The 63,193-nt window shown below is 40.5% G+C and overlaps 3 protein-coding genes and 1 long non-coding RNA gene across 7 annotated transcripts in view; 1 reads left to right on the forward strand and 3 right to left on the reverse strand.

Annotated features, from left to right (window-relative positions):
* LOC117552059 overlaps window positions 1-431 on the forward strand; it is a 32,430-nt gene extending 31,999 nt beyond the window's left edge. Inside the window, exon 6 of the long non-coding RNA XR_004569893.1 lies at window positions 324-431. This is a non-coding gene — a long non-coding RNA (uncharacterized LOC117552059). The remainder of the gene's footprint in view (window positions 1-323) is intronic.
* The window catches only part of LOC117552054 (protein shortage in chiasmata 1 ortholog), an 18,635-nt gene extending 7,378 nt beyond the window's left edge, over window positions 1-11,257 (reverse strand). The window contains exons 1-21 of one of the 3 annotated variants that reach the window (XM_034225259.1): window positions 11,133-11,257; window positions 10,717-10,792; window positions 10,499-10,628; window positions 9,992-10,082; window positions 9,719-9,909; window positions 9,471-9,633; window positions 9,183-9,288; window positions 8,964-9,105; window positions 8,767-8,859; window positions 7,922-8,051; window positions 6,037-6,131; window positions 4,146-4,364; window positions 3,289-3,732; window positions 2,375-2,590; window positions 2,070-2,264; window positions 1,845-1,937; window positions 1,191-1,372; window positions 1,038-1,110; window positions 758-827; window positions 268-443; window positions 14-122 (exon numbers count right to left, since the gene is read on the reverse strand). In XM_034225259.1, coding sequence (XP_034081150.1) covers window positions 14-122; window positions 268-443; window positions 758-827; window positions 1,038-1,110; window positions 1,191-1,372; window positions 1,845-1,937; window positions 2,070-2,264; window positions 2,375-2,590; window positions 3,289-3,732; window positions 4,146-4,364; window positions 6,037-6,131; window positions 7,922-8,051; window positions 8,767-8,859; window positions 8,964-9,105; window positions 9,183-9,288; window positions 9,471-9,633; window positions 9,719-9,909; window positions 9,992-10,082; window positions 10,499-10,628; window positions 10,717-10,792; window positions 11,133-11,134 — 2,996 coding nt within the window. In that variant the 5' untranslated portion in view covers window positions 11,135-11,257. Of the gene's footprint in view, window positions 1-13; window positions 123-267; window positions 444-757; window positions 828-1,037; window positions 1,111-1,190; window positions 1,373-1,844; window positions 1,938-2,069; window positions 2,265-2,374; window positions 2,591-3,288; window positions 3,733-4,145; window positions 4,365-6,036; window positions 6,132-7,921; window positions 8,052-8,766; window positions 8,872-8,963; window positions 9,106-9,182; window positions 9,289-9,470; window positions 9,634-9,718; window positions 9,910-9,991; window positions 10,083-10,498; window positions 10,629-10,716; window positions 10,793-11,132 lie in introns of all 3 variants that reach the window. The other 2 variants (XM_034225258.1, XM_034225260.1) reach the window with 2 other exon arrangements.
* Window positions 11,258-24,957: 13,700 nt separating this feature from the next.
* krt1-c5 (keratin, type 1, gene c5) lies at window positions 24,958-33,434 on the reverse strand. Of its 2 annotated transcripts, none has more exons than XM_034225303.1 (9): window positions 33,338-33,434; window positions 31,230-31,624; window positions 30,584-30,666; window positions 29,368-29,524; window positions 28,498-28,662; window positions 28,258-28,383; window positions 27,035-27,252; window positions 26,528-26,556; window positions 24,958-25,824 (listed from the first exon to the last, which is right to left on the reverse strand). In XM_034225303.1, exons 2-9 carry the CDS (start codon window positions 31,614-31,616, stop codon window positions 25,709-25,711), a joined length of 1,281 nt encoding a protein of 426 aa, XP_034081194.1. In that variant the 5' UTR covers window positions 31,617-31,624; window positions 33,338-33,434; the 3' UTR covers window positions 24,958-25,708. The 2 variants fall into 2 exon arrangements, with proteins under 2 accessions (XP_034081194.1, XP_034081195.1); XM_034225304.1 differs by having other exon boundaries at window positions 31,230-31,590; window positions 33,338-33,383.
* A 6,500-nt stretch (window positions 33,435-39,934) lies between these two features.
* On the reverse strand, window positions 39,935-47,703 carry si:ch211-236k19.2 (LIM/homeobox protein Lhx6). Its single transcript, XM_034225326.1, has 9 exons — window positions 47,591-47,703; window positions 46,827-46,957; window positions 46,070-46,201; window positions 45,617-45,738; window positions 43,955-44,175; window positions 43,067-43,167; window positions 42,893-42,988; window positions 41,902-42,073; window positions 39,935-40,616 (listed from the first exon to the last, which is right to left on the reverse strand). The coding sequence occupies exons 2-9, from the start codon at window positions 46,827-46,829 to the stop codon at window positions 40,534-40,536; spliced, it is 930 nt and encodes a 309-aa protein (XP_034081217.1). The 5' UTR covers window positions 46,830-46,957; window positions 47,591-47,703; the 3' UTR covers window positions 39,935-40,533.
* Window positions 47,704-63,193: the final 15,490 nt, after the last annotated feature.

Genomic DNA, 63,193 nt, shown 5'->3' on the forward strand with positions numbered 1-63,193 from the left:
TTTAGATATTTACCCTGACTCTAGGGTCTGCAGCAGCAGTGGACAGTTGAGAAGCCCCTCTGTGACAAACAGCACATTGGGCACATTTTCCTCCAGGCACCACCAGCCTTTACTGTTCTCTTCTGGGGAAGAAAACAACATATAACACATCCCTTTACCACAGTGTGAAGTGTGTGTGTGTGTGTGTGTGTGTGTGTGTGTGTGTGTGTGTGTGTGTGTGTGTGTGTGTGTGTGTGTGTGTGTGTGTGTGTGTGTGTGGCAGCTGACCAGTGTCTGACATGATGGTGTTGAAGCTGAGGTGACTGATGCCCCTCTCTCTGCAGACTGTTGCCCACGGCGACTGTCCCGGATGGTCGTACTCCACAACCAGAGAGAAGCAGCTCCAGGGGAAGTCCGCCCCGACGTGCTGCTCATGCACCACCACACACACACTGTGATGCATTCTGGTACCACAGGGTGACAGTGGGAACACAACAGTGTGTTAATCACCACACGGCAGCATGGAATGATGTCTTTAACATTTACCACTAACTCCATTACACCAAAACTCTCTAGCTGCCCGTACAGTATGCAGCGATGCAAGGGATGACTTGGTTGTTATAATATAATGTAAATAAAACTCGGAATGAAAAATATATTAAAACAAGCTTTTCTTTTAGATAACACACATTCCGGATGTGGTTGATAAGGAATGTTGAAATATATTTGTATAAATAATGATATTTATACAAAATGATGAACAACTTTCCATTTGTACCTGCTGACCACACTGGCTCCATTCAGTTTCTTCTTGTCCCCCTCAGGACAAACTGCAGTTACAGCAGCACCTGGGACGACAAAAACAAACATGATTACATGTAAAACACATACATGATTACCATATGTTTGTTTACTAAAACTGCAGCAAACTCCTGAGTATTACTTTTGGCTTTTGATTTGCGAGTTTGTTTGTGTTTAACCACAACACTTATTACCACAGTGCTATTTATTTTATTAGTGTTGTAGCCGATATGTGAAAGAGATCAAGGGTCGCTCACCAGCCACGTGGCTCAAACTGCTGATGATTAGAGATCTGATGTCGTCAGAGTGGACTGATAGTAAGATGAGAATCTAAAGGTGGACAAACAGGAGCATAAGTGTTTCACAACTAAACATTAAGACGCGATGGCTGCTGGTTAAACGGTTAATACTTTCTCCACGGTGTTCTGTCCTTGTCTGCCCTGCAGCTGAGCGGCCAGCAGCTGCTGCAGCTTCAGCAGTTTGAGGTCGGACTCCTGGTTCTTGAGACTGAGGAAGAGGATGATCTGCAGCCTCTTCACCAGCTGCTGCAGACTCTGATCCGCACACGCTTCCGCTGCCTTCGTCAGGTAATCTTTAGTGGATTAAGAGAAGGCCGTCAAACGTCACAACGTCATAAATACCATGTTACAATCAGGGAATTGTTTGAACACACACTAATGGATCACAAACATGAACAAACATTTTGAAGTTACAGAAGTGAAAACAGTTTGGGGTTATTTACGTGACAGTGCGGTTTTTAACCCATGATTTTCCTATTTCTTTGTGTTGGAAGAGTCTCAGTTGGAAAAAGTATTTTTGTGCCCCAATCTTCAGCAACATTTAAACCAAAAATACGTTTAGCTGTTTGCTTTTGATATCAGCACTGTCAAACAAATCGAATAAAACCTCATCCACCGTCATGTGGATACACATTTCGCCAAGTTTAAAAATGAAATAAACAATACAAAAGAATGTGTGTTCAGTATGTAGTATAGTATATATTTAAATCTTAACTATAAAATATAACTCCCCTAGGACCAAGTTTTGAAGTGAGTTAAACTGACCCGATGCAGTCTTAAGGTCACACTTCAGCAGCAGCTCCTTGAATGTCACCAGCACGTGAATCACAGCCGCCTGGTTGAACAGTACTTCCTGATCTGTGTGCAACACAAGGCCAGCAGAGGGATTTTACACCTTTTCTTACACTGAATGAATCTATCAGTACTAGAAAACACACACAAATAGCTTTGTACAATCGTGTTTCTGGATAATGAAATGACATGTTGTACCTCTGACCGTCTCTGTGCTCTGTGCATGTTTCCTGCAGAGCGCCTTCTCCTGCTGTTTGAGGATGAAGTGTGTTTGGTCCGGGGCCAGGCAGCTGAAGTCCCCCGGCCCCGGGAAGTTAAGCCCCAGCTGCCTGGCAGAGATCAAACACGGCTCAGCGAAGGCCAGCAGCTCACAGTGGGCGTGCCGCTGACTGGCTGTGTGGGAGGATAAGGGGTTAAAAAAAACGAACTTCAAACACCTTCTGAAACGTCTTTTCCATGCTGTTCTTAAGAGACATGTTTTGGTGTATATTTTGGTGTCATACCGTTGGCTTGGACCAGTATGACTCTGTGTTCCTGTCTGCCTTCAGGGCTGGACTGAGGGATGTTTTGACCCGTCGCCTGAACCGCTGCTCTCTGCTCTCTGGTAGCGTTTCCTGACACCGCTCCACTCAAATACCTCTGATCTGGTGTTTGCCTCGGAGGATGTGGAGGAGGCTGATGATGCTCAGATGGTGCTTTTTGTTGGTCCACCATTAGTGCTGATAGAAAGAGGATGAGATGTCAGTGTGAGTCATTAGACCATGAGTACATAAGGTTAGTATATATATAAACGTACCAATTTTGTTCCTGATTAATCTATCGTTTTATAAAATGTCAGGAGATGGAGAGAACCAAATCATTCCCATAACCAACAGTGAAGGGTACAAATAAATCACTGATTCATTAACTATCAAAACGGTACATTATTTAAACTCTATGGATCAATTACTTGATTTATTATTTAATGGTTCAAGCTCTGTATGCTGTTCATAATAGTGTTCAGAAATAACCATAGAAACATGTACACAAAGTTACTACATGGAGAGTTTTATAAACCAGGTGAACACTAGATGGAGACAGTTTTTGAACTGAAATAGATCCTACATAAAGTAATTTAATAATAATAATAATAATGATGTATCTACAAATAGCAAATATTGATGTCATGTGCTACTCCAAAGTCAATATGTCCAAGTAATGTTTTATTTTATATTAAACTAAGACTACCTTCAACTTGCACAAAATGCACACGTTTTTGAGGCATGTATGCAAAATTATGAAGCAAGAAAATATATGAATAATTACAGCTGCAAAAACAAAAAGGAGGTAAATGAAAATGATCTTGAAGCTTTTTGAGAGGAGACGCTAATAAAAACATTATCTTTCGTCATTTCAACCAAACGATACCACGGTGTACCTGGAGATGAGCTCTGACGCGTTGCAGTCACCGAAGCTCTCTGCTGAGACCTCAGGATCATGAAGGTGGACAGACAGTCCATCTCCTTCTCCCCTGGATGTCCAAGGGTCAAAGCGCTCTGCTCCGCCTTACTGTATCCTCTACTGGTGTTGATGTCCGTCTCACGAGGGGAAAACATGGCTGCAACTTCTAAAAACCTCTTTTCTGAAACGTCATCTTTAGTGTTGGTGTTGGCAGCAGGTTCTGAAAATATTACCGCTGCAGGTTTGACTTCCTTATTGTTTGTGTTGTGCATCAGGAAGGCGTTCTGAGACGTGTCGGCAACAGTTTCTCTATGGAGATGAGAGTCCTCCGCAGGAGCTTCAGCAAGAAAAGCAGCAGGTTCGCATTTCTTCCGCTGAGGGAACTGAGGTTTGTCCGTTGGATTCATCGTTACGGATCCAACTGTGAATGAGACCAGAGCAGGTGAGGTGATGTCAGAAATCTGCTGCAACTGTGTTAAACTCTCATCCTCTAAATAAAACTGTTGATTCAGTTTACAAAACAGGAAGGAAATAGTGAAACATGTTCATGATATTTTGTATCCATCACCAAAGAAAAGCAAATAAATCCATTTGACTTTCCTAGAAAAGGTCAAACATCCCCATGTATTAAACTGTAATCTGCATGGGTCAGCAAGTTTACGTAAACTAATAAAATAATTAATCAACAAATCAATAATCAAAAAGATCAATTCATGTTATATCCAAAGACTTAATATTGAATCCACTGTTTTAACTCAGAAAAGTTATCATACATACAATTCCCCCTCTAATACACTAAAACAGAAGATTTAATAAAAGGTACAGACTACTCACTCTCCATATGTTCAGGTGACAGTTTTTTGAATTCCTCCATCTTCTCCTCTGTGGTGGGGGGTACCTCGGAGGTCATGCTCTCTGTGAACTGGCTGCTGTTGCACAGATCCACCTGCGGGGGTCCCGTCTCCCTGTGGGACTGCAGATCCTCTGACTTTATGACTCTCCGGGCTTCAGACAGCGGCTGAAACTCCACGACTGGTTCATTTATCTGAGGCTCTGTAAGAAAATACAGCAGATTCGATGTTGAAAAACCTACTTTGTGGATTTAAGTGTAGTGCGTGTCTCTATAAACGGCCCAGGAGACAGATTTAGATCAAACTTGGGATACCAAAGTGCATTTTTTACATGTCTACAATTCGTGATTGAACCACAGCGAAATGCTTTAAAAAGTTGATACTGTGGTTAATGAGTTCTTTAAAAGGCCTGCCATAACTTTGGAGGACTCATGAAAGTAAACCAGTCAAAATCAGGGTAGCAGTAGTGACATCCTGAATATAATCCAGTTGGAATAAAAAAGATATATTCTCTGATTCCCAGATAATTTATACTAGCATCATTTGACCGCTCTGTCTTCAAAACTCCTGCCACTAGTTTGTCTCCAATTTGAGACAGAGACACACACACTCACAGAGGACATTATAAAACCTTTTTCAATGGCAAGTTGTGATGAGAGGATTAAGCCTTATGAAGCTTTGGGGCTTTCTTTTTGTGAATACAAATAAAAATGTTAAGCTTCAGGGTTTTTTTTAAAGTGAGGAAACTCAAAGACATTTTGTTGTTTTGATAAACGTAAAGCAGCCGATCAACACAAAGGCCAAAGCACCACGAAATGTTGCTGATTCAGAGTTTCATTCTTATCCGGATGCCTGGGTGTTTTTGTTAAGTCTTCTATATTCTTCTTTAGAAGTGCTGCAGTATCAAACACGTTACTGTGCAATGATGAAGTACAAAATGAATAACTGCATCGACTAAAAAAAACATACAATATTTTTCTATACCTAAAACTATTATTTTAACGTTATCTCATTCAACTGCAGTATGTACTATAATATATTTAGATTCTATATATTTATGCAGGCATATTCAGAGGGTATATGCAGGAATCCTGAAGTCAACTGTAAGACCTTTTGAGACCTTTTTTAAGACCCTTCCATACATTTTAAGACCTCATCGCCACTTTGAGTTCTAACGGGTTACCTTGGCGACACACTTTACCTCACATTGACTATAATACAGTATTGATTGTCCTTCCTTCTTATCTTCCAACCATTTGGACGCAAACTTGCATTGCCCCATAACGACGTTGTTTAACAACCGGCGTAAGCGGACCTTCGCGCGCTATCAAGCCGTGAGCGTGCGATGTCCTGTTCAGATGACGTCAGATCCAACGGGATGCCATAAATAAACTACACAGAATCACACTACACACCTACGCAATGATTACATTCAGGCAGACTGTAGAATACAACCTCTTTGGACCATTTATACACTTATTGAAAACAAGCTACAAAATGTAATACCTTGGAAAATGCCGTTTAATACTTTTGAATAGCCTTAATTTTCGCTAAATTGATTTATGAACTTTTGATACTTTTGAAGACCCCGCAGACATATATTATTTTTTCTTTATTTTATATATTTCTGTATTTGTTTTGTACTTTGTCTGTATGTTTTTCCATCCTGGTGCTGCTGCACAAACACATGAAATGTTTGATATTTATGTCATTTAATATTCGTTCAATGTAGTGTTTTCAAACTAATGTTCAGACTAATATTACTTTTATCACCTTATTTCTTGTCTACGTCGCCATATTTCTTATTTATTTTCAGTATTTAACAACTCATGTATACAAAATGCTGAGCACCTCTTTAGCTATCAAACCTTCACCTGCCAACAGAAAGCCCATCACCCAGGACGGATGCTTCTCCGCCGTCCAAAGAGCCGCCTCCATCTCTGTCTGAGCCCTCGCTGACACCAAAGACCTACAGGACAATCATAGATGTTACAAGAGCTTTTGCACATGATGAGTGATTATATCCGCTATAATCTCTCCAAATGATTTAAAAGATAATGTTTGAACCCCTGTATGTGTTGAAAGAGAATTTGATATTTAAACTAAGGCTGTGAATATCCTTCGTATGTATGTTCACTGAAATTTCAATAAAACCTCATCAGGTTGTATAAGCAGTTGGACAGTGGCGAGCCGTCAGGGCCCTCCTAAGATATTCTAACAAATTATATTTAAAAACATAAACAATTTAATATTTTTTTTTAGTTATATTTTTCATTAGTTTTACCAAAATAACTTGATTTAATTGTATTTAAAATAACATTTCCAAAGAAATAAATCCTTCCTATCTGCCTATTCAGTTTCTGTTGGAATGTGAAGGGTTAAATGAAAGAAGCTCCTTTAGGCCTCTCTGCGAGTTACTGAGAAGACAGGAGCTGATTGGATGTCCAGCTATGAATTCACAGAGGACCCAGCTATAGTAACTCAACGAGAGAGTAATGTCAAATGACAGTACAATTGACCAATCATATCTTCCCTCTAAATGGTTGGGCTTTATTATCGCCGACTTTATGACCGTTCCGCCCCTCTGTGAAGTTTATGCATGTGTTATAATAACAACGGGTCAAGCTAGGCGGAAGTAGCTAATTAGCATGCATCATCCACGCATTTGTCACTTCAAGACTGGACTACTGCAACAGCATCCTGTATGGTTCATCATCCAAAATCCTAAATAAACTACAATACATCCAGAACTGCGCTGCCCGCCTCCTCACCCACACCCGCTCCAGAGACCACATCACCCCCGTCCTTCAAAACCTGCACTGGCTCCCTGTTCGTTAACGAATACACTTCAAAATCCTTCTGCTAACACACAAAGCTCTCAATAACCAGGCTCCCCCCTACCTCTCCGACCTGATCCACCACTACACCCCTTCCCGCAGCCTTCGCTCATCAGAAGCAAACCTCCTCTCTATCCCCAAGAAAACCAAGCTCCGAACCTGGGGGGATAGAGCCTTCTCCATCGCTGCCCCCACCCTCTGGAACTCCCTCCCACAACACATCAGAGACTGCACTGACCCCCCCACTTTCAAAACACTGACCAAAACACACCTCTTCAGACTGGCTTTTAATCTGTGAATTATGCTGTATTGCTGTTTTAATAACTTTTAAGTGTTATTTTATCTTGTTTTAATAACTTTTAAATTCTATTTTATCATGTTTTATCACCACTGTAAAGCGTCTTTGAGCACCTGGAAAAGCGCTTTGAAATGCAATGTATTATTATTATTATTATTATGATGGCTCACGTCAGTAATAGTGATGACATCGTTGTGAAATTATTAACCGAGTCATTTTCAAGATTGAGTTACAAAAAAGCAAAGGATCAGCTGCATGACCCGCCATCAAGTGCTTCATCCAAAAGGACAGGAGGATGGACTTTGTGTTTAAGTGATTTGATCATCAAAGGTAGGCCTAAGTCATTTTCCGTGCCGACTTAATTCATTTGTAATTGTTACTTGGCTGTGGGTGCCCTGTCATGATAGGTGTTTATATAAATGGTGTTGTTCTGTGTGGTAGAGGGTCGCTGTCATTGATGCGTTTTGCACCCCGGGCCGTTGTTTTGATATTCCGCTGAAGTCTACGCTGTGACGTAATAACTCTTCTTTTTTTTCGAGGGAAGGGGCAGGGGGGGGTCAGAGGGCCTAGGTGCAAAAGTCACGGCTCGCCACTGCAGTTGGACCACATGGTACGGTCACTCACAGTCTGCCGAGCGCTGACAGCTCTTCCTGCTGCAGGTCACATGTAGACGGACAGATTTTGATTTGACTCGTCTCGGGGGTCAGCGTCAAAGTCACATCCAGCTCCATTTCAGTCGGAAGCAACGCTCGTCCTTAGAGGAATATGAAGTTTAATCACAGGTGTAGGGAAGCTATAAATATACATAAAAAGTGAGTTGTTGCTGTGTCCAAAAAACAATGTATCATTACAGAAGACAGTCATTTTGGTGGGGGCAGTAGTAATAATTTACTCAAGTAGAATTTGAAATACCCCTTTTCTTTTTTAGGCTACTTTACACTTTTCTCCATTGCATTTCAGGGGCAAATACTGTACTTGTTATTCTAAACTACATTCATTTAACAGCCAACGTGGTTTTTCAGATTTAAATTTAACCTACAGAACAAATTGGATGTTTGTACCAGTTTATAAAATAATGCATTATTATAAGCAGATAAAAGTAGCTCCAACCTTAACGACTACCTGCTTGAAGTACTGTTTAAATATGTATTCATTATCGATATTGATCCAAAAATATATAATTGACCGGGCTTTCTGTATAAAGAGTACTTTTGCCTTCAATACTTAAAAGTACTTTTTGTTGCTAAAACTTGTAAGTTGGTAAAATGTTGAATGCAAATCTTTTACTTGTTATGTATTTTTTAATAGTGTGGTATTTCACTTTCACGTAAGTAAATGATTTGACTCAAATCACTGGTGGAGGGTATGTAAGGTGTTAGATTTGAGTAAACCAGCAACTGTAGTAAAGATTTCTGTGCATAACGATCAACAACAAGTTTCCCTTTGTGTTTTCTCTCTGTAACTTTTACCTGCCAACTCCATCAGGCCTCCATCAATGCAGCACTTGTTGCCGGACTCCTCTGGTACTTCATACTTGGAAATGTCCACCGATACTGATGCATCTGAAGGGATAGCTGGGAGAAATGTGACTCCGGTATGTCAGTTTACTTTTCTCTGCTAATGTGCATTTGCATTGATCTTTTTGGACTTGTAAAATGTTAGTTACCGTTATGAAGCATATCCAGAACAGGAGGTTGCTCATGTAGCTGTTCAGGAGCAACGTCCATCTGACCACAAATGCTTAAAAAGGCGGTGCACTTCTCCCAACTCAGATTCAGTGTGTCCAGAACAACCGGCAGCAGTAGAGACTACACAGAAATACATCGAAATGTTGTCATTTCACACTTAATAAGAAAATCATTTGGCTATTTTTTATTTTAGTTACCTCTTCTTCCATTAGCGACTCTTTACCAAACTCCTCTTGAATGTTTGCACATATCGGAACGTCACTGGTGTTTGCACCGGGAGGTTTTTCATAAGACGCACAGTGCCTGAAAAGCAGTGGTGGAAAGTAACTAAGCATATTACTTAAGTACAATTTGAGGTGACAGTATTTTAGTTGAGAATATCAATGTTCTGTTACTTTAAGCTTCTACTCCACTACATTTCAGAAGGAAAATAATATTGCTTTTACTCCACTACATCTATTAATAAATCTTTACAGCTCACACACCGGAATACGGCGTCCTCTGAGAGTTTTTTTCCTGTCGAACAGAGCAGAGGGTCGGCCACAGGGAGCGTCCGCAGCCTGGACATCTTGGCTTTCAGCGTGGGTAAATGTCTCTTAAAGTGCAGCAGGTGATCAACAACCATGAGCTCTTCTGGCAGGAGGAGATCTTTGACAGATAAACATTTTTCTTGCTGAGAAAGAAGATCAAAGTCACAGATATTATTTAACAGCTGATAGGAACCTTGAGTTACCTCTGTTCTCCTTTTCAGGTTTCATCTGGTCGGTTGTCAACTTGTAAAATGATTCCTGAAGTGGATTTTCAATCTGTGACTCTTTTAAAAGGCTTACAATCTCATCCTGGTTTAGATCGTTAATTGAGTCAGGATTAGAGCTTGGTATCATCTCCAAATCCCCTTTCAGTTCACTCAGAGTCACATTAAATCTGGAATATAAATATCAAAATGATGACTCTAACAATAAAACATGATGAGGGTGAAACAATGCACCATGAGACAGTTATGAACCTTTCAGGTGAATTGACTGGATGCTTTTTTCCTCCCAGGTCATCAAGCACAGAACCACTGACAAACAGTTTGCATGTGGAGATCACCTTTCCTGTGAGAGGGGAGAAATGTGTTTATTTTTGATCTCATTTAGGGCAGTTTGAGTTTTTTTTTATCACCTTTTACACATTTTTCATTTCCTTTCATTAATGGTTTGTTCAGCTGGGCCAGAATATATTAAGTTAATAGAGTTCTAAAAGTTCTACAGTAGGTATTTTTGTATTAAATGTATTATTCATATTTTTGTTTCAGCCATTTATGTAATGGGAGTTTATTTAGCTATTTTTTTTTAATGATTATTCATTTTTTATTTTTTTTTCAATAATGTGTATAATCCTATATATTTTTACTGGATATTTTCCTTAGAATTTGAAATCTCTAGGAACATATTTATTACATTGTTTGAAAGAAAAGTAATAATACACCATTGAACGCAGTGCTTATATGACTTTAGTTGGCCATGTATACCTCTGATCCACGGGGTCCGGTAGGAGGCCTCGGGCAGCTCTCCTCTGTCCGGGTACAGATCACCGCTGCCGGGGAGGTAGGGCGGCGGCAGGGCCAGCAGGTTCATCATTACCTTCAGACTGGTGGTGCTCTGAGAGGACATAGCTTTAACGTTTAATGATAATATTCTGAGGTAATAAACAAATAAGTCTATTTCTAGTCAATGACAAAAAACTAACCTCAAATACATAGTCGAGAGCTTTAAATCTGTTAGCAGAGAAGGTTTGCGTCGGAAAAACACTGTCCTTCTCAGACCTGTACAAATCCAAAAACCATGTTGAGGAAAACAATACTTTAATAATCATCTATGTTTTAACAAAACCTAAATGAGATAACTCTAAAATGGTCATTTTAACCAAATTCCTAAATTAGTTGTCATTCACAAAAGCTAACAATCTATTTACTTTAGCTTTGGTTAGCTAAAGTTAGCTTAGCGATCTCTTCTTGATGAGCTAGCAGAGTTTCACGTTATTTAGATAACTTATTATTGTCTATGTCCTTTAACTAATAAAGCAGTATGGTGATCCTAAAACGTAATCATCCCAAATAAAATTAAAATAACCAGTTAATCAGTTTCTGTTATTATAGAACTTACATAATGACTTAGCTTATGTTGGTGTTTGTTGACAGGCGAGTGTTGATCAGTCAAAGATCGTTTATTGAAGATGATCCCATCTCGTCTTCACGGGTGGTGTGTAAATGCCACGCATGCGCTTAGGAGATTTTTGGTTTTTAGGGGAAAGTATTTCAGCTTTTTGGACTTCAATAAATGTAGGCTGGGAGGGGTCAGAGTCCAGGGCCGTTTTTCATTTCTAGTCCATCCCTTCTAGCAGAGATAATGTTTCTGCTAAGCTGCTGTTGAATTATATTTGAAAGTATTTTGTAACGTTGTCTGCACAGCTTACTTCTGAGGTGGAGGCAGACATCTCACAGACGCATGAGCAAATGTAACCAAATCGACAGTAATATCTTCAGTATGATGATTATAGCACTTCACATGTTTTCATAACTTGTGGTCACTTTTATGTTTTATAACTTATGCCCCTTGTAAAATAAAATATGATGACTTTTGTATTGTGCCAAAAACGAGAGAGAGAGAGAGAGAGAGAGAGAGAGAGAGAGAGAGAGAGAGAAGAGAGAGAGAGAGAGAGAGAGAGAGAGAGAGAGAGAGAGAGAGAGAGAGAGAGAGAGAGAGAGAGAGAGAGAGAGAGAGAGAGAGAGGAGAGAGAGAGGAGAGAGAGAGAGAAGTGTCTGCTTTATGCCGATGACCTTGTTCTGCTGTCTCCTACTGAACAAGGACTACAACAACAGCTGGACATAGTAGACCAGTACTGTAAGAACTGGGCCCTGGCAGTCAATATGAAAAAAACTAATGTCATGGTTTTCCAAAAACGCCTCAGATGTCAGGAGAACAAATACCATTTTACCATAAATAATCATATAATCGAACATAGTATGAGTTATCACCTCGGTTTAACCATAACAGCATCAGGAAGTTTCAACATGGCAGTGAATGCACTCAAAGAAAAAGCAAGAAGAGCTCTAAATGCAATTAAGAGAACATTTTATAATGTCCAAATTCCAATTAAAATCTGGCTTAAAATATTTGATAGTGCGATCCAGCCCATTGCGCTGTACGGTAGTGAAGTATGGGGTCTACTCAGTCACCAGAGCTATACCCGCTGGGACAAACATCCAACAGAGTCTTTACATGCAGAATTCTGCAGATACATTTTACGTGTTCAGAGAAAAACACCAACAAATGCATGTAGAGCAGAATTACGCAGATACCCACTGATCATTAACACTCAAAAGAGAGCACTAACATTCTTTAACCACCTTAGATCCAGCCCCCGAGACACCCTCCACTCCAAAGCCCTCCAAAGCCAAGAGCTAAACCCAGGAAAGAGTCCCCTATGTCAGGCTAACTGCCCCCTCTCAGAGCCACTCTGACCAGTCTCTCAACAACACTGCTCTCCAAACACCAATCACAGTCAAACGCATTATATAACACAATGTAAACACAACTATTTACAACATTGGGAAGAAGAAACTAAAAGCCAAAGTAGATTAGAATGTTACCTGGCTCTAAACAGAGATTATGAGCTGGCAGAATATCTCTCTACTGTCAGAGATAGAAAGCAGAGACAGATCCTAACCAAGTACAGGCTCAGTAACCACAAACTGGCAATCGAAACAGGAAGACTCAAAAGATCCTGGCAACCAAAAGAGAACAGAATATGTGGTCACTGTACGACAGGTGAGACTGAGACAGAGATGCACTTCCTCCTGAAGTGTGAAACATTCAACGAAGTAAGGAGCATTTACTGTAACAAGTTGAACTCTGTAATCCCAGGTTTCAAGGAGGTTGATGACCTCTCACAGGGTTCGAGTTATAAACTGAGCTCTATGGGGGTCTTTAAAACTAACGCATGCACCTTATGCGCGGGTGCACGCACGCGCAGGCGCGCACACAGTCACAGATTGCGCAATAATGTATTGCACACCTTGGAGGTGCAGACTCCAAGTCTCATTAAACATGCTGGAGCTCAGTTCTGCAACTTTCTTCGGAAGCACTTCTTTTAGTTTGAGCTCCGCTTTTTCAACAGCTCGTTTATGAGCAATATGTAAAAAATCGCGGTGTATGTAAAAAGATGTCCGCAAATGCTTCTGCACAGGGCTACTCACACAGTACCATTGGTCCAGGCATCAGTGGCGGTTCTAGACCAATTTGACTGGGGGGGCCACTGGGGGGCCAGTTATTTTCTGAGGGGGGCACAATAAATGCAGGACGAAAAAGAGAACTAGACAGTATGAAGTAATTGCGCATAAGAAAACAATGCAATAGTTATTGGTATTTGTTTCAGTACACTTATTTATTTCAGATAGATCTTATAGTTATTACTGTTAGCTTCAGCTTAGGTTATAGTGCAATGTTTGCACTAACACCATATTTATATAAAAATAAAGGCAATGAACAGTTACATCTCTACTTTACATAAGGGTGTCTGCACAATTTCACATTACAGCAACAAAATCCTGTGGTTTTTGGCAAACCGAGTACCAGAAAATATACATTTAAAAAAAAAAAAAAAAAAACGTTTCATTGTTAGGGGTGCCACAGGGGGGTCAGAGGTCAGTGTTAGTGGGGCACTGCCCCCCCCCCCCCCCCCTAGAACCGCCCCTGCCAGGCATCCACCAAATGCGTTCCATATTTTTTCTCCGAAAGTAAGAGAGTCTTGGCTTCCTTACAGACGAGGCATCCAAGACCACCCTCCTTTGAAAACAGCCAGGGGTTTCTTTCTTTCCAGGATCTCCACTGATTGTGTCCCCAGTTAAGTGGTGGTCCTTCTGTAACAGTACCTCCTGCCTCCTCATGCCGCTCCGCTTCGGAACTTTCTACGTGTGTGCAGGTGGTCCCACATTCAACAGCATCAGGTCCGCTAGCAAAGACAGAATCCTCCGTAGCAGCAAGGTTAGTGCTAGCTGCCACGCTAGCAGGTGCATTTTGGTTGTCAAAAGCTGTTTCTTTGTGAGAAAACCAAACTAGCCAGGCTTGTAGACCCCGTCGGCGGCAGTGGCCTTTTTTTGGGCGGCATGGTAATCGTCTGCTAGCCTACGGTACTCGTAGTATGTGTGTATCTTGTCAATATATTTGAATGTGTGTTGATATAACGGTTCATTCTTCGGGCGCGCGTCCCACAGCCTCACAGGCATAGATTGCGCAATATTTTATTGCGCACCTTAGAGGTGAAGTGCAGGCATATTGTCATTCAAGAGAGAAGAATACGATGCGTAGTTCTTTTGGAAAACATTGTTTTGTTTGCCTATTTACCTCGTTAACGTACATAATACTCATTACATTGAAAAATGCATTATTTGTGATGAAAATAATGGTTGTTGGTAATGTATATTAGCGACCCCCACAGATGTTTGATTTCACTGGGTCCGTGGGAGCTCAGGCCCCTCCTTATGGGAGCTCAGCTCCCATTGGCTCCCACGTAACTCGAACCCTGACCTCTCAAGACTGAGAATACTCCTAGGAGAAGGAGACAAGGCACATCTTGCTGCCCAATATGTGCGAGAGATCACTCTGCAATGGAGCTTTGACTCTGAGACTATTAATAATAACTTTTATGACACACTTTTTTATGGCTTTTTAATTACATACTGTGTTGAATTTTTTTAAGGAATAGTAGACCATTGCTTTTTTATGACATACTATGTTATCGTGTTGTGCACTCCTGACCTCTAGTGGCGGAAGTTGTGTATAATTGTATAATGCTCGTTTTAACTTAGGTTAATATTCTGATATTGTACTATTATACTAAGTTTGTCGCTCCTAACACCCTTTACCTTGTCAGGAAGACATTATATGTTGACCTCACTAGATTTTTAAAATACCTAAATATAATTCCAGATGCATGTGCGTGCGTGTGTGGTACTGTCTCAGCAGTGCAGCTCTCCTGCAGGACGCTCACATCTCCCTGCTGTAGGGAGTGTGAGACATCCAGGCCATGATCATCTCCGACACTTCATCAAAAGCAGCGGGGGAGAGACCAGGGGGCTCGGGCAGGAGGGGCAAGGCCGTGGCACTGTCAGGCTGGGGGCCCTCCACAGGCTCCTGGAGGGGTCCTGGATGAACCTTTAGGACACACAGAGAGAGGCTTAGGGTCCGACAGCTGCACCGACACAAAAACATGAAGCATGTTTTAAACTAAACATCAGGAGGACTCACATCCAGCCGGACCTCCTCCAGCATGGCCTGTGGGGGGGTGGAGGTGGGGGGCTATGGGCTGGGGCTACCCTGACGGTCGTCTCTGTGGGGGCTCCTCAGGGCCTCTGCTCTGCCTCCCCTTCCTCTTCCTCCCCCTGGCAGCCTGTTAGAGAGGAACAGAGGGAGAAGTGAAGGAGAAGGTCAGACAAGGTCACTCATCGTCCTCTCAGACTAAATATCACTGCCCTCAGTGATGGAATGCAGTTAAGTACATCTACTCAAGTACTGTACTTAAGTATAATTTTGAAGTTCTTGTACTTTGTATTTTCATTTTATGCTACGTTATACTTCTACTCCAGTACATTTTAGAAGCCAGTATTGAACTATTTATTCCACTTCATTTATCTTTAATTACTTTACAGATTCCAATTATTAGCTGACACGAAATATAAATGAACTGATTATAAACATTGACATATAACTATAGGTTAAAATATCCAACTGCAGCACAAAGGAAATGAGGAGCTTCAACTTAACTAGCTGTGATAGACACACCACTCCATCACGATCCAGTAATTTAATATTATTCTGAAATGAGCTATGCCAATTATTTGTTACTTTTACTTAAGTAATATTTTGAAAGCAGGACATTTACTTGTAACAGAGTATTTTTACAATTGTATATTTCTACTTTTAAGAAATTAGCACTTTTTCTCTCGTCTCCAGAGGAACTGAATGAATAGTTCCATTTCATCCTAAATGGCAGAAAGTGCAAGTTTCTCTTTTGGTGAAGAAATGCTCTGCTGATGCATGCACTTTAGATGTAATTATTTTACACACTGTTTAAAATACAATATAATTGTATGAACTCAAACATGGAATTTAAAGAAAAAATATTTCCCACTTCCACTCCACACTTCTCTTCACACAACCAATTGCACCGCTCTCTCAGCTCGCAGCCACACACATTTACTGTTCACTTATCACGTACCGAGGCGGAACCAAAACGCACCGAATGCTACGTCTTCATCCAGGCGACGTGTGAAGACCTGCTGGAGCACAAACATCAGTGGGTCAGCTTCCTGTAGAACCAACAGCCAGAAAAACAGGGCTCCTTCCAGGGGGGGTGGGGGACACAGGCCAATAGGAGGAGGTTAAACAGGTGAATATCTGTGCTGACTGAGGTGTCCACACTTCCACAGAGACTTCACAGGATTTGTGTACATCCTGTCAGGAGCTGTAGGCCTTGGTGTTCTCCCAGGATGGGACATAATCTGCCTCCCCCCATGTCCCGAGCAGGGGGGGGGGGCTTCATACTTTCAGATCAGCTGAGGCTCATTTAGTAGGATGGGAGTTCGAGGCATTGCTATATGTCAACTTTGTCTTCTCAAATATCTTCACTGACATCCAAATTCCTTGCGAATACACCGTTGTATGTAGAAATTAAAGGGAATTTTTTCTTTTTCTTAAATCCCCAACAGCTAACTATCAAAAAGTTTGAGGTGCACAGGCTTTCAATATTACATTTGTAGTTTTCCTCGTTAAAATGCCAGAAAATCTGTGTTTCTTAATCAGAAAAGCCCATTTGCTATTACATTATGTCACTTGTTAGACGCTTTTATCCAAAGCGACTTACATACTCAATACTGTGGGCAATCCCCACAGGAGCAATTTGGGGTGAAGTGCCTGCTCAGGGACACTGCTGACTGCAGTGGGGTTTGAACCTGTGACCTCCTGATCCGAACACCAACGCACTAACCCACACGCCTCCGATTAGATATAATTTCAATCAAGATACCTATGCCACTGAACAGTCTCCTTAATTTTCCTTTTTGAGAGATTTTGAGACAATGACAGCGTCAAAAGGGGGGTTGTTTTGTAAGTAATTGATGATTAATAATGATTGTATTGCTTTTCTAATGATCATGATCTTTGTTTTTGTGTTTTTAGGATGGATCTTTTTGTAGGTGCATGCTTTGCTCTTTTATTGCTTTTCACATTTACTAAATCACTAGTCAGGATTTCTCTTAAAAATACACTTTCTTACACTTGTCTACTTTAGTTTGGTAACTTAGGAGGGAAAAGGTGCATGTTATCAAATTTTCACAATGTGGCAAACTTTTAAATGTGGATATTATAACATGTAGCCTGAATACATTCACAGATGGTAACAGTTAGAGAAATTATTAATGATTAATAATATAATTATCATGTATCAAAGCACTACAACCTAAATATAACATACAAATATGTATTTGATAAAACCACACCAACTTGTATTTAATCTAACAGGATATCCATGTTTCAAGTGCAGAGTGCCGGGGTGCTGCTCTGTGAACTGCTAGTCGCAGAGATGAGAGGACAGCTCAGACATCTGCAATGATTAACATAGTTTGGGAATGGACTTTACTTTTTTCAAGACCAATTTTAACTTACATTTAATTCAATATATCATTGTTGCGTCCCAACTAGGGGAAGGGGAAAGCAACATACACCAGTTGGAATTGGTAATAATTATAAGGAGTTTATTAAATAACAGGTTAACAAAATGGCAGGCAAGTGTAACGGAGTTATAAAGGTTGGCGTAAAATCCTGGTTAAAATTGGAGAATTACGCCATCTGGTGTTATAAACGTGTGCCTGCATTACTGTAGCTATGATTGGATTGTGGGAGATTCTCATAGCGCGTGAGGATCTCTTGAGGGTAAGGTGCTATTGTATTATGTCGGTGGACAAAATGTATGTTTTTATTTTATTAGGACAATAACGTTCTGTTTGTTTAGTTTAATGTTAATCGAATTATGCTCACAGCAACATGTTTTTTGTGTGATTGGCTATTTGTTTTATATGATTTATTAATGTGATCATCAATTGCTAATCTGAGCTAATAAACTAGTGTGAGCGTGGTGCTATTTCTCCTACAGAACGCAGCTCATGTGTCCTTTTTATGTTGTCCATTGAAACGCAGGTAGGCCTATATGAGTTTTGTACACCAGTTCGTTTATGTTTAATGTTTCACATTGCTTATGGAAATACTACCACTATATGATCATTGATGTTTTGTTGTTGATTATTGGACACTTGTTTGTAAAATACATAGCGCGTGAGGATCTCTTGAGGAACGCACGTGTCCTTTTTATGTTGTCTATTGAAACGCAGGAAATAAACTGAAGTAATCACCAACTGTGAGTGATCTGTTGCCGAGGGGACACTACACCGGGGTTACACAAGCAGCCTGGAACAAACAAAAAGGCCAAAAGGGCACAGGTTTAACTGAGCAACCAAACAAAGGGAGGACTCTGAGGTTTCAGCCACACGAGGACGATAACGGTCGTATCTGCTACAGTTCTCTATCAGATAGATGGTTCGGCCACACGAGGCCGACATGGAAATGCAGAAAACGATAACGGGTCCCAAGCAAGGTGGGTAGATCTGCGGACGAAACGCTCTGGGGGGGCAAAATGGTTCTGTGATTACGCCCTATAACGATCATTTCCTGATAACGATGACGCAATAGCCCCAGTGTTTCGAGCCAGATCCCGTTATCTCGCAGGACAGTGCACCCGGGAGCTTCCAGCTAGATTTGATCGATATGGACATAAACGCGAGTGAAGTCTAATCGGACAGGAGACATGCAGCTCTGCATGATAACCTGCAGCTCCGCCCGCTGTGATGGAGCGATGAGCGGCACAAAACACACACTTGTAGTGCCGAGAGATATGGAGTCAGAGGCGGTGCAAGGAAGGTGCAAGAATAGTAATTTATTCACAAGCTGCAAAGGACATGTTGTCGGGTCGCAGCCCGGGTCGACAAGAGAGAGAGCCAAGAGGGCACACACTATTTATAGGTAACCTATAACATATCCGTGTGGGAACAATAACCGCAACTGTAGTTCCAAGTTTGAATTATGTCCCAGTGGTTAAATAGGTGGTCACCACACAAGCCCCCCCAGAATTCAAACATGGCAACAAAATATATCCCCACGTCCGTGGAGGAAGCACCACAAGGGCCGAGGAGGGTGGGGCCGCAGGAGAGGGCAGGGGCCCTAACGAGGGCGAGGGCACGCCCACTGGGGGCGGGCCGGAACAGGCCGTCGTAAGGGGGCCGCAGTAGGTGTCGCGGAGAACCCAGCAGGAAAGAGCACAACCCGGCCGCAGGCAGACGCACAAAGTCCTCGGCAGGCGTCGAGGTATCCCCGGAAGAGAGGAGCAGTCCCCCCGGGAGGAAGGAGCGCAACCCGGCCGCAGGCAGACGTGCAACGGCGGCGGGCACGAAGTCCTCGGCAGGCGTCGAGGTATCCCCGGGAAGCAGGAGAGCAACCAGACAGGCAGGCAGACGTGAGTGGCGTCTGGATATTGTTGGGGTAGATATCTCTGCTCCGCGCCGATCCTATATGAGTTTGCTTTAAAAGAAGGAAAACTCAAAACAACCAGGACGAGGGTTAAACAATAATCTGTTTTAATAATAAACGGTAATAATACAATACACTTCTCAAAGGGGTCAGGCCTCCCCCTGCTCTGGTCCTAATGCCGGGAGAACTTATCATCTTGACGGCAGCAGGAAAGAGACCGGACACAAGGCCGAACAGGCTTACATACAAGAAAAAAACAGGAGGAGTTGGGTCAGCTGGTCATCTTTTCAGGTCATCTCATTGGGAGATGCAAAAGATGCTGTGTCGCAGCGAATCAGCGCGTGCCAGCAGAGGTCCCGCAAACAGTCTCAGTTTGAAGCAAAACAAACACATCTGGCATTCGCTGTCTCATATTTCTGCAGCCTCCACACACACAGCCCCCCACATTCCAGAGACCTCAGTTGTGTCTAAAGAATATTCCCTTGCTCACAAAGATATACTGCTTATTATTAATACAAAGTAATTAAACACACACATCTACTATTCAAGATATGTAGACTTCCCTGAAACATAACATGCTAGAGATCTTAAGCAGAATATACTCTCATCCACCTAGCCCCCTGTCCTGCATACCTACACCTCCCCCACAGAGCAATAAAACCCTGTTTACTCCATGGCTCCCCAGAATGTTTGGAGCAAGTTTAGTCCTCACATTTATGAAAGAATAAAACAGAGAAATCAATATAAAACACAAACACAGGTACCGTTTGAGCAGTCTTCACATACAGCCTTATGGCTCCTGTAATGCATACACACATGAATATATAAAAACACACTTCTTATATATCAGGGAACATTAAGATGAATATACCAAAAATACGCTGTATCAAACTTTCACTTCAAACTTTCAAGTTACTTCAATTTTCCCTCAATTCCTCAACAATATCCCCGGAAGGCAGGAGAGGCCAGACAGGCTCCGGAGCGTGCCACCCACGGGCCGATGGCAGCATGGGCGACGTCCAAAACCATCGAGGCGAGACGGGGTCCAGGAGTGCACTACCCAGGCGTCGATGAAAACGTGAGTGGCGTCTGGAACCGCCGTCGAGGTTGTGAAAAAGGTGAGAGTGTCCACATGAGGTCAACCGGCTGGTCGAACCTCCTCTCCGGCACCAGAAAAAAAACTCAAAAGGGCCGATAGCCGTTAGCACTAGCCGTCGTTAGCCCCACGTGGTTAGCCGCTAGCTGGCAGCCATGGGTAGCTGCCAGCCGTCGTTAGCCCCACGTGGTTAGCAGCCGGGACGTGCAGCCGCACGCCCCGAAGAACAAACCCACAAGGTAGCAATGGGGTTGCTGGTCGACCCAGCAGGGCGTGCCCCGTTGGATAGAAAGCCGATGCGGGAACGGCGAGCAACGTCTCCAACCTTCTGCGGAGCGCGCACCGAGCCTCAGTCCGCGTGCCGGTGGCAGCCACGGATGTCTCCAATCAAACCCCGGCATTTCGAGAAAGGAACTCGAGTTCCTTTTGCCGTGTTCGGCTCCGTCCCGGAAACTTCTCAAGACGTATCAGGGTCACCAGTGTAGTGCCGAGAGATATGGAGTCAGAGGCGGTGCAAGGAAGGTGCAAGAATCATCATCCATATATTAACGGATAACCATTTTTGTTGCATTTTTCTCCTCTCCTCTCACTGATCGAATGGCAAACGCGACCCACTGTCGGAGGGCCTCCGCGCCGGCCCGGCCTAGTGCCGATGCTCTGGCGGTCGGTTCCTCCGAACTGCGGGTTCGACTCTGATGGCCGGGAGGGTGTGCTGCGTTGGGGTGGGGGACTTCCCCCACTCTGCGTGTCTCTTCCTTCCCGGGCCGGCCGATATGAAGCGTGACCAAGACGCACCATTCAGGGGTCCCGCAGCGGTGCACCCGGCAAACACGGTTGTTTCTCGAACCTTCCACTGTTGTCTAGCGGGTGTAACTAAAATACAAGATGTCGTATTTATATATATATAAATAAATATATATCTATATAGATAATAAGTGTCAGTACGATTTTATTTTGTATTTGCGTGCATTTCCTGTTCGGAAAGTGGCGCTGCAGCTGTAGGCTACTGATAGTAACAACAATACAAGGTGTCCGTATATATCTATATATCTATATATATATATATAGATATATACATATGTATATAATAAGTGTCACGATCCGTCAATATCCGATTTTATTTTGTATTTGCGTGCATTTCCTGTTTGGAAAGTGGCACTGTACTGATAGTGGTGATTTTATTTTGGAATTCTTAGCGTACACTTCCTGTCCTGAGAGTGGAAGTGTCCTGAGAGTGGAGGTCTGCACCGGAACTGTCCTGAGAGTGGAGGTCTGCAGGCAGACCCCTCTCGGAGAGGGGGAGGAAAAGAGAGGCTCCGTCCTCCGTGTATTATTCTTATATTATTATATAGAGTCGTTATTCTTATATAGAGTCGTTATTCATTTGTTTTAAAAATCAATGAATAACAAAGAAGACCTTTGACCGGCACTTTTCTAATTTTGTCCGGAAGATTTCAACTTTCAACATGTTGACCGGCGAAACCCCACCTCTGCTGCTAAATCCAGCAGCGCGGAGAATAAACAGAAGGGCAACCATGGAACCATGCATGCGCGAGAAGTCTTCTTCGCTGCTTTTGGTGTATTTTGTGGCAGAAGTACAGCGCCATTACAGGCCCGGCATATGTATTACAGCGTCTCCAGCGGTTCGATCTGTCTCGTGTGGACGGACACGTTTCTGGTGCCTATTGCGTGTGGAGACTTTTTTGATAACGATTTTGGTGCGTTTCCGTTATCGTCCTCGTGTAGCTGCAGCCTAAAAAGGGAGCCTAATCAAACACAAAGGAATAGATACTAACAAACAAAACAAACTAACAAAAGGATGCTGTAAGAAAACACAGCTACGCGTAAGGACAACAGTCAACGTAACACTAAACTAATCTAAACACATCTAATCACAACAACACTAGATTAAATACGGACCACACGAGTTACACACAGTTTAACAGCTTAATCTACACACAAAGAGCAAGTAGCGAGAGGCGTCTGTCCACACATCAGAGCCTTCCGACTGATCGTTGTCCACAGGCTTTGTAGTCGTCTCCGGAAGGTGTGCGCTGGATGTGGGCTGGGATTGGAGCGCGTCGGGCCCGGCATGCTCCAATCACAATCTTCGGGGGCAGACCAGGAGATGGGTAGTCAATGACATCATGGCAACCGCACAGCTCATTTACATATAACACAGGCAAAACAGAGTTAACACGACCGGGGAGGCGGCGGCCGTAACAATCATTAATTTAACCTGCAATTGATGATGTCCCTGATGATTATACCAGCTATTTTCTACTCTTTATATTAAGGTCAGTTTCTTTTTATTTCTTAAATTGCCTGCAATGTCAATTTTAATTTGAAAACACCGACGTATTAATCACTTAAAATCTTCAAATAATCATTGAATATGGACTACATATCAAGACAAATGTCAGGTTAAACCTCTATGGTGTCTGTAAAACAACAATTTTCTGAAAAATTGTGCAAATGTGTAAGACTTTAAACTAGTTATCACTCGGACAAATTGTTTTAAAAGTATTGAAAGATGTGAAATGGTTACTTCTGTCCTCATATGTTGGTTATTTACAGCAACAACTTTACTGTAATTAAATATATTTAATATTTTTCCGATATTTACTGCACCAGCTTGACTAATAGAGTCAGTTCATGAAGCTGTGGTGGCTTTACGGCTCAAATCGTCGGCCAGGAAAAAGTAATTTTATTAAAGGGGACCTATCATGCACAATGCACTTTTGTACGTCTTTTATACATGAATATGTGTCCCCGGTGTGTCAGGGAACTCACCAAGTGTCAGAAAACACAACTCTCTCTCTTTTCCTCCATACCCAGATCTCTAAAAATGGGGCTGCAACGGATCTGATACAGACTGATCCAGATTTGAAATTGTTCTGACGTCAGAAACGGGGGTGCTCCGCCTATATGAGCAACTCTCCACCTATCAGGGGAATGAGAGGTTGCGTGGCATGGTAAGAGCATGGTAAGAGCATGGTAACATGACGCTCGTGCCTCGTTTCCTGAACCTGTGTCGAGAGCTGGAGTTCAATGAAATCTCAGATTTGCCTTCTTAATAGTTTGTTTGGGTCCCTCACTTCCATTTCACTTCTCATGCACTGATTCGCTAAGCTGAACAGCCAATCAGAGTGATTTCTTTGGCCGACGGCCTTTGGCTGACAGCCTACCGATTCAACATGTCGAATCGGCGGCGGAAGGTGTCGGCAAGGCCGAAAAGACACGACGGTGCAGTACACACCAATCTGAGTAGGGCGACACAACGCTCATCGACGGCCCGACATCTATCGACGCCGAAAATCAGCTCGCTGTGTAAGGACCTTAACACCTAGCAACCTGCGTCAAGCCTCAACGTACAGTAACGACATTTCAAGTATTGATATTTTATTGATATTTCCACTTATTTAAAAAAAAAAAAAAAAAAGGTTTTGCATTTCCTGTTCGTCTAAAACACTTATTTATTGTACAGACCCCATGTATGCACCTTTTTTTGGATTGACATTGCTTTGCAAGGACATTATTTGTTATTTCAATTTCAGTCAACAGATGTCAATATTTTACCCTCAAGAATTTTGTACCCTCAACAGATTTGTTTGTATAAAAGGTAATGTCACACATTTCCCCATGTAGGCCTATATTGAAAAGCCAAAATAACAAGATAACTTGAAAAGTAAATTATAAAGATTTCTTAAAGGGCATTTACTTATTTTCTCCACAGGGAGGCGCTGCTCATCAAACTATCAATAGACATTGTAATGTTGATTCAGATGATCAACATGTGCAGGACAATGTGCTCATGTCAACTAAAACCTCAACATGGGGTAAAATGATAAAATCACACAGTAACACTTAATCACCTCATTGGAAGATGGATACATCAGTAGTTTAGACTTGCAGCACATAGGCATTTGGTTTGGTTGTCTAGTACTACTTTATTGACATCTGAAATACATTTTCAGAAATGAGTGACTTTTTGCTTCAATATAACTTTAACTCCTGTAAATTGTAGGTACAGGTGTACATAGTGAGAGGCAAAACACACACACACACACACACACACACACACACACACACACACACACACACACACACACACACACACACAAAGCCTGTCACCTGAAACTACTGTTAGGTATTTTAGTTTCAGCCTTCTCAGTTCAGAATCACATTTCTCTGTTTCACTGTAATATTATGTTCCTCCAGTATCAGCCAACGTTTGTCGAAAAATGAAAGGGACGCTTTTTTTAAAACCCTGTTTTATTGAGACTGTACAGCTGCTTTGGTTTATTTCTTTACATACAACTACAGTACATTCCAATACTCCCTTTTCCCTTTTTTTACAGCGAAACTCTCATGCACATAGAGTAGATGTTGTTGCAAGATCAAAACATTTTCTGAAAGCTTCAGCATGTATTAAAGGAAATAGCTAAATATTTTTAGGATAAACTCTTATTTTCTTTCATGGTGAGAGTTACACCCTCATGTCTGTGCACTAGCAATATCCGGCGGCTGGTTGGATTAGCTTAGAATAAAGACTTCTTTGCACTTTGTTTTAGAGTTAAATTGTATGGTTGACAAAGCCAAGCTAGCTGGTTACCATTGTTTTCATGCTAAGCTAAGCTAAGGTAAGCGAGGAATAAGAAACCCTCCCACCCCCCTAAAAAAATGTGATGGATGAAATGAGGTTAAGGTTGCATTAAGGTCACTGTAAGTCACAGCAGAAGTTTCAGATAAGATTTGGACATCATTATACAGACTATTTAAACATTTATGAGAATCATTTCATTATAAGTAAGAGTTTCTGCCAACAAGAGATCCACTGTAGGCCTATGTAATGAAATATATCATGATCTTGCAAATCACTTTATTTTATTTTAGGTTGAACTAATTAATCAGTCTATTGTGTGGCCTCAACAAGAATGTTGTTTTGAAATTAGATGAACTTTGGGTTAAATAGACGTCTTTGCTTCTCCTCTTGCAACACTTTGGCTTATTTTTTACGCTCCTCGATCTGCTCCACTTCGCTGGACTCATCCACCACTTTGCCATTGATCATGGTCTGGGTGACGACTTTTACAATCTTCCTGGTCCTTATATCAGGTTCTTCTGTGATATGGAAAACAAATCAGGGTTAATCACATAAGTCCCAAAAAGTACATAAAATGTTGTCAAAAACTTTTTCTGATGGAACAACACTATACGGCTATAAAGCTAAAAAAAAAAAAAACACATGTCAGTAATCTTACTCAGTGCAAAAAAATACAAAAGGGATGAAATAGAAGAGAGAGAGTCAGCGAGTGTGCTTTGTATTCTTATCAGATCCTGCAGGTGTGCTAAGTCCAAATCTCAAGTGTCCTAAATGGATAGTCTGCATGTAGGAAAGGATCGGAAACTCCTTTATGCTCCTGCAGGATATTGTCTGCTCTAGTAATATCAAATGGTAACGCGTATTAACGTGCAGACAGTAAATACAATGGTAGGTCATCACAGCAGAAAACACGTCCTGCAGGAGTATCAGATCCCTTCCTAAGTTTTGCAGACTGCATAACCAACAGGAAGTAGCCTATGTCCTCTGGTGTGGTCACTTGACACACACAGGATCTGATAGGGGTGAAAATTAGAAGCTAACAAACCCTTTTCTCTTTTTTATCCTTTGTTATTCATACAACAAGCCAACACTGACAAACAAGCTAGTGTTTTTTTTTTAAAAACAAATAACCTTCAGCAAGATTGTAGAACTTATGAAGAAACAGAAGACTTTATTCAAAATTAGCGAAGAGGGTTTTGTCCTAAAAAAAACTGAACTTACTTTTAGGAGGTGGAGGTGTTTCTTTTACCCTGTAGGCCGAGGAAAAAAACAACGTCATTCAAAAGATAAAGCAGATATCATGTTAACTAACTATCTGATGCACGACATTTTAAAGTTCCACATTTTGGGAAATATGCAAATTCTCTCTCTTGCTTTGAGAATAAGTGAATGAGTGCACTTTATATCCCAGCAAACTCCACTCAATGTACTCCTCTGTAGCTAAATGCAAACATGGGGAAATGACAATGTTTTATTTATTTCCTGGATTATAATCAGTGTTATTTTGCAAGTACTGAAATAATATGTTTACAGTGCATGTCATATACAACAACGGCCCATTGCAGCCTTGGACCTTTTGTCTAACCCCTCCCTCTCACTAATCCCCATTTTGAAACTGTCCTCTGTCAAATTCAGGGGAGCATGCCAAACATGTTTTATCTTTATAGAAATAAACATAGGTACGCTAACTGTGTATTTCTGAGCACTGATCCTGCGACCCTCACTCACGTTTCCTCCCCCTCCAGCAGCCTCCTGTAGGTAGCGATCTCCATCTCCAGGTTCTGTTTGATGCGCAGCAGCTGCTCGTACTCGGTCTTGTTGCGTTGCATGTCCAAACGCAGCTGAGACAGCTCGTCCTCCAGCTGGGTCAGCGTGGTCTGAAGACGGTCCATCTCCACTGAGTACTTGTGCCCCGTTTCAGCCAGGTTTCCTTCCAACACACTCACCTGTGAACAGAACAAACAGGGAGTGATCAGTGACAGTAGGTAATACGTCGTACTATAACGTTTTTATACATTACGAAACACTCACTGAAGCATATTAAATAAGCATCCTTTAGCAGTGTAAGATCTATAAATTACATCCATATGTTTGAAATAGCTCTATAAAACATACATTAATTCTACTTTTAGCTTTGTTTTGGTCTCCACCAACTCCTAGAATCCTTGGCTTTCTGACCTTTTATAGACCAAACAACTAATGGATTGTTCAAGATAATCAACAGAATAATTGACAATGAAAATCATTGTGTGTTTCACTTGTATTTTAAATCATTTCAAAATGTCCCAATGTCCTATGTTGTAGAAATACATGGATACATTTACTGTAATATAAAAAAATGTCAACAGGACACCTTTACCAGATTGTTCACGCGTTATCTGTACTACATGTATACACGATGTTCCTCTGTGAAGTCCACTAAAGCGTCACCACTGTCATATAATGGACACTTTTACCACCCAGCATCACTTTGTCTGTTTACCTACATATGTTCACGCCCCCTCACCAATCAACCACACATACTTGAGACTGTCAACACCATAATATCTCTGCATTCAATACTGTGTGCTCACTATAAGGCAAACATCGATGAGCTATATTTGACTCCATATGATAGTTTGACCTGTGTTAACATGTAACGGAGACACAGACAAAACATAGGCTTGTTTGAGTCTACGTCTTGTTGTCACTCTGATTGATTATCGGAGCAAAATGAAATAGCGGTGTACATTGTGCTAAACTCTCTTTGTTGACAAGGAGAAGACAGCTGTAATCTGTGGATAATGTGTGTGCAGAAGAGAAGAGGTGAGGATGGGGCTGAACTCCAAAGAAGTAGAGAAATACAGTAGTAGCAAAAGATTTGGTTCATTTCTGAAAGAGAGACAACATGGGAAGCGTTCTTCCTGGAAAAATATGTGATTACACTTGTTCGAATGTTATGACTACTTTACCTGCCTCCGAATATTGTCAAGTTCGACCTCCAGAGCTTGCAGGAATCGTCGCCTCTCACTGAGCTCGCTTTGGGCACTACGCAGAGCCTCGTTGCTTTCTTTGACCTCTGACTGCACCGCGTCCAACTGTAGACACACACATACAAAAAAAGTGTTATGTACAGTACAGAGGTCTATGATATTGCAAATAAACATGTATTACTACCGGAATAATAAGAATAGATTCATGCAGCGACAGACCTTCCTGAGGTACCAAACCTCGGCCTCATCCTTGTTCTTGCGCGCGATGCCCTCATACTGGACCCTCAGCTCAGCCATGATAGCCCCCAGGTCAGGGCCCTGAGGCGCGTCCACCTCCACGCTCACCTGCTCGTTGGCCAGACGAGACTTCACTGTAATCATCTCCTGTGATCATTTAAAGAAAGGAAAAGAAACATTAGTGTTTAATGTTGCAAAATCTTAGTTACTATTTACTCCCTGGATATCGCTTAGGCTGCACTATCTAACTTCAGTACCTTAACTTAAGTAAAAGTAGTAATACAACTTTATAAGACGTATACTAAAATACTACATTTGTCAAAGTACCAACGTATTACCAGCAAAATGTACTTAGTTTTATGGAAAAACTATTTTTTATTAAAACTATTGAAAGAAAATGGTATGGTCAAGAAAGGAATTAATGTCAATTTAGATTAAAAAAACTCAGTCAAGTGTTCAGTCTACATCCTGTATACCACACCTTGCAGTCTAGACACACCCGACATGTGGCTGGATGGGCTCTAGTGCTCCTGTTTTGTGTACACAGGTGTCGTCTAGAAGCACTATGGTACCAAAGAAAAAGGGTGTGTCCATAAAGGATAATCTTTCAGATACTGAATACTGTTAAACCCTGGGCTACTTTGTTGCTGATATGAAACTGGAATGTGTTACAGCTCTGTGGTTTTAGATGATATTAGTCATTTTGAGAGGCTTTCATTCATCTTTTGAGATGCTTTAAAGACATCCGACATTTGTACAAGATGACTCTTGACAACTTGTAAGGTGATTATCTTGATGAGTAAACACTCATTGATCATGTCTGACAGGACCTTCACCTCGGTGGGATCTCACCTCGTCGTGATTCTTCTTGAGGAAGTAGAGCTCCTCCTTCAGGCTGTCCAGGTCTCCTCGCAGCGTGGCGGTCATCTGGTCGTGGTCTGACTTAGCTCTCTTCAGAGCCTGACAGTCCCTCTCTACCGACTGGCAGAGTGTGGCCTCCGCTTCCCATCTGCACCACAAACACAGTGAAGGAAAGGAGCCATTCATGTATTTGTATTACATGACTCATTATAAAACTTAACCCAAGCAAAGATAGCTGCTGGAAGTGAATTTGTCTGCTGCATTCCTGTGGTGCATCAACAAATATTTGTTTCCTTTTATGTTATTGTTCGGTGTTAAAATTCATTCTTGACTTTGGGAAGTGTAATTTGGCAAAAGTCATCAAATCAAAGTCCTTACTTACTACATTTCCCCAACTGGCTTTTAATCATGTCACATAGCCTTCAAGGTTGTGTGATGCTCAGAAAAAAGCTAAAAAGTCGAGTACTTTGTCAAATGATAATATAAATCATATGGTTATTTTTCATTGTTTTATATGTATTTATATATTTTTTTCTTGTGTAACACAAAACGATGATATATATCACTTCATGCTTCCATCTTTTTTGGATTAAAAATAGACTTGCAAATCAAATGTGAATATAAGAGGATTCTTTGTTCCAAATGTGCCGAAAAAAACATTTTAAATGTTTCTCTCAAAAGACAGTACGTTTTTGGAGTAAAACTATTTGGAACATTCCTTTGAGACATGGAAGTCACAAACTGGAGGTCATGCAACACGTGCAAACAATTTATAAACTTCTCATGAAATCATCCCAGAGTGGATATACACAAGTGAAAATACCATACAAATATCTGCATGGAAGGTAAACATGCTCTTTGCTGCTAAGGCCATCCATCACTGCCAATTCATGTATCGCTCCTGCACATCAGGTCACAGAAAATACCATCAACACATTGTGAAAAGCATCAGCAGTGTATCCTGACTCCCCCATCTTTCCTTCAGCCAGCTCTGGACTTCAGAAGCCACGCTGTCTCTCTGACCTGCACGATCCATCACACCCTGTGCTCCTGGAGATCTATGCACATGCCTCAGCAGCGTGGGAATGAAGCTCTTATTTCGCAGCCTGACTTAAAGATCACTTATTCACATGGCTTTGCATTTCTGGCGCTTCTATGTTAACAACTCACAGGCAGGTAAAGAAAGGAAGCTCTGTGTGACACTCACTTGACTCTGAAGTCATCAGCCGCCAGCCGGGCATTATCAATCTCCAGCATGATGCGGGCGTTCTCCAGCGTCTTCTTCCTCACCTGAGCAGGACATGAGTGGATGGTTCAGGAAGATCTGGCATAACTAGAAATTATTCTAATAATGTTTGTGCGCTGTTTTATTTACTGTGCAATCAAATGGTCTTAACATCCAGATCTCTCTGAAAATTGTTGAACTGATAAATAAAAGGTTGTATCTCAATATTGCCTTCAAACAAACACTTCAAGGGTAACTTTGACTACACACACAAATTGTTAGTACTTTGAGTGTGTAAGTATGCCCAAATGTAATATTACTGCATTCATTGTTTTGAAGCACTTTATTGAGGGTTAATGTCAACTTGAAGGAGGGTTCATTTTCAATCAACCTAAAATTAGAGAGTAACATCTCTGCCTTGCTTTTGATTTTATATGGTGCATTTACCTAAGCTGGGAGGTTATCTTGAGCCAAGTCTCTCAATAATGCCAACATTTACACATCAAATTATAAAAACATATTTACAAATCCTCATATATGTAAATGTAATATCAATCACCGGGGTGCAATGAAATGCTGCGACAGAGAAATTCTCTGTTTTGGGAGAATATGATCTACAATGACTGACCTCCTGCCCGATAGCATGTGCCTGGGCCATCATCCCGTCGATGTCGTGCCCTTTGGGGGTCCTCTCCAGCATGAGCTGCTTGATCTTGACCTCCAGCTCGGAGTTGGACCTCTCCAGAGAGCGCACCTTCTCCAGGTAGTTGGCCAGTCGGTCGTTCAGGCCTATCATGGTCTCCTTCTCACTGGCTGCGGCACAGAGGCCGTTGAAGGACAGACTGGAGCTCAGCATGTTGAGGCCGTTGCCCATTGAAACAGAGCGGGACAGAGACAGCGTGGCGGAGGACACGGCAGGCTTGGAGCGGATGCTGCGACCGCTGTCCCTCTGGGACATGCTGGAGAAGGAGGGCTGACGCACGGAGTAACTGCGCACAGAGAGGGTGGAGGCCATGGTGTCCACTGCAGCAGATACGTTAATAAGTGCTCTTATGGTTAACAAAATCACTTCACCCATTAGTGGCCTGCTGTTATTCTCCAATACTGTTTTTGAGGAAATATGCTTTTGAAGTATTTTGTCTTTTGTAGAAATATTCCATCAGTGTACTTTTATACAGAGTAGTGCTACAAGACAGTTATTTCCAAATCATTGGTTATCCTTAAAAAAAAGATATTACAAAAAAGCATTTGAATAATCTTGTAGAATTGTTCTATACGAAAACACTTAATTCCTCCATTGTTATACAGTAAAGTGCTATCAGAATCCCCCATACTGTATATTATCAACAATAAGATAGTAAAAAAAAACGTTTGCATAATTTTGGTGAATATTTCTTGTATCAAATATTCAATAACTTCACTGTTCTGCCTAACTCCCAGCTTTATCGTTTCTTAGGTTTCTCTTTTTCTTAACAGACTCCCCTTTGTTCCCTTTAAATAACCCTAATTTATTGATTTGTATAGATTGTTCTCACCGTCTACTATTTTGCATTTAAATTTAATTTAATAAGAAAATAGCAATTTCTTAGCACATGTAAAATGTAAATATGATCCTATGTTAACAGGTAAGATACATAAAGATAATATACATATGTATAAATAATTGGGTTTGGTTTGACCCGGCTTGATGCTGCTTAACTTAAATCAATTCATTTATTTTGAAGTATTCCAGTCAGGCTTACTCTTTGCTTTGCTACAAGATTTTCTTTGACTTCCACTGACAAGTCTCACTCAGCACACGTGAGTGAAATGACAAGTTACATGCTAATTTAATAAAGCATCAGGTATTCCCAGGCAGTCTTCTATCCAAGCTCTGACCCAGATCAAGCCTGCTTAGCTTCTGAGACGGGGCAATATCAGGGGTGTTCAGTTTGGTTAGAAGCACTAAGTCAGCATTCACAAATTATATTTAAAAATGGTACAGTGCCGGCTGCAGATAGAGGAGTAAGTCGTTTGGTTTAGAGAAAGGCTTGTTTTAATAACCACTTGTATTTAGTTGTCTACCTTACTCTGGTTGTTGATAGACATTGTTTTTTAAGAACAATTTGTATATGAGTTATTGATTCCTGACCTTAGAAAATAGCAGTCATAATTGCACAGGAAAGGTCAAGAATTAACTTTCAATCAACCCTTTTAACAAACATTGACAAAAAGTCATTTAAAATGCATTTTAAAGGATTTTTAATGGGTTTTTTTAGATCTTGGTTTCACGTCTCGCTATAGTAATTTTGCATCTCTCTGCAGTCATTTTGCAACAGTCTGTACTCATGCATCTGTCTGTAGTCAATGGATGCCTCTGTGCTGGCATTGGCTTGACTTTCCAAGAAGAAACATCAACAGTCATTTCAGAGAGAGGCTTGGTAGGCTGGCTCAGTAATCCAATCGTCTCTCAGGACAGCTATACTTAATGGAACTTTTGGCTTAAATTGACAATGGTAAAACAAAAAGTGCTCAATACTAAACAGGTTTTCATTTCATGTGACTTTTTAAGTGCACAAAGTAAAAGAGGTATTTATTGGATTCAAGTAATCCCTCCACCTGAGTCAAAATAGCTGTGAAATGTAATGCTTGTATGCTTCTCCGGAGTAACATTTTAAATCTTAATTGCATATTCAGGGACCTAAAGCCATTATTTTATCAATAAAACAAAAAAGAAAAGGACAACATGATACTTACATTGAGCAAAGTTCTTCTGGAGGACTTCTGTTTGCTACTCGGTCAGATTTCCACCCCGATGCTGCAAGTTTAACAGGTGAGTTTGTATGCAGTGGCTCCACTCTCTTTGTTGGGAGGAGCCACTTCTCGTTTGTCCAACCCTACAGCAACAAAGAGGAGGATGCAACTTGACACCTTGAAGGAAATAAGCTGTGGTGCAAATAAACTAGTCAGTGTTAACTAATACATGAAGTTAATTGTCCAATCTGTATAATTCAATTAATCAATCCAAAGGGCAAATCCAACAAAATATATTGTATTTAGTCATGTGATTGAAACCTTATATTGAGCCATTTGATTGAACCCCTGATAAGCTTAATGTAACGAGTATTTCCATTGGCCCATTGTAACGAGCCAATTGATTGGCCAAATGTATTGAGCTATTTTAATGACCCCAATGTACTGTAAGGAGCTGTTTCATTGTCCAATTTGATTGTTCCCTATGATTAGCCCACTGAAACAAGCCATTTGATTGGCCCATTTGATAGAGCCATTTGAATGGCCCAATGTATTGAGTCATTTGATGGGCCCATTTTTGCAGAAATTGTAGGAAGTCTTTTGATTGGCCCATTGTATCAAGCCATTTCATTGGCCCAGTGTATCGAGCGATTTGATTGGCCCAATGAATTGAACCAATTCATTGGCGCATGGCATCGAGACATTTAATAAGCCCACTTCATCGAGTGATTCGATTGACATAAAAATGAAAACGAAAATAAAAATGAAAAAAGTGGATAACTAGCTATAAAATAACAATGGTTTGACCTTGAGTTCCCATGTGTTATATGTGCTCAATTCGATCAAAAAGACTGACTGTTAGAGCCGTATGGCTTTATATTTATACAGTGAGGTAAACCTTCTCAGGCCTCAAAGTGAGCTGTATGAAACTTGGAGAACAATGTAGTGTAGCTAACAGGGTTGAAAACAGGCACCCTGTTGGCTCCACAGTGAGCCTATTGAGTGCGGACACAATGCACTGAGCGCGCTGTGAGAAACCAGCCTCACCTGGGGACAGCCCAGCGGGAGTAAACAGGAACAATGGAGGGACAGAACAAAAAGAAAGTGAAGACCCCTGAGAAATTCAGGGCGTAGGTCCAGCTGAGCTGGAAACCTGATTTATATTCACACACACAAATACACAGACTGAAGCAACTTTTTTTGTACACTTAATACGTCTCACCCGTCTCTCTGTGCGCTCTTGCTGTCATACAGTATGTCATCCCCTGTTACTGTATTGTTAAATTCCTCAGCAAGCATTATTCTTTGTGTAGGATCAGATCTCACATGTGACACTCACCTGGTTTACTGCCTTCAGCCAACTCCACCCACCAATACCACGCACACACACACACACACACACACACACACACACACACACACACACACACACACACACACACACACACACACACACACACACACACACACACACACACACACACACACACACACACACACACACACACACACACACACACACACCACACACACACACACACACACACACACACACACACACACACACACACACACAGATTCAAAACTGGAAACTGCCGACAATAATCTTCAATGTCTTACAGTAAAATGTGTTTCACATGGTCAAACCGAGACTAATTAATTCAAACAAAGTCCCAAAAGAAAAGAACAAATGTCCTGTCTTCTAAAAACTCATGTTAATTGCTAGATTATTGTGCTGGATTGCATATCATCTAATACATACTGGAGGCTACACATCATTACATATATCAGAAACATATATCCTTTTTCAAATAGTGTATATCATCATCACATATTTGTAATGCCTACCAAGTGTAAAACACAACATGTAGCTCCAATGTTTAACGACAGTGTATTAGGATGCAGCGTGGATATACTGCTACCTTGTGGGTAAAAAACACACTACACTTTGTGCAAATGCTGACATGCCAAGAATGTTAGCATTTTGTCTTTTTTTATGATACAAAGTAATATGTGCATATTGGGCATTTACAGTAATATTAATAATATGCTTAATGTGGAATAGACTCCTTGATCCTTATCCATAACACTACAGAGTTAGGCGACAATAATAAACAGGCTTTGTGAGATATAGGCTAACACAGATAATTGCATTGGTTTCATTTCCCTATTTTTTTTCTGCTTAACTGCTTAATAACATACCTGTCCTTGAGAACCTTATGATGGTTAGAGTTATTTTGCATCAGTACAGGACATTGTGCATGAAGGTGTCTTTGTCTAGATTTGTCAATGGACAACATTAGTAAGTTCTAGTACAACAAGAAGAGTTATTTACATTTAGTGAACTATTGTACCTATAGATTATGCTCCTACATTCATTTGATATCTTCAGATCAAAAATATTTGTATTGCGTTTCGACAATGCGTATCCAGTGTTTGTCATTTAGAAATGGAAAGCAAAATATATGCATACAAATGAGACAGTGGTTTGTACTGATTGTGTGTACAAAGAGAAAAAGAAATAACGAATAACACAAACAAACTATTACAACAGCTAGAGTAATCCCCTACATTCACTGCCAGTGAGCCTCATACACACGTATACTCACCAGAAATATTGTTAACTGGATACATATGCATGTACATATACATGCAACATACACAGATACACATACATATCTACTGCATACATACCTATGCTGCAAATAAGCCATACCAATAGCAGATCGTTTTAAAGACTGTGGAATGCATTTGATATCTTAACTCACAAGAAGCTTTGCTCAGTCAAATTAACAACATTCTCACAAATAAATGATGATGTAAACTGGGTGAGACTTACAACCCCCCTGGCATTAAGCCCCACCTTGTAACATTAAAACATATTTATGCATTAATGACTGCAATGCATTCATATAGCTTAAGGTATTTTGATGTTTATAAAAAAGATTTTGAATCCAAGACTTTTGACTTGTAACTTAGTTTTGTGGGTATCTAATTACAATATTGAAAGAAGGCTTGTCTTCCACTGTGAACATCTGAGAATTGACCCATTGTGTAAACTCAATGGTGAGTAATTCCCACAATCCCCACCTTTCAGTGTGCTTTAGCGCCACCATCTGTTTGTAACATGTAGCAAACATGCGTCAGGAGAGTGATTTCGATCCTGCCCCAGCTTCTTATTAATCAAACTGAAGTGCTGTGATAGTTCAATAGTCATTAATAGCCCCCCCCCCCCCCCCCCCAAATAAACACATTCTGGGAATCTGCTGTGGAGACCCGTGTTTATTTTTGCATAGTGCACGGTTGGCTGTCAGCCTGGGTGAAGTGAATCATCTGTTTCAGCCATTTCCTAGCGTTTTGAAAACCTCCTCTCTGCTCTCGTGCGCTACTGTACGAGTCAAGAGAAAGTTTCCTTGTTTATTTCTCAGAATTTCTAAAGCACAGAATGTACCGACGCACAGTTGAGAGTCAATGAATTCATTTTGTCTTGTTTTGGGTTTGTTTGGAAACTTGATACTTGTATAGCCAGGGTTTAATTGTAGGCCTGTGAAATAACCACATTGAAACAAAACACCCTGAGCCACAAAGTAAATTCATTGTGGTACTGCTTGCCTAAAGAAAGGACATTTCACCTAAAAATGTTGGCCTATGTAGTGTTAACCCTTCCTCTGGTGTTTGTTGACGTGGTTCTGCTCTGAAGCCTCAGATTGTCTAGTTTATAGCAACAAATGTAGTCACTCTTTTGTCTAAATGGAGCTCAAATTGCTGGTTTTTCTCGAGTGTCACAGCTGATGGATGACATTACATTTAAATGCAATGTTCTAAGTGATTCCAGAAATAAGCAGCTGTTATTTGAAGAAAACAATATCACATTTATATTGTTGAGAAGAAACCAGAATAAAAGCAACATTCCAGTCATCTTTAAAACGAATTCAAAATTGAATGTACCATTACCCTACTGATACATGTCTTGAATTTTTTTCTTATTTTTTCTCCCAATTGTTGATTTTCTGGCTTGATTTTTATTAAAAAGAACTGAAGGCCCTCTCTACTTTCCCTTAAAAGCTTACTTTATAAGGAGAAATTAAAATGCAAAGTTGTGTATTGTCTGCATACATATTTGTTTCCTTTCCCAAGATTATTTAACTCCTAAAATAGGCAAACAGTATGAAGAAAGCCACGCTGTATATATATTTACCTCTACATAGTCAGCTTGGTGATACAGTTAGATATCTTTATTCATATCATGATGAATATTCTGAAAATGTATTACGCAAATTATCTTTAGTATATCATTGAAACTGAGACTATTTCATGCTCAGCAGCATTCATATCATTTGCATGCCATCATCATATCCTCAAGTGAGGTAGAGGAGAGAGGGGGGTGAGAAGACCATGCCAGCATATGGCAGGGTCTGAAGTAAACTTGAGGAGGATGAGGAGGAGGATGCTGATGAAGATGGCTCACGTTGCAATCTTTCACAGAGGTTTTGTTGACTGTTGTGCAGGGGAGAGCTCATCAGCGTGAAGGAGAGAAATGTGAATGTGCAGAGACAAGGGGCACTGCAGTGTATCTGCTCATTAGGTGGGAGACGCTGTAATTCAGAGAGCGAGCAGTTCTGCAATCAGGGGCCTATTCATTAGCATGGGGGGCCCGCTTTCATCTGCAACCACTTGAAGCTGTCAATCAACGAGGCGGACGCATGACATGATGACAAAACGGGGCGGCTTAAACGCTCAGGGATGCTTGTGCATGGAGAGAAGACATGCCTAAACGCTGCCTGTGTGCTTGTATCTAAGAGGGACTTTAATGGGGAAGAAATGTGCGTTTTTACAGTGTAGTGCTGGCAGGTGGCCCAAACTGTGTCAGCCTGATAATCATCTCTCCGCTCAGCGTATATATACAGCTTTTGTTCTTAGATTTCTCTAGGAGGAGATTGAATTGATTGGAAGTGATTGATTGGAGGAAAAAAAGTTTGGTTTAAAGTTTAGGAAAGATTGAGAGTCCTCTTACGTTAGAGTGATGCTCTCTTTCCTAACACAACTTCCATGCAGAAAGAAAGAAACACATACACAATGATACATGCAGACACACACTAACACACCTGGTCCAGTGTGAGTATCTTAAATTAAATCTCTTAGGGGTATAAGGGAACCATTGTGTGCATGTTTTTATCTCCTGTAGTTCTGCTGTGACTGTGAAGGCATCGCTGGGTCAAACAGTCGTGTTTCCTCCTTCACAAGCAACAGGAGAAACACTGCTGTCACTTGAAACTGTAATAATGCAGATGTGATCTGTCTGAGTTTTGGGTTCCTGCATTTCCTCAGAGACAATGTTTTCAAAACTAATCAAAATGTAACGTGATCTTCATGAATGATGCTTTCAATTCTGTTCTTGACCAGGTATCATAACCTAAATAATAACAACAAAAGCAACTTTTCTGCCAAGCTAATGGTAAGCCAATTCATTTCATGACTGTATCAGCAGCCAGCAGATGGGGATTTACAGATCACAAGCAAAACCTATTGCAAGGTTTTATCATTGGAGAAACATTTATAAATGATCTGTAGAGGCACACAAATGTTAAATGTGTTTCTAGGGTGATTTAAACAGTAGCACAATAACAATATGTGCACACTGCAGAAGGAATTACAATTTTCACTTTTATGTAGCGTCAGAAGACAGGATCAATATATTTATTATATCCGTACATTATATATGAAGCTCGAGTCAGAAGCTTGTTAGATAGATTTGGGAGCTTTAGAGTCGGTGGGTTGCAGATTTGTCCAGAGCCAGGTTAGCTTTTTCCCCCTGATTTGTGTTTTTGCTAAATTGAGGATGAGCCAGATATTGATCCTTGACAGATTAAGAAAACAACTGATGATGCTGTGTCAGATTTGTATAAACATAAACACACAAAATACATAAAGGATGAGTTTAGGTTTTTTTAAGCGATAGCTCAACATGTTGAAATTACACTAGTATGCTTGCTAAGGTAAGATCAATAGGCCATAGCCACAACTTCACTTAGAGGTCCGGTATCAATGCCGGTTAAGGGTTGCTCTCAGGATTTAAACACTGGCAGTGCACGGGGGTGTGCCACTCTTGAATTTACATTAGTAGTAAAAAAAAAAAAGGGAGAATTGATCCAGTTTAAAAATCCAGATGTAATGATATCCTTTAACTTAAAGTATCCCATTCATTCTTCACGTCACAGCCACTTAAGTGCTGTCAATCAATGTAACAACTGTAGGTAATCTGTGTTAAAAGGCCCCGTGAAAGCCAACGAGCTGCCCGATCAATAGCCACGCTTTCACAATATGATTGATCACATTTCCATCACAAGTACAGCATGTAAATTGGAGATTATGTGCAGGTTCGTCGCAGGATATTGCTCTTAATTATAGGTTACTGGAGGTGCTTGGCCCCTGACAGGCGACCTTTAGATTTGTGTAGCTTTTAGTCTAAAATAGTATGGATATGTAATTGCATATCTGTCTGTGGAAATGTGTGTTTGTCCTGACATTTTCAGCTACCCACGCTCGCAATCACGCACGAGTAAATGTAAATGTATCCTCAATTATTCATTTCCTTACAGCTCGGATACACCTTTTATTAAACTGTGGCAGTATTTACAATGTACAATCACTGAATTATTCCATTTCAAGACACATTTAAAAAGTGCTTTTTAAAAAAAGGTTTTGTTCTGAATAAATAAGAGTTTTTTTGACAACACTACAACAACAAACAACAATAAAGCTGCAAATGTGCTCATCACCAATACACAAAACAAATGCTGAGGTTTTACTGTAATACTACAACACTCTTTTCATATTGCAGCAACAAAATAATAATACTTTGTACGAGTGGGTAAACAAAAGGAAAACAATCCTGACCTGATGCAATGTTTTGTGTCCCATCAAAAAGAGGAAAAATAAAAGTGGTCTTCTCAAAATTAAAAAAACTCCCATGTTGACATTCAGGCTGAACATTTCTCCACAGTCTGCTGTCTTTCCAAGACTTCAAAGTTCATGTCAGCAGTCTCACAGCGAAGAAGAATCCAAATGATTGAGAACAGAACGCCGAGGTCCTGCATGCCCGGGGGATCAGAGCAGATTACTGACAGGACGTCCCAAAGGATTCTTTTCACAACAATAGAGTGGTGACGACGCAACAACAAAAAAGGAGATGCTGAAGGTTAGCGGCTGATGGGGAGCTGTGGTAAAGACATGGAGGGATGGCTCAGGTGGCCCGGTGCAGCGAGGACGGAGAACGGATGAGCTGCAAGGAGAAGACCAGAGGAGCAACATTAGTTTGTGGAGCCACGGGTTAAAACACTCTAGTGACAAGTGAAGAAACAGGGGCAGCTTTGTATTCTAAGTCATTCATATATTCAGAATGCACATTTTTAAAACTATAATGCTGTGTTTCAAACTTGGGCCTTCAACAGGTCCAAAATGTCATGTGGAAATTCTTTCAACTCTCCCAATAAAAAAACTATTTACATTTCTAGTGATCTTTATTGAATTCTAACCTTTTAATCACAGCTTTAATAAACATATTGTCAATGTTGGTAGAAGCATTGAGATATTTTACAATAGAAAAAGTAATGATAATGCATAAGATTCTTCATTATTATTATTATTATTATTATTATTATTATTATAATTGTTATTATGCGCTGCTTTCCACCTTCTTCTCCAGTAGGACTCGGATGAGGGTGTTGCACTTTTCCTTTTCTGTATACATGTGAGGTTTTGGTGTTGTTGTTTTTAGTTTTTTGTTGTTGTTGTTTTTTTTTTTGTTTTTTTTTCTTTCCGTTAACAGTCAAGTGGGAAATAATATTTTTTTGTGTTTCTCTTAGTATCCTAAGATACTGTTATGATTGGCTGTGAATACGTTTGGCTGTGAATAAGAAAATATGAAGGGAAGACCATCTATTTCTATTTTAATTATTAGAAAGGGGCAGGTCATATAAGATTTGTTTTCTTCTCCCTGCTCCTTTTCGCTCAATGGTGTGCTTGTAGAGACATGTTTTGTTGGCAATTATTGTACATTGGGTTTTGCATACCATGAGCGGAACAAATAAAAATGAAATGAAATTATAAATCCAACAACATTAACTTAAAAAATGATAGGTAAAATGTATTAAAGCAAAATGACTCATGATGCAGAAAAATGGTTCCAGTGATTGTTTTAGCGCTCCATGATATTTTATTGAATTATAATAAACACGTATGTGGAAGGGTAATTAAATGTTTAACTGGGTATTATAAACTAATCATGTGTCTCTTAAATAAGATTCAAATCTGTTATTTGTAACTACAGCAAACATCTAAATGCAGGGTGAGTTAATAAGGACAATGTTTCAATCAGAAATGTATTGCAATAGAAATAGGAAATTGCATGAAAAACAGATAAAAGGACCTCAAATTTGTACGAAGAACAGCAGATTATTAATTTAAAGATATTGCAGAATGTACTGTTTTTTTAAACAAATGATTGTCTTCTTTCTTCAACAATAACAAGCTTCACAAGTGGCACTGACATAGAGTCCCTAACTCACCGTCCAGGTATCCGTGCAGAGCGAGTAGATGTGGTCGGTCCGGGCTGCTGAATGGTGAGTAGTGGATGTCGTCCGGCAGCGATGGAGGCATCCGGGTCATCGGAGCGCCCTGACAGAAGCCACTCAGAGGCGGCAGCTTTTTGTGTCGTGCACGGCAGTTCTGAAACCACACCTGGTGAAATGATACAGACAATGTAAACAAGAAGCAAGCAGAAGGGAAATAAACCCAGCAACAAACAGTATCAAAACAGGGTTTGAGTCTTCTCACAAGACCCCATTTGCTTTGTTTGTCTGTGGTTGAGGACTTTACCCATCAGATTAATGGTTTGATATTTTAAAGCGTAAAATGAAACCTGCCTTACTTTGACGTACAAAGAACAAAACAATTGGTCAGGGTTTCATTAAACATTTTTAAAATGGCCAAAATCATTGGTTTCCATCCACATCTGAGTAGTTTTCCCAGTTGGATTCTAAAAACGCTTTAAATCAAGCAGTTTCAGAAGTGAACTAAATCACAGATAAACATCCGTTAATAAGTGAGAACATTTGGGAACCGCTAGTCGAGATTTGAAAGATTATGAACTCTGGGGGAATTTGTCTGAAATCTCAAATGATCTTCAAAGAGTGTGAACATCCGTTTAGAAAAAGAAATGCCGTCATCTTTATCTGCCTTAAAAAATAAGTATGTGAGTGGCAGATAATGCATATATTAGATATAATGTTATGCATTGAGTGTTCAAAGCAATGTTTAGAGTATTGGGAAACCTCACAATGGTTTGTGTGTGTACAAACTGTGATAATCTGAGTGATTTTTCCCTTTTCAAAAAGTTTGAAAAGATTTCAGTCCTGAAGAGATAATCCTGTACTGTTCTTCATTCTCAACCTATTCAATTCTCACAACCAGTCTAGTCCTTTTCCCCGGGTTGGAACCATTGCTCTAAAAACTATTGAAATATCATTATGGTGTATTTTTATGTTAAATGTTTCTTACCTGTATGACTCGTCTACTCAGTCCTGTCATTTCTGCAAGTTTCTGTAGAGTCTGAGCATCAGGGTTGTTGTCCTGAGCAAACTGAGACTGCATCACCTGAAAGGACACACAGTCATGATGCCCCACACACACATACATACAGGTGTTTCACTGACAGTTACTAAACACACACACCTGCAGCTGCTCAGCAGTGAAGGATGTCCGTGCCCTCTTGGCTGGCTTTGGTTGGCAGTTCTGGTCAGAGGGCAGCGCTCCCTCCAGAGTCAGTCCTGTGCCTTTAAGAGATCACAATCAACACAGGTCTGTCACTTTACCCACAAGTACATTTCAGTCATCGTGAGGTTACACAAAACAGCTGAGTGATACCTTTCACAGGCCGATCGTGTTGCAGGCAGGAGTTTTATTTAAACAATACATTACATTACATGTCATTTGTTAGACGCTTTTATCCAAAGCAACTTACATACATAGTACTGTGAACAATCCCCACAGGATCAATTTGGGGTGAAGAGTCTTGCCCAGGGACACAACGACATGCTGACTGCAGTGGGACTCGAACTTGGTACCCCCAGAGTCGAAGTCCAGCACTCTAACCACTGAGCCACAGCCACAACCAATGCAACACAATTAAGATGTTTTCTTGCACAATTAAGATGTTTTCGTGCCAACCACCGCACAGTCCAAATAATTTACACCATTACGCCCACATACTCCTCTCTAAAAGCACGGCGTATTGTCTTCTGACTGTGATTACTTTTGGAAAACATTCTTAAATCTTTCCTCTTTTCAAAGCTAAGACACTTTATCTTTCAGTTAACAAAGACCAAACAGGTATGTTGTGTTGAAAATGAGACCATTTTGAATCTATAATCTAAAATTGGTTGTGTTCAAATATTTGTGATGATGTCATCCAGGGTGGAAAAAGGCTTATTGAGCAGAAACCTCGGAGCTCAAGAGATCAAGAGTTATTATTTTGTTCCCTTTCTTGACTCCTAAATATTGTTCTGGTAATCCAGACTGAGGCCATCAGAAATACATGAGCATGTTTAATATAATTGTTACCGTTTTCTGCAGCCCTCCGCAGGTTTTCCAGCATGACGTCGTAGTGGCTGCGGCAGAGCACCCTGCCCTCCACCAGGCCAAACTCCTCCCCTGTCGACAGCTGCCTCTTGCAGGAGAAACATGCAAAACAGGCAAGGTGGTACACGCTGCCCCGGGCCCTCCGCACCCAGTCACTGGCAAACACCTGCCGGCCACACTGGGAACACTTAGTGCCGAACCTACTGTGAGGAAGAAGGAAACAGACAGGTGAAGGTCGGCTATAGGTTACAGAGCTCAGCTTAAAGTACGGATGTTGAGTATCTCAAGGTTCAAGGTTCAAGGGCTTTATTGGCATATGCACAGATGCTACAGTGTAGATATGGCAATGAAAATGTTAAGTCCTGCAAACTAATTGCAAACAAATCTGCAAAAAAACAAACCCTTTTCAGTTTTTAGATATGTCTCTTAATCTGTCCGTATACTTCTTAATAAATTAGGTTTCTTTGTCTGCAATCATGCATTCATTCTCCCTATAGTCACTATTTTTAAAGTTATATGAAGAGGACTGAGTATTCAAGTATGGCACTCAGTTCAGTCACATGTCGTTCGTGATATGTGATTGAAGTCAACTTAATTAAAGAATGCAACATGCAGAACATAAAGGTCCTACAAATATACCATTTTGCTACTATCAAATTATCAAAACTCAAGGACAGGAAGTCCACTCTGCTTAGTTGGTAATGCATTTAAATGGATGGTTGTCTTTCTTGATATTAGAGTCTGACAATCAGTGTTAAAACTATGATCTTGGTTTTCTGTGATATATTATGTAAGATCTTATCAACCAAAAGCCTGTAGCCACGCAGAACATATTTTTCATGACCCAGTGTGTGTTATACTTGATTCCAAAAGTTCATGTTTATAAAGATCAGCTGTAAAAACACCCAGAATAATAAAACAAATTAGATCAAATGTATCAGTTAAAAAAAAAACGTTTTTATAAACACCAAGGTATAGGAGCACTTAAATACAATCCTGCATAGAAAAGATTATCGTTTTCAAAATCATGATGTGTTTATATGCACATTTGTTTTGTCTATAGCTTTTTATCAATATGAAAACAAAAGTAAGGACGATCTTCAGGCATCGCAGGTCTACTAAAACCAATTGGTCACAGAGAGCTTTTACAGATTTGTGAGGATTCGATGGAAGTTGTTCTAAGATACAAAAACTCAGTAGGCTATCAGAGATCGTTATTTTATTTAATTGTCTAATATCAATATACATTTAAGACATCTGCCGGAAAAATGCTTCGAAACGACACGTATGAACCATAGCTAATAGCTACATTTTCGAGGATACGTTAAAAACACATTGTTAAAAAAACGAACGGAAAAAAACTGAATAAATCAAAAGCACTAATGAATTGAACCATGTTAAAAATAAATTGAATAAGAATATATTGAGGCCTATTACAATAATATGATACATTTCTTTATATGCAGTGACTTCAGTGAATTAAGTTATTATTACACTCAACAGTTTGCCTTGATTTAAAATGGCATTTGATTAAAAATGAACTTTACCGATTATCTTACAATAAAAGCCTGTAAAATCGTAATGTTTACATAAAGCTCGCGCTATAAATACAATCAGTAAACACATTTTGTTTGTATAGGCTACCTGAGATAATCCAGTTTGCAGTAGATTTCTTTGTTTTTAACGTAGCAGCTGTTGTGTTGGCGCAGAGACGCTCTGCACACGGAACACTCCAAACATCCCAAGTGCCAGTTCAGGTTGTCGACCTGCATGTGGAGATTAAAAACAATAACTAACAGAGTTATGCACTTTTATTTTATAAAAACTAAACTGTGGGTTTCGTTCACAGATTTACAAAAAAAAGAAAGTGACCTCAGATGAAAGAAATGCATTGTAAAGCTTGAGTAAAATTATCGAGTCATTTGCATATTTTGAGTGTAGCCTATTGTTGCGCTTTTGTTGAGATCAACCTGAGTAAAGAATAAAATAAAGAATAAAAGAAAAGCTACAAACCAAATTAAGAGAGGAATATTTAGCTTGAATCTCACAAAGCTTCACACATACATTTTTTCTTCTGATTCTTCTCTTATTTCTCACCTTCAGCAGGTACCGGTCATGGATCTCCATGCCGCAGCTGGCGCACTGGTTCTTGGCCGCCGGAGGAGAGCAGAGGCAGGCGGCCTCCGACGGACTGCACTCCCCGGACTCCTTCTTCACCTCCGACTTAGACTGAGTCAAAAAAGACGAAAGAGACGAGTACATTTGATCGTCTCTTGAAAACTAAAACAAATATATTATATTAGGCCTGGGCTAATATATTTAACAGTAGTGTCCCTGCAATAAATAACATTAACTATTTCAGACCTATAATAGCATAAAGACCAAGTGTTGGAAAAAAATACATATAGCCTAATACAAAAATAATTAGCCTATTGTATTTCCACAGGTTAGGTTTTTTTTATCCAATGAATATTATAAATATGTATTATAAGCGTTTTCTGTTAAATTATTTGTGCACACATCCACTCATGCGCTTGGAGAAATCAATATGTTGAAGTTTAAAATATATATTATGCCAACAATATTTATTCTTAAAATGTTGCATTATGTGAACCCTAATCCGCAAATTGGAGTGAATACATTGATTTTCAGTGGCCACTTTCCCGATAATGCAAGCATGCAGCCTTTAGTCTAACATGATTAAACCTGAACCTCTGCCAAATCCAAAGTCCTGCGGAAGGTAACCGCGTGTAAAAAGGTTCAGGGGAAAGAGGAATGAAAGAACCTTACACAGATTGAAAGACAAATAAGTGAAAAGCTGCAAAGCAAACTCGTCCAGATGTTTGTGACTCACCATTTTCGGGTCTTGAACGCTGCCTATTTGGAGAGAAGATGGAGCTTGCTCTGTGCATTACGCATCTCTGCCCCAACCCACACTATATCCGGTCCAAAACAACGAATAACAGTTTCTCCTGCATTTAAACCCTGGCAACAAAACAGATTTTGAAGCAATTAGAAGAAGAAAAAACCTATATGTGATCGATCATTCCTCTCGTGCGCAAAAGGAGGCTGTATTCCCATGCAATCAAACGCAGTGAAAAGAAAGGATGGCACTATATCTGCAATTAGCGGTGGATTGAAATGCTTCGCGTGATAAGTGGCAACCCGAGTGTCAATTTCATCTGGCAATCAAGAAAAGGCAACCGAGCCACCAAGCTAAGGGAGGAGAAAAAGCGGCACATCCTAATTTCAATAGCTGTATAATCGAAAATCGAAAAATCTCCAAAGTGAAGAGGCTCAATTGGAGATCGGTCTATTCATAACAGACAATGTGCAGAAACTGCAGCTGATCTCGAGGAATAAAGGAGCTTGATTGTCTCGTTCTCTTGATGGACCCATTTAAACACTTGAGGCTCCCCTTGGTGATTACAGCTGCATTCACAAAATGCCAAAAAAAAATGCGTTTGGGTGGCAATCCGGAGTCCGTGTTGTCCTTCCTTCGGTTGAAATTAACAGGAATGCAATATTATGTTAATTACCAGCTACGGTATAAATATTGGAGGCAGTGAGATAAGAAGAGGTGGCCTATATGGGAAGACAAAAACATCTACTTCATACATGGAAAACCTCCCAAAAGCAGCGAAAACATCGTCCAATAAAAGTTTCTCCAGAACATCACAGGTAAAAGATCCAAATAATTCCGCGAGACATTGTTCTCCATAAACTTCGTGGGGATCAAACCAGTGTGAGCTGTAGTGTCCGCTGTGGTTCCCTCTCCCCGCCTCGACTCAAAGTGTACACCCAGTTCAGTCAGACAGGATGTGATGCTGCCCATTGGACCAGACCCGCAGGTTTACCATTCTTTACTGAAGGGCCATACACATGCACATTTGGGACCTGAATTTATAAAATAAATAAAAACGAAAATAATGGGGAAAATCTGTCTGGAAACGCCCACTTTTCATCATATAAATGTATTCTTTTCTGACATGATGCGGTTGCAGATGAAGAGCAAGTGTATTGAAATCACTTCTGCTGATTGCAGTGATGGAGGGTGAGTGGTGTTAAGATAATGATGAGAGCTATATAGCTGCTATTATCTATCCTATAATTATTTTTTACATGATTTTAAGCACTGTTATTTACTTTTTTTCTGTTCAGTTTGGAAAAGTGTCACATAATGCACATACTTTTGTTATTTCGTGGGATTTGCAAATAAGTCCCTTTCACGTTCATGAGGATTTAAGTGCCGTTTTTAGCTTGAGCTCGTCTGATTCATAGAGAAGTTAGGTTGTGTTTCACGGAAAGCGAAACAGTTGACATTTCAGAGATTTTTTCGTAACAACTTTAAGTTGCTTTTCTTTTGTGTTGAAGGTCTTACACTAAAGCCACTATAATTATGAAACTCCCCACACCTTCTAAGTGGGAACAGATATACTTAAAGTAAAGGTTTCCATGAAATCAATGACACTTTAATTTTTATTGATCACTTAAAAAGCATCTCTTACTGCAGAATTGCATTGTCTCAGTCTCTTTGTATTGTGAGAGTAACACACTTTGGCGGGTAGGTGCATTAACTGTAATTACCAGATGGAGAAGGGTCAACTGGAAGTGGGCTGGTCAAGATGAAGGAGGGCTTAAAGGAGGAAAGAGTGTTATTTCACCTCCATCATCATCAGTCTTCAGTGATAATGATGTGCAAGAGTGAAGGGTTTTGAGCAGTTTAGAATGTTAGTTTTTATCTATTTTCTTACCAGTGTAGGCCTTTCCAGAGAATGTGCATTTTTGAAGTTTGAACCTGGGTAGATATAAAGCAATAAAGCTGTGGTTTGATGGCATTTTCATCCTTAAAACTGCACACGTATGAAAAAGCCTTACTTTTTGCCTTACCACAAATGTTACTGTTGTGAAACCTGCAAACATGTTTTTATCTCACCATTAACTAAGGCAAGGGTTTTGTCAAGATTAAGTTTAAGATAATCGCAGATAGTAAAAAATATAGTGAGAAAAGATTGTGGTCGTTAAAAAATAATAAATCAGCCTGATGTACGTGTATAGCTCTCTTCACGACACAGACACAGGTCGGTTCTTTAAAACGGGAGTTTATTTCTTGGAGTTTTCATCTTGTAGCCTCCCCTCTTCCGCTACGCTGTGAGAACTACAACAACAAATTACACATATACATAGCCAAATACATTAGCATAGTGTGCTACACATGAGGCTCTGGCCCTCAGGTGGTGATGCAGCTCTTCCCTGCTCCACCCTCTGGTCCTCAGGTGGTGATGCAGCTCTTCCCTGCTCCACCCTCTGGCCCTCAGGTGGAGATGCAGCTCTTCCCTGCTCCACCATCTGGCCCTCAGGTGGAGATGCAGCTCTTCCCTGCTCCACCCTCTGGCCCTCAGGTGGAGATGCAGCTCTTCCTTGCTCCACCCTCTGGCCCTCAGGTGGAGATGCAGCTCTTCCCTGCTCCACCCTCTGGCCCTCAGGTAGTGTTGCAGCTGTTCCCTGCTCCACCCTCTGGCCCTCAGGTGGAGATGCAGCTCTTCCCTGCTCCACCCTCTGGCCCTCAGGTGGAGATGCAGCTCTTCCCTGCTCCACCCTCTGGCCCTCAGGTGGTGTTGCAGCTGTTCCCTGCTCCACCCTCTGGCCCTCAGGTGGAGATGCAGCTCTTACCTGCTCCACCCTCTGGCCCTCAGGTGGAGATGCAGCTCTTCCCTGCTCCACCCTCTGGCCCTCAGGTGGTGTTGCAGCTGTTCCCTGCTCCACCCTCTGGCCCTCAGGTGGAGATGCAGCTGTTCCCTGCTCCACCCTCTGGCCCTCAGGTGGTGATGCAGCGCTTCCCTGCTCCACCTTTGGGCTCCATGATATTTACTCCAGTGAGCTCACAGGTTCCTGTCCTGGTCGCTGCTCCACAGGCTCTGAATGCCAGCCTCTCTCTGCTTTTCCTGCTCCTACTCCTGCTCCTACTCCATACAGCCAAACACTGACCCACAAAGTACTGCCCAACACGTGTGGAGGTGTGGGAGGTTTGGGACAGCGGACACTGGACACAGCCAGTACAGGGAGTAGTGAACTACATTGTGCCAAAGGAGCAGTGGTTGGAGGACATAACAACATGTATATCCCCCCACCAGAGGCATGGACACTGGACACTTATTTATGTATATAGTTCGGTGTATAGTTTGATATTTATTTATATATATGATATGTATATATTTTATTTAGTTTATGATAATGTTTATTTGATGTTAAAACTCATTTAGAGTGTTATTTGGTTATACTGCACCTTACTTACTTGTATGGGTTGTTTTACATTTTATTAAGTTGAACTACTTTAAGATAAAGATTTGGTTCTATCAAGTTCGTGACTGTCCAATAATTGAGTGGAGTGTTATGTTTAGAATTTCTATAGGTTTTCTTTTTGTTTGTTAAAATAAATACATTATAACACCAATACCTTCTTAGTTCATATTCAATGTAATGGTTACATTTAAGTGTTTATCCACAGCACACAAACCATGAGCAGGTCCATATTGGGTACTTCAAAACTATCCCTGATAAAGAAAATAATAATAATTGTATGTAATAAACTTGAAAGAAGTAGATAAGTTTTACTTAATATTTATTAGAAATATATCATATTTAATAGAAATGTGTGAATAGTTAACTGCATAACACAAGTGTTATTAGTCAACAAACGCATACGTTGTTGGTCTTTATTAAAGTACTTCTGTTTATAAATACTTTTAAATGCTACAGAATGGAAACAGGGAGCAAGAGAATCGTTTTTTTTCTCCTCTTTTTCCCTCTTTTTTCTTCTTCCCCCTTCTTCCCCCTACTTCTCCTTTCTTCCCCCCCCCCCCTTGCAGGACTATTGTTCCCCAGCTTTGGCACAGTGGGTTAGTGCGTTGGTGTTCGGCTCAGGAGGTCACAGGTTCAAACCCCACTGCAGTCAGCATGTCGTTGTGTCACTGGGCAAGACACTTCACCCCAAATTGCTCCTGTGGGGATTGCCCACAGTATTGAGTATGTAAGTCGCTTTGGATAAAAGCGTCTAATAAGTAATATGAATGAAAATATATAAAAGAAAATAGGACACATTAAAACAAATAGCTTGTTGGCCGCTTGTCGTGAAAGGAGATTAATCTTAAAAGTTCCTTTTCCGAATAACCTTGTCAAAATTATAACTTTGTCACAGACTTCAGCAGAGCTTCAAATAAAGACGTCAACCCACGTTGAGTTGTCCAGTGTAAAACACACAGTTAGTACATGAACAAACATTAGTTCCTAGGCACAAGAAACAAGAAACACTTACGCATATTGGTTTAACATATAAAACAAACTGTATTAAATCATGCCATATTTAACGATTATATAATATTACATGAAATAAAGTATTTATTTATCGAATTTAACTATGAAATTAATTGTGTTATTCTTTTTAATTAAGGCAACTTTGTTACATCATTTACACTCCCACCAAATCACTCATGAACTCAAATGTGGGATTTTCGTTAAAAAAACAGTCAAGTGTTTTCTGTGTGTATGACTATACTCTAATGCAGTGGTCACCAACCTTTTTAAGCCCAAGATCACCGACCTCGGCCTAGGTGAAAGGCGAGATCTACCTATTGCAGAATTGAGTGAGAAAGACGGCCCAGACAGTGCTTCCAATTTGAGGCCTTTTATATAGGCTAATTGCATCTGAATTACTGGCTCCATAATCAGCTCACGGCATATACTGTAGGCAGGGGTAAAGTGCTATTTTTTATGAGTGGGGGGCGGACCTCACCTCCTCTAGGGGGGTCCTCACCTCCTCTAGGTCCTCACCTCCTCTAGGGGGGTCCGGGGGGATGCTCCCCCGGGAAGATTTTTTTTTAAATATTGAAGTTGAAAGCATCAATCTGGTGCACTTTGAGAGCAACATGAAGAGATCTATGGATACCTCTCTCAGCACCCATATGAAACAGAACTGTAAACAGATTTTCTTTTTCTTTATGGATATTTTACAAATCACTCCCCTTTTAAACTGTATTCTTGTTTTACTGCCATATAGTATTTCATACCTGTTTTTCATTTATTCTCTTATTGTTTGTATAACTATAATGATCATATGAAGGTGTGCCGCGGAAATAATCTTTTGAATAATTTGTGACAAAACCGTTCTAAACACTCAGCAGGGTCGGCTCTAGAACAAATCGAATGGGGGGGCAATCATTTACCAAGGGGGGGCACACACTGCCGTCAACAACCAACACACAAACACCAACGCAACTTCAATTTCAAAAAACATGCTGTAAAGTCTATTGTCTTTCACACACATTGCAGGGGTGTAGTGCTATTGTATAGCGCACCTATGACTTGTGCATACATGCACGGTTGTGGCTGGCACGACCACCAAAACAGAAACATATAAGGACAGAGGGTGTCGTTTTCTCATACTGATATTCTGCACAAACTGTGCTGTTGTATTTGCTGTAAAGTGTCTTTACTGTAGGTTATTTTTTATTATATGTACAGCACTTTGGCTCGACCAAAAATCGTTGAAAAATGTGCTATATAAATAAAACTTGATTTGATTTGATATGGACATAGGCCACCATATAAAAAGTGTGCAAATGTATTTAGTATCCTATCCATGTGAACATGTTTTAGGTGGGGGTGGACCTAACCTCCTCTAGGAGGGTCTGGGGGCATGCTCCCCCGGGAAGATTATTTTTAAAATATTGAAGTTAAATGCATCAATCTGGTGCACTTTGAGAGCAAAATGAAGAGATCTATAGATAGCCTACATCTCTCAGCATCCATATGAAACAGAACTGTACACAGATTTACTTTTTCTTTATGGATATTTTACTAATCATTCCCCTTTTAAACTGTATTCTTGTGTTACTGTCCTATAGTATTTCATACCCGTTTTTTATTTATTCTCTCTTTAATAACTATAATGATCATATAAAGGTATTCCTCGAAAATACTTACATAAATGGTGACCAAACCGTTTGAGACCCACTGAGATAACTTACACTAAAGTGAACTATCTAAACACTGAGAGAGTCCTTACCTCACTGAGCTGACGTTATAAGATCCTCACAGTCTGACAGGAGAGGACTCTCCTCCACCTTGGTGTAGAAACAGCCCTTTATATCCGTTAGCATAGCTAGCTAACCAGATGCTAACAACATTCCACGTTACCGCTCGCGCACTCACAAAATGCGCTCGTGCCACACACAGAGAGCCGAGCTTGAATGAAACACAGAGACCCATGTACTTGTACTGTACTGTATATCATATTATTTTCGATGGCTTTACTGTATAATCAGTATAACAGATGAACAGATCGCCACTGGGCTTTCATCTAAACACACAGCCACGTAATGATAACAAAAAAAAGGTCAGGGGTCATTCGTCAAGCAACAATCAGAGAGCAGCAGTGAGCACACCTCAGGCTGTGTTTTATATTTGTATTCTTTATTTCTGATGTATTTCACACAAAAAACCTTTAGTGGAAACGTTTTCACTTATATGATTAGAAAAAGAAAAAAACGGCAAAGTGGCAAGGCTTGCCAACCCTGCGTTGGGGGGGCACAGTGACTCATTTGGGGGGGCATGGCCCGCGAATGACCCCCCATGACGCCGACCCTGACACTCAGAGAGTCCTTTAGCTCACCAGAGCCCCTCAGTCTGACAGGGGAGGACTCTCCTCCAGCTTGTTGTGGAAACAGCTCCTTATGTCCGTTAGTGCAGCTAGCTAACCAGATGCTAACATCACGGTCCCCGCTAGCACCGGTCCCTCTCTCTCCCTCTCTCCCTCTCTCTCTCTCCCTCCCTCTCCCCCTCTCTCTCTATCACACTAAATGCGCTATTGCCACACACACACAGAGCCGAGCTTGAATGACACAAGCACACGTGTATTTCCATGCAACTCTCTGATTGGTCTGGTGACTTGCCTCTGTTGCATTCACTGAACACGGGAAATTGCATTCCTGCCGTCCTCTCTTGTGTCATGATGAGGTTCACGTAAAGCACGGTTAATGTATTATATTATTGAGGTGTCTCAAATATACGTCAATCAAGTGGCACCTGCTAACGGGGTGGTGGATGGTGGTTTACATCTAAAAACGTATTTTTCAAACGTTATTATTTTTATTTTTATTTATTTTTTTACTTTTTTTTTTAACGGTCCGCGATCTACCCGCACCACACTCGTCGATCGCGATCGACTGGTTGGTGACCACTGCTCTAATGTATGGGACTTAAGTGGCCTGAATTAAGGTGACTACCTTATGAATAGGTATTTTGAGGTAGACTAGTCTAGTGTGTGGTTTTCCTTTATCAAGTGTAGTGTTACTGACTAGTAACTTCAGCTTTCGCTAACGCTTTCGCTTTCACTTTCACTTTCGCTTACTCTTACGCTTTTGCCTCCACTCGTTTCTTGGTAGGCTGTCATCTGGCAGAATGACAATGTCATCTACTTGTGAATTATGTAATGCCTTTGGCCATGTCTGCCGCTGTTGGAGATTTAGCAGGTATTCTCGTTTCCATCTTTGACAGAATTCATTGGCAAATAATTGCATTCTTCTTTCTTCAAGACTAGTTGCTTCATTAGTTATTGGCCGAAATCCCTTGGATTCTCCTGCAAATCTCTTGAGTCTTGCGACGGCTCTCACTTCCCTGGACCAGTCAGAAAACTTAGAGAAGCGGTTCACCATTTAATTGTCTTCCATAGTCTTAACTGTGTGAACATGAACTTTGCGAAGTTCAGGATTGTTTGTTTCTACTTCTCCCACCTTCTCTTCACATGGGAGGTTCAGCTGGAAAAGAAAGTTAGGTCCTTTTAGAGAGTTAGACTCTTCAAGCTTAACTGCACTCAGCCCCTTTGAGGCGTAGTCGGCTGGGTTATTTTCTGTAGTGTGTTCAGTGAAATCAGACTTGAGAACTCTGATTATTTCTGTTGGATTGATCTCTTTGACTTGAGTTCTGCACACAAAGTGTACTTATTTATTCAGCTCAATTGCTGGCTGTAAAGCAGGTATTACTTGTCGCACTATGATTATGTGACTAGTTCCTGTTGTGTCACAGTTGTCTTTTGCTGGATTCGAGGAGCCGATGATACTCCAGCCAAGATCCGTCCGCCGTGCATATGGATAATTGTCTTCACCGGATAGGATTTCTCTTGGAAGGAGGGCTTGCTGACAGTTATATCCGATTAAAAGACCTACTTCGCAATCCAATGGTGGTGGAATCTTGTCTGCCAACTGTTCCAAATGTGGCCATTTTAGAGCCGTCTCCGAGATAAGAATGTGTGACTTGTGAACTGGAATGAACTCTCTTTTGAAAAGAGGTGGCAAAGGAATCCTTTTTTCGAGGTCGTATCCCCTCACTTGAAGATCTGTCAGTTTCTGACAGGGTATAACGGTTGACTTTGTTGACATTGTAGATAGCCGCAAATGAACATTTTCTTTGTTTGTGTCGAGATTTTGGGCCACTTCATCTAGAATGAAAGTCGTGTCACTCTGTGTGCCCAAGAGTGCGTAAACAAGAACTTCTTGTTCTGGCTGTTTTGTGGGTGAGACGCAGACTGGTATGATTGCGGACGTTTGTGTGCTTGGGCCTATGACTCTGTTGGTGGTTGCTGCGATTTCTTTGGTGTCTGTTTTGTCCTTTGAGATGTCGTCTCCATTAAAGGTTGTTGACCTTTTGCCTTTGAACTTGTCATCATGCAAACACGTTGGATCTCTCCTCTGACACTTTTCACATGTGCCTTTGTCATTGCACGCCTTTGACTGATGACCGGTATTCAAACATCCAAAGCATAGCCTTTCTGCATGCACACACTTGATGCGATCTTCAACTGTCTTTTCTACAAACCTTCTACAGTTTGGGAGGACATGTCCTGTTCCTTTGCAGAAGATGCATGTTGGGATGCAACTTTGTGTTGTGTTTGTGGACAGTGTCTTTGCTTGAATAGTTTGGCTTCTTGGATTCTTTGTTTTTTCACTTTCGACACTCCTGATAGCTTGTATCGAGGATATGGGATCACATGCGAGATCTGCTTCCTTTGATATGAAGTCTACAAACACTTTGAATGGTGCGTAACCAGCGTTTGCATGTCTGGCCTCCATTGCTTTTCGGTTCCAGCTGGATACCAACCAATCTGGCAGTTTCATCAGGATTTTTTTACTCTTGTTGCAGTCATTCAGTACTTCCAATGTCTTAATGTGGGGCATTGCAGCAGCACAGCTCTTAAGGAAGTCTGCACATTCTCTTAGTTCGCAGCCATCTTTAGAGCTTATCTTTGGCCATCCATGTAGCTTGTCTCTGAAGGACTTCCCAATAATAAATGGGTCTCCGAAACGTTTTTCTAACAGCTGCCAGGCAGAGTCATATGCTGCTTCGGTGCCTAACAGGAAGAATCCTTCTACTGCTTTCTTTGCAGTACCTCCTATGTACTTTCTTAGGTAATACAGTTTTTAATTATTTGGAATGTTTAAAGTTGCAAAGGATAGTTGCCAGTCTTTGCATTTCAAAGGATCTCCAGTTAATAATGCAGGCTCTGGTGTTGGAAGGTAATTTGCACTTATTGGTTCTGCTAGTATTTTAACCAAGTTAGCACTATTCTGCATATGAGCTAAGGGTATTGAGGTTGGTAGAGCTTGTGGTACTTGCTGTGGACTGTGGATACTATAAGCTTGACTTGTAGGTTGTAGAGGTTGAGGTATGAATGAAGGACTTGAAGCATTGAGGACTTGTGCTGTTACTGGCTGAGACTGATAAACGAATGGTGGAGTTGTCGAGTACAGAGCTTGGATTTCTAGCTGGTTCAACATCATACAGTGAATCGATCGCTTCATAATTTTTCTTCTATTCGATTGTACACCTTGACTCGAGCTCTTGCGGCTTTCAGCTTTTTAACCACTTCTAGGCGTTCAAGCTTTCTGCGCTTCTCTTGCATTGCCTGAAGTCTGGCTTGCTTTTCGAACTCAAATTGTGCCATCTGTTTTTTATCTTCACTCTCCAGCCTTTGAAGTTCTGTTGCTTCCTTTTCTTGTTCACCTAAAACTGCTAGGACTACCTGAGATGCAGCGGCTTCAGCTGCAGCTTCAAATCCTTTGACTGAGAGAAGACTAGAATGAGCGGAGCTACATTTCGATCAACGAGACAGTGGAGATGATGAAGAGTCAGTTGAGTTTAGAACAGATCCAACATCGGGCCAAGATTCTTCCTCTGAGTCTGCTGTATTCTCTTCAAGCTGTCTCTCTGCCTTTCGAATAATGAATCCTGAAAGTGACATGCATATATCAACTCTGCGTTGCAGGATTGGTTCAGGAGTATGTATGAGACGTAACTCTTCATACATGGCTTTTACATCTGAGCAAGTGCTTTCTATATTTGCAATAAGCTCTCTCAATTCATCCTTGGAGGCGTCATCATTCAGTATTCTTTGCCTATTCTCACATGGTACCTCCATTTTTCATAGACGATTCTGTAGCGACGTTGTACACTTTTCAACTTTTCAGCTTGGAGTTATTTTCCCTTTTCTGTTAGTGTTCGAGTTCTTTCACTTCTTCGTGGGATTTCCACTTCTTCTGCCAACTCTGTTTCTGTTGTTTCAAGTTGAACAGATGATTTGGCATTTTTTAGGCAGGTCTCAGTCCCTGCTTCTGACATTTTGAGATGACTTAATAAGTTATAACCTACTGTAATAGAGCATATGTAACTACTAAGCTTGAATTGGATCTCTGAATGTATAAATGTAAGCTACAGTAGGCATAAATGTGAGTAATCAGTGAGGTTATCAAATGTATGCACTCCTTAACAAGTTTAACTTGACCTCAGCTTACAACAAAATAACAAGAATAAGATTTAGCTTGGTACTAATAAACCTTAAATGCAGTGAAATATGCTTAGAATGGCATTAAATCACAAATACTTTACCAAAGAAAATGTATTTTTCATCAGTGGAATAACCCTTTAAAGCTTAAGCAAATTGTCCTTTAAGTTTAATACCTTTCATAAAATGTGAAAATGTCCTTCTTTTTTAACTTGAACTTATAAATAATATCTTCTTTCTTATTATTAACTTATAACTTCTTTACTTTCTTATATGATTCATTTTTGTCTTTAAACCCTTTGACATGTAACATTCATGAACACCAACACATTAGCTTCATCACCAGCATATAGGCTTAGCATAGAACACATGTGTCAAACTCAAGGCCCGGGGGCCAAATCAGGCCCTTGGTGGATTTAATTTCGGCCCGCAGGATAATTTCTAATTACTATTACTAATTATATAATTACGGTATATTGGATTTCCTCAGCTCAGAGCCTGACCCCAAACATTGATGAACCTGCACCCAAGATGAGATGCCAAGTATCTGGCTTGAACAAGCATCACAGAGCAGCAAACTGAGTTTCAATGGATGTTTCCTTCTGCACTTTTGTTCTTGCGACAACAGGGCATGTTTTTTTTTTTTCTTTAAGGGAAATCGTTTTTTTGAAGCTGTTGTTGGCCTGTGGAAAAATGTAATAAGAAATGACTCCAGAAAAGCTGCAGATAGAGCCATAAGAAATGAATGTAACTGATTATTTAATGTTTCATGTTGTTTTTATAGGCAATAATTTAAGCTTTGTTCGTTCCAGGTTTAATATGTGCAAGTTCATTTCAATACGTTGCAATAAACATTGAACCAGTTCGGCCTTCGACTAATACCGTTTTTTAAATGTTGGCCCACTGTGTATTTGAGTTTGACACCCCTGGCATAGATGATAGACCTGAGTCCTTAGCCGCTTTCACACCAAGTACTTTGTCGTACTTAGTTCCCCCATGGAACTAAAGAGCAGATCGCATTCACACCGGAATAAGTCCCTGAGGGAAGATTACGCAAATGAAGCCGCTGAAGTCACTTCTTCTTCTTCTGCTTTGGGTTTACTGGCAGGCCGCAAACAACTTCACGGCGTATACTGCCACCCGAAGTCCCCGGTCGGAAGTCCCCGGAGTTGGGGAAGGACTGAAGCCTTCCGAGTAAATTGCCAGAACGCCAACAACCTCCTCATCTCCACCGCTCCCATGTTTTTTTTGTGTTGCCATAAGTTATTCTCTCTCCGTTGGTGCGCAGGGCTAATGCTAATTCTAATAATGCTAATGCCAGCAAATACAATGGCGGCTTGACAAAAGTTTTCCTAGTTTTACGGGGCGTGGTTTTCAATTCGCCCAGCCAATCAGAAATTGGTACTTTTTTCTCCCCAGGAAAGTACCACCTCTCTAGCAGGCACTAAAAAGGGGGTAAAAGTTCTCATGAACTAAGTTCTCTTTTTGGTGTGAAAGCAAAATCCCAGGAACTATCGGAACTAAAAGGGAAAAGTACGGGGAAAAGTACTCCGGTGTGAAAGCGCCTCTTATTTGCAATTTCCTGATTAACCACTTCTCACACCACCTTTAACTTGAAGGATGCGGTAGAGCACTTCCTGGCTTTATCCTGAAATGTTGCGACTTTGACAAAGTCTAATCACCGTAGCTTGCGGTCGTCATGCCGACAGTGCACCGCTGGCGTTGCTTTTCTGATGTACTGGACGGTCCTTGAACGCAGCGTCGTCTCTCGCTGCAGTCTCGTTGTCTTTCCCACCCGCGCTGAGCAGGCGAGTTCTCACTGTAGCTCTCTTCACGATACAGGGGTCGGTTCTTTAAAACGGGTGTTTATTTCTTGGAGTTTTCATCTTGTAGCCTCCCCTCTTCCGTTACGCCGTGAGAACTACAACAACGAATTACATATACATAGCCAAATATATTAGCATATTGTGCTACACATAGCCTATATGAATGAAAATATATAAATGAAAATAGTAGCCTACACATGAACACATAAAACAAATACCTCGTTGGCCGCTTGTCGTGAAAGGAGATCTTAAAAGTTACTTTTCCGATATAACCTTTTCAAAAATTATAACTTTGTCACAGACTTCTGCAGAGCTTCAAATAAAAACGTCAACCCACGTTGAGTTGTCCAGTGTATCAACAAAACACGCAGTACCAGTAGGCTACATGAACAAACATTAGTTCCTATAGGCACAACAACACATACGCATATTGGTATAAGATATAAAACAAACTGTATTAAATCATGCCATATTTAACGATTTATTATTACATGAAATAAAGTAGGCTATTTATTTATCGAATTTAACTATGAATTTAATTGTGTTATTCTTTTTAATTAAGGCAACTTTGTTACGTCATTTACAGTATGAATAAAATTTTCATCAAGACACCCACATCCTCAAAAACACCTTCAGTCTTACAATATAAACAAAACAGTCTCCACTATATTCACCCTAACCACATGTTGTTTTTAACCATAACACAAACATTGTCACAGTATTTTTTACTCAGTTGTTACTAGTCTATTATTCTATATGAAGTATAACATTTTTTAGCATAACATTTTTGAATAATGGAAATAGCTAATTGGAACATTTACAATTTCATGACAATGAACAGTTTGCTGATGAAGACAGTGTTCAGAAAAGTCAGATGTTTTCTGACTGAGTGAAAGTTTGGCATATAAAACATGTATCATAATTAAAAGTGCACACGTTTTCAGAATCCAAATATACTTAGAGCATTAATGTGTGAACACATCATAACTTTATTATTGCAGCTTGTACTAATACTACAATAATACTGATTGTCAATACTTTATATACCTGGGTTCCCTGAATTAATAATAATATATCATAAATCAGTTGATTTATACTTTGTATTAATTAACTGAATGAGTAGAGTAATTAAAGCTATCAAATAATGATAGCGAAGTAAAAGTACAACATTTGCATCCAATATGTTGGGAAAGTAGCACATAATGGAAGTACCAACATTATAGTACAGTATTTGAGTAAATGCACTCGGTTGCATTGGATGTAATCAAAAGCTTAAAAAAATGTGGCAAGAGGGCTTTAAGTGGAGAAAATGAAAGTAAACCCTAGACTGATGAGATGTTTATCGCTGCTGCATGGAAACTTAACACTAGAAAGAAATATGCATTATGCTTCCTGTACTTCACTCTTACAGAAATTCCTCCTCGAAGACCTGACAATAGTGATTGGTCACTTGTTGCATCATAAACAGCTCTGTAAATGTTTGTGTGTGTGTGTGTGTTTGTGTGTGTGTGTGTGTTTGTGTGTGTGTGTGTGTGTGTGTGTGTGTGTGTGTGTGTGTGTGTGTGTGTGTGTGTGTGTGTGTGTGTGTGTGTGTGTGTGTGTGTGTGTGTGTGTGTGTGTGAGAGTACTCAGTCCTGCAGCCCCTGCCCTTGTCTGCGATCTGCACAAACAATGAGCCACCAGCACACTGCCACAATAAAAAAAACTGTAACACATGCTTAAGCTATTAGACTCATCCAATGGGCCCCAGTGGACAGCTTGATGGCTGGTATGACAACAATGTATGACGTGAGACCTCCGCTCACTGTGTTCAAAATGATGGCAAAATCTTTGTTTAATGTGCCGGATGTAGGGAAACAACCGGCATTAAGGTGGGTCCTTTTGTCCCAACTGAAAACAATGCTTGTATAACATATTGGCCTTCACTCAATTCAATCTTAAATATAATATTGGCTACTACTGTAAGTCCTTTCCATGGGATTCATTTGGAATAGCATGTGAACAGCCAAAAGACGTCATCTGAAATCTCCATAAAGTTAGGAATGTTTTTTTTAGCTTTGTATTGTTGAAAGCAACAAGGCTCTCTATGGTTTTTGGAAGCGGTTTGAATAATTATTTTGTTATCATTTCTCATTGACATAATGTAAATGTTTACAAAAGCAGGTAAACCCTTCATTAAAAAACAAAGCCTAATGCAATTTTTAATTAAAGTATAATATGTACTTTGTATTAGTCTTTCTTAAGGTTGCAGCCTGAGTTTGTGCACATTTAATCCAAATATGAACTCGGCTTGGGTACTTGGAGAATCATCTGCAGCATTTTGTATTAGCAATATAACAGCAAAGAGTATATGGGAGGAAATGTTACATTTTCATGCTATATTCATCTTGGTATCCTAAAATATCAGACTGATGATGACTCATCTAATTAGAGGTGATGAAAACATGATGATCGAGAAGGTGCAGATTGGATTAGTTTTTGAGTGTTCAAATCCTAATAATCCTAATAAGTAATAGTTTACCTAAATAATTAACCCCCCCGCCGACACATACAGTAGACATATTCTTATTCAAACACATGCGCATATTTGTTTTATCTGTTCTGTTGCTTTAATACAGTATATTCTTATGTTTGTCTAGTTGTTGAACCCCATTTGAAAAAGCACAAACAAACAGAGCCTGCCAGTTACCTGCAGTTCATGATTTTGTCCAGCTCTAAATCGAGGTGCAGACAAGATGTGCAGGGTTCATACTCTTTTCTCCAATGATTGCATGTTACAGAACCGACAGAAAGCCACGTAACAGGGATGACTGATGCTCTGCTTGGCATGTTGGCTGAAAGAAAATGTTTGGAGAAGGGTGGAGCAAGACCTAAATGCAACACCAAGGTCTTATCTTGTTTTTGTAGAGGTTTTGCCAATGAAGTCTATGACAATATTGTTAGATGTTTTTAGATAAGAGTTGGATCTGAGGCCAGTCTGTGTGAGAACAGGGCTTGAAAAAACGATTTGCTGCAACAACTATGGTTACCTCCTTAAAACCTGCATTCCCAACAGATTTCCAGGGTAGCCAAAGGGTATTTTTGCAGTTGCCAGGTGGTACGCGGAAATCCTCAAAAAGTATACGTATACCAAATGATTGGCATATTTATAATAACTAGCATCTGCCCCTCAAAAAGAGTTAGCTGTAACACACTCACATTTGCACTTATGAATGAACAGTATAGCAAACAATAGTAGAAGTTAAAGTTTGCCAAAGCTAATGGAAAAGGGTTTAAACAGTAAGGGATGGTCTAAGTTCCTATGAATAAACAGTTAAAATAGGTATCCTCAAATGAATAAACAGCTAACATAGTTAGCTAAAAGCAACGGATAAATAGTTAAAGCAGATGGCTAGAAGTAACGGATAAGCATTTCAAATATTTAGCTTAAAAGTAACGGATAACATTTGAAATGGTTAGCTTAAAGCAACAGACAAACAGTTAAAACAGATAGCTAAAAGTGTAGATGAACACTGAACTAGTTAAAACATTTAAAAATTACCAAACTGTTTAGTTTAACAA

The sequence above is a fragment of the Gymnodraco acuticeps genome, unplaced genomic scaffold, assembly GCF_902827175.1.
Source record: "Gymnodraco acuticeps unplaced genomic scaffold, fGymAcu1.1, whole genome shotgun sequence".
In the NCBI taxonomy this organism is placed as follows: domain Eukaryota; kingdom Metazoa; phylum Chordata; class Actinopteri; order Perciformes; family Bathydraconidae; genus Gymnodraco; species Gymnodraco acuticeps.

What these genes read in the sequence shown, in the direction of transcription:
- krt1-c5 (XM_034225303.1), bottom strand. Translation starts at nt 31,616, where the DNA reads ATGGCCTCCACCCTCTCTGTGCGCAGTTACTCCGTGCGTCAGCCCTCC. An exon ending in GCTGATGACTTCAGAGTCAA is followed by an intron (nt 29,525 to 30,583) that starts GTGAGTGTCACA and finishes TTTGTGGTGCAG; the next exon opens with ATGGGAAGCGGAGGCCACAC. An exon ending in AACACCTCCACCTCCTAAAA is followed by an intron (nt 25,825 to 26,527) that starts GTAAGTTCAGTT and finishes TCCATATCACAG; the next exon opens with AAGAACCTGATATAAGGACC.
- si:ch211-236k19.2 (XM_034225326.1), bottom strand. An exon ending in TCACTGCTGAGCAGCTGCAG is followed by an intron (nt 42,989 to 43,066) that starts GTGTGTGTGTTT and finishes GTGTCCTTTCAG; the next exon opens with GTGATGCAGTCTCAGTTTGC. An exon ending in TGAGTAGACGAGTCATACAG is followed by an intron (nt 42,074 to 42,892) that starts GTAAGAAACATT and finishes TCATTTCACCAG; the next exon opens with GTGTGGTTTCAGAACTGCCG.